Here is a 72,089-nt window from a genome sequence, read left to right as displayed (position 1 = left end):
AGTTGCCTCCTGTATCTTGGGCTTTGTCTCCACAGAAGAGAAAGGAACACACAGGCATCCTTTGTTTTAAACAAGTTTAGGGAATTAAAATGTCACACGGAAGTTGAATATTTGAATTTCTAACCATAATGATTCTCTGGGCACATTGTTTTCTTAAATACTTGATTCATAAAGCGCAGCTTTTGAAATTTGGGTTTCTCAACCCTAGATAAGTTCTGTTCATGATTTTCAATTGCCTGTCAGATGTGTGCTCAGCTAGCTATAACAGAATAACTTGGGAAAATTAAAATACAAATACAAAAAGATCCCTGGGCTTTTCTCCAAAGATTCTGATTCAGGGGGTCTGTGGTGAAGCCCAGGCACCTGTGTTTTTAGATGCTCCCCAGGAGTTACTGAAGAACTGGGAGCTCAGAGAACTCCAGTTCCTATACCACTTTTGCTGACCATAATAAAGAATATTAGTGGAAAACACATAGATTAGATACTATTTTCACTCATCAGGTTGGCAAACAAGAAGTTGTTAAACTATCCCCTTCTAAGGATGCTATGGAGAATAGGGTATTCTCATTCCCTGCTACTGAGAATGTGAGCTGTGGCTAAAGTTTAAGAAAGTAATCAGGCATTATTTTTAACATCTAAAATGTTAAATTGGACTAGCAATCCCAATTTAAGACCCAGATCATAAGGATCAAGGCCAAAAAAATTTCTTATAGCATTATTTGTAGTGGCAAACTGGGAACAAGCTAATGGTGGAATAAGGAATTAGGATTTAGTCATTCAGTGAGGTATTAGGCAGTAGTTTTTAAAAAATCAATTAGACCTGAATGTTGGAAAGGGATCTAATTACTACTAAATCAAAGAGTTGCTGGGTTTTTTGTCGTTGTTGTTGTTTTTAAAGATTTTATTTATTTATTTGACAGAGAGAGACACAGTGAGAGAGGGAACACAAGCAGGGAGCCCGATACAGGGCTCGATCCCAAGACCCTGGGATCATGACCTGAGCCAAAGGCAGACGCTTAACCGACTGAGCCACCTAGGCGCCCCAGTTTGCTGAGTTTTATACACACACACACACACACACCTCTCTCTGTGTGTATATACACACACACACACACACACACACATAATTATATACATATATATTCCCAATTATAAAAGAAAATATTAATAAAGCTGGAATATTAGTTATATATGCTTGTGTGAGCAGGAAGAAAGATGTGAAAGGACACATCATTTTTTAAAAGATTGATTTATTTATTTCTGAGAGAGCACGTGTGTGGATGTGAATTAGAATGGGGGAGGGGCAGAGGGAGAGACTCTCAGGGAGATTCCCCCACCAGTGCAGATTCCAATGCGGGGCTCAATCCCAAGACCCTGAGATCATGACCTGAGCCAAATCCAAGAGTCGGGCGCTTAACCGACTGAGCCACCGAGGTCCCCCATAAAGGTCACATCATTTTAAATTAGATTCTTCATGGTGGGAGAAGAGTGGGAGGATCATTGATTTTTAATTTTTTCTTCATACATTTCTACATTTTACTCATCATAAACAGCATGAATTTCTTTTGCAATTTAAAAGCCCAAATAAAGGGCGCCTGGGTGGCTCAGTTGGTTAAGCGACTGCCTTCGGCTCAGGTCATGATCCTGGAGTCCCGGGATCGAGTCCCGCATCGGGCTCCCTGCTTGGCAGGGAGTCTGCTTCTCCCTCTGACCCTCCCCCCTCTCATGTGCTCCCTCTCTCTCATTCTCTTTCTCTCAAATAAATAAATAAAATCTTTAAAAAAAAATAAATAAATAAAAGCCCAAATAAAGTTTTCTTTTAAAACATGTTGGTGGACCAAAGAATACTGTATTGTCTTCCAAAATCTCTGCTTTGGAATGATGATCAATACCATTCAGATAAAATTTAATTTATAAAATATTAGTAATATATGTTCAAGATGTAAAAAATGAAACCAAAGAGAACCACGACTGTGAACCTAGATTCAGAAACGGAGCATTATCATCCCCTCTGATGCTTCCTTGAGACCCTCAACACTTCTATCCCCTCCCTTCGCTCTGGTATTTTGCCTTTTTCATACTGGTGATTTTCGTTACAGATTCATAGACAGGTATCCTAAACAATATATACCTGGCTGAGTAATAGTCCATTGTGTGTATATACCACATTTTGTTTATTCATTCATCTGGATAAAAATAGATATTTGGGTTCTTTCTTCCTTGGTGAATAGTGCTGCTATGAACATGTATGTACAAGTATTTGCTTGAGTATCTGTTTTCATTTCTCCTAGAGTTACACTTAGGAAGGGGAAGTGCTGGGTCATATGGTAATTCTATATTTAACTTTTTGAGGAACCACCACATTGGTTCCCACAGCAGCTGCACCATTTTACATTCCTACCAGCAGCAATGTACGATGGTGCCAATTTCTCCACATTCTCACCAGAGCTGTTATTGTCTGTTATGGTGGTGGTTTTTATATAGTAACCATACTAATGAGTAGAACATGACATCTCATTGTGGTTTTGGCCTTTGTCCGGTTTTTGATTGTGTTTTTTTGTCTTTTTGTTGTTAAGTTGTAAGAGTTCTTTACATATTCTGGATGTAAGTCGCTTATCAGATACATGATTTGCAACTATCTTCTCACATTCTGTACACTGGCTTTTCACTTTCCTGATTTCTTGCCACTTTCTTGACAATATTCTTTGATGTACAAGAGTTTTTAATTTTAAGTCCACTGTCTCTGTTTTCTTCTGTTGCTCATACTGTTAGTGTCACAACTAAAATCTATTGCCAAATATAAGGTCATGAAGATTCACTCCTGTGTTTTTTTCTAAGAGTTATATACTTTTATATAACTCTTTTGCTTTTATGTATAGGTCTATCATCCATTTTGAGTTAATTTTGTACATGTTATGAGGAACAAGTCCAACTTCATCCTTTTACATGTGGATATCCAGTTGTTCTAGCACCATTTACTGAGAGACTATTCTTTCTTCTATTGAAGGACATTGGCACTCTTGTCAAAAATCAATTGCACAAAGATGTATGGGCTTATCACTAGGCTCTCAATTTTATTCCACTGTTCTATCAGTCTATCCATATGCCAGCGCTGTGCTGTTTTTGATTACTGTTGCTTTATAATATATTTTTGCAATTAGGAAGGATGATGCCTCCAGCTTTGTTCTTCTCACTCAAACTTACTTCAGCTATCCAGGGTCTTCTATGGTTCCATATGAAATTTTAGATTTTTTTTTTATATTTCTGTAATGAATGCCATCAAGATTTTGATAGAGATTACACTGAATCTGTAGATCATTTAGCATAATAGAAACCTTTTAACAAAGCATAATAGAAACATTAAAACAATATTAATTTTTCCAATCTATGAACAGAGAATGTCTATTTATCTGTGTCTTCTTTGATTTCCTTCATTTTCATGCTTTATAATTTTCAGTATAGAAATCTTTCATCTTTTTGGTTAAGTTTATTCCCAAGTATTTTATTCTTTTTGTTACTTTTGTAAATGTAAATGTTTCCTTAATTTCCTCTTTGGATAGTTTGTTGATTGTGTATAGAAATGTGATTTAATTTTGTATGCTTATTTTGTATCCTGCAACTTTACTGAACTCATTTTATTAGTTCCAACAATTTTTTTTGTTGCATATTTAGGGTTTCTACATATATGATCATATCACCTACAGGGATAATTTTACTTCTTTCTTTCCAATTTGGACACCTTTTATTTATTTTTCTTCTCTAATTGCTGTGGACAAGACTTTCTGTATTCTGTTGAATAGAAATGGTAAGAATGGGCCTTCTTGCCTGGTACTTGATCTTAGAGGGAAAGCTTTCAGTTTGTTCCCATTGATTATGATGTTACCAGTGTGTTTTCACTTTTGGCCTTTCTGCTGTTAAGTTTTTCTTATGCCTATTTTGTTGAAAGTTTTAATCATGAATGGATATTGAACTTTGTCAAAGACCTTTCTGTGTCTATTGAGATGACCATGTTTTGTTTTTTTCCCATTTTGTTAATATGGTGTGTCACACTGATTGGTTTATGGATGTTAAACCATTCTTGCAATTTTTAAATTGTTGTTGAATTCCGTTTGCTAATATTTTGATGAGGATTTTTGCATCTATATTCATCAAGGATGTTGTCTTGTAGTTTTCTCTCCTTATTGTATCTTTGTTTGGTTTTGCCATTAGGGAGGTACCAGCCTCATAAAAGGAATTGGGAAGTGGTTCCTCTTTTCTGTTGTTGGAAGAGTTTAGGAAGGATTGGAATTAATTCTTCTTGAACATTTGGTAAAATTTACCTGTGAAGTCATCTGGTCCTAGGCTTTTCTTTAGTTTTGATTACTGATTTGCTCTCTTTATTTGTTACTGGTCTGTTTAGGCTTTTTATTTTTTCTTGATGCAGTTTCAGTAGGTTGAACGTTTTTAGAAAGTTATTTATTCAAAGTTATCCAGTTCATTGGCTTATAATTGTTCATGATCGTTTCTAATGACCCTTTTTATTTCAGAGACATTATTGTAGTATCTTCTCTTTATTTTCTGAGTTTATTTATTTGAGTTTTGTCTGTTTTCAGTGAGTCTAGCTAGGGGTTTGTTGATTTTGCTTATCTTAGGGGTTTTTTTCCATTATTTCTCTATACTGTATTTGATTTATTTCTGCTCTAATATTTATGATTTCCTCTCTTTTGCTAACTTTGGGCTTAGTTTGTTCTTTGTTCTATTTCCTTGAGGTATAAAGTTATTTGAGATCTTTTTTCTTTCTTGGTGTTTATTGACAAAAATTTCCCTCTTTGTACTGCTTTTGCCGCAACCCGTAAGTATTGGTATATTGTGTTTTCATTTTCATTTTCACTTGTCTCAATGTACTTTTTAAGTTTCCTTTTGATTTCCTCTTTGACTCAGTTGTTGTTCAAGAGTATGTTGTTTAGTTTCTACATATTTGTAAATTTTCCCATTTTCTTAACATCTTCAACTGTTTTGATTTCTAGTTTCATTCCATTGTGATTGGAAAAGATACTTGGAATGATTTAAATTTCAAAAAATTTGTTAAGACTTGTTTTGTAATCAAACATGTGATCTATCCTGGAAAATGTTAATGTGTATTCTTCTGTTGGCTGGAAATTTCTGTATATGTCAGGTAGGTCAATTTGGCATATCATGTTTTTCAAATCAATTGTTTCCTTATTGATGTTCTAAGTGTTCTACCCATTATTATAAATGGGATACTGAAGTGCCTACTATTATTTTATCACTATCAATTTCTCCCTTCAGATCTGCCAGTGTTTACTTTATATAGAGGGGTTCTGATGTTGAATGTGTAATATTTATAATTGTTATAACTTCTTGTTGAATGGAACTTTTATCATTATATAGTGACCTTCTTTGTCTCTAGAGATAGTTTTTGACTTAAAATCTATTTTGCCATATATACGTATAGCCCCTCCTACTTTTTTTGGGTTACTGTTTGCATGGAATATCTTCTTCCATCCCTCCATTTTCAGTCTATGTGTGTCTTTCAATCTAAAGTTAGTCTCTTGTAGACAGCATATCACTGGATCTAATTTTTTGAATCTATCAATCCACTCTATGCCTTTTGATCAGAGAGTGTCTTAGTTCATCTGGGCTGCTCTAACAAAATGCCACAGACTAGGTGACTTATAAACAACAGAAATTTATTTATCACAGTTCTGGAGGCTGTAAGTCAAGATGATGGTCTTGCCAGTGTGATCAGGTGAGGGCCCTCTTCTGGGTCTAAGGCTTCTTGTTGTGTCCTCCCATGACAGAAGGGGCAAGGAACCTCTCTCAGGCCTTTATTTTTTTATTTTTTATGAGGACATTAACCTCATCCATGAAGGTGGAGCCCTCAAGACCCGGCCCCCCAAATTCATGTCCTTCTTGCATGTAAAATTCATTCACTCCATCTCAATAGTCCTAAACGCCTAACTTGTTCTAGCATCAACTCAAAATTCTGAAGTTCAAAGTCTCATACAAATATCGTCTAAATCAGATATGGATTAGACTTAAGGTACAATTCATTCTGAGGCAAATTGCTCTCCAGCTGTGAATCTGTGAGATAAAAGCAAGTCATGTGCTTCCAAAATAAAATGGTAGGACACACAAAAGGTAAACTCCCCATTCTACAAAGGAGAAATAGGAAAGAAAGAGGCAGCCTAACAAGTCCAAACCCAACAGAGCAAACATCAAATTTTAAGGCTTAAATAATCTTTAATTAGATGCTCTGCCTGCCAGGCCCAGTGGAGTGAAGATAGTATCTTCTGGGAATATTGGGTTATCCTTGCCCCCAAGGCTTTTCTGGGGAAGCTCATACGGAAGCTTTTATGGGTTGGATTTGCCTACCTGCTGCTTTCCCTGTCTGAAATTACACACTAATGGCTCTGTTGGTCTGGGGTTCTGGGGGCATGATTCTATCAGGCATTTTGCTAGCAGGGGGCTTTCTGCATTGACTTCCTCCTCTCTGTGATCTTCTGGCTGCTTTGCATGCCCATAGTTCTGGGTGGGTCCGTTCTTTGAAATGGTGGAAGAAGCTACACCCCATCACTCTGCTGGGCAAGGGTTTGCCCTCTATGGCTTTGGGTGGTCCTGACCACACAGCTTTGGGTGGTACCACTCTTATAGTTATGAGCATGGGTTGTCTGATCTGCTGAAACTCAAGCAATAGATTTCCAAACTTTAATACCAAGGAGGCAAACTTAATGATCTCTGAATCATTTCAGGGGGTCTTCTTCTCTTCACTTGGAGAACATTGTGTATTCACAGCTCAATTGCTCTACGGTCCCAACTTATAAAATCTAAGAAATCTCACAACTTTTGTTTTAATTTTTTAAGTTGCATTTTAATACAACATCCCACCATCTTCTGGCCCCTACTGTTCCTGCTGGGAAATTGACTTGTTATCTTATTGAGAATCTTCTGTGTGATAAGTCATTCCTTCTTATGTCTTTCCCCTTCTGTCAAATTGGCTGTTTTCCTTCTGAGGTGACTGTTGTTTCTATTCACATGTTCACTCTTTGCCTTTTGATTGGGTAGTTTAATCTAGTATATTTAAAAGATGCCATTTTTTGTTTTCTGTATATCTTACAGCGTTAGGTTCCTCACTTCCTCCATTACTGCCTTCCTTTGTGTTTAGTTAAATTTTTACAGTGGCACGTTTTGATTCCCTCCTCATTTTGTTTTGTGTACATTCTATAGATAGTTTCTTTGGGGTTACCATGGGGATTACACTTAATATCCTAAAATTATAACAATCTAATTTGATTTGATACCAACTTAACTTCAGCTGCATACAAAAATTATTCCTTTACAGCTTCATGTTATTGATGTCACAAATTACATCTTTATATATTTTGTACCCATTAACATAGATTTATGATTATCTTATGCATTTGACTTTAAATACTATAGAAAATAAAAATGAATTTTACAAACTAAAATTACAACAGTAATAGTTTTGATATTTTATCATGTATTTTCCTTTACTAGAGATATTTATATATTCATGTGGCTTCAAATTATTGTATAGTGTCCTTTTATTTCAACCTGAAGCATTCCCTTTAGCACTTCTGGGAGGGCAGATATAGTGCTAATGAGCTTGCTCAGCTTTTGTTTATCTAGGAATATCTTAATTTCTCCCTCATTTTTTGAAGAACAGTTTTACTGGATATAGAATTCTCAGTTGACATTGTTTTGCTTTCAGCATTTTAATACAACATCCCTCCATCTTCTGGCCCCTACTGTTCCTGCTGGGAAATTGACTTGTTATCTTATTGAGAATCTTCTGTGTGATAAGTCGTTTTTCTCTTACTGCTTTCAAGATTCTCTCTTTGTCTCTAACAGTTTGATTATAAGGTGTCTTGGTATGGACCTCTTTACTTTATCTGATTGGAGTTCATGGAGCTTCTCAGATTTGTAGATTCACATCTTTCTTCAAATTTGGGAAGTTTATAGCCATTATTTCTTCATGTAATCTCTTTACCCCTTGTCTTAGTCTGTTTGGGCTGCCATAACAAAATACCATAGCTTATAAACAACAGAAATTCATTTCTCACAGTTCTGGGGGCTGGGAAGTCCAAGATTAAGGTGCCAGTAGATGTCATGTCTGGTGAGAGCCGCCTGCCTGGTTCAGAGACAGAACCTTGTTAAACCAACCCTTACCTTTCTGGTCACTTCTCTGCCCAAAATAATAATAATAATAATGAAAACTTGTATATTTTTCTCTTGTTAATCTATCTTATGTCAGTTTAATGCTTAAGCTGAGCATGCTAAGGGGGTCAAAGAGAAAATTTTCCTCCCCTACACTATCAAAATATCTAAAAGATTGTGTGTATGTGTGCATGTATGTGTGTGTCTACACATACAACTTCCAAGCAGTTTCTAAATTCACAGGGAAAAGTAAGGGCTAAGACTAGACTATGTTATTTTGAAATAGAGGGCTAAAGAAGATGAATATACATACTGGATATCTAGATTTGCAGTAAAGCAAATTTGTAGTAAAGCAAAGTAACCATTAAAGTCAGATGATATGATTGACAGGTGAATGAATAAACAAATATATACAATGGAATATTATTCAGCTTTAAAAAGGAATAAAATTCTGACACATACTTCAACATGGATGAATCTTGAAGACATTATGCTGAGTGAAATAGGCCAGACACAAAGGACAAGTATTGTATAATTCTATTCACATGAGGTACCTAAAATAGTCAAAGTCATAGAGAAAGAAAGCCATATGGTGGTCACTAGGGGCTGAGGGGAGGGAGAATGTTTAATGGGTACAAAGTTTTAGTTTGGGATGATGAAAATATTCTGGAGATGTATAGTGTTGATGGTTGTGCAACAATGTGAATGTACTTAATATCACTGAATTGTACAGTCAAAAATGGTTAAAATGATCAATTTTATGTATATTTTACCACAATTTAAAAAACCCAAATGCCATAAAAATGGACAACTAGAACGATAGGGGGAAAAAAGTGAGCACAGAAAGAGACCCATCAGAGCTTGGTATATGATAGAAGAAACATTAAAATCCGTAGGGAAGAAAATGGAATCTCCAATGAACAGTGTTGGACAACTGGCTACTACTGTAGTAAAAGACAAAATTACATCCCTATCTCACATCACACATAAGTTTGACTTGAGTGTTGCTATCAAACTATGAAAGGCCAAACTTTAAAGCTTTTAGAAAAAAAAATATGGCATGTCTGCCTAGTATCAGTAGAAAAGATTTCTTGGACATAGTACGAAAATCTGTATTAGTTTTCTAGGGCTGTTGGATCAAGGTGCTGCAAACTGAGTGGCTTTCAACAATAGAAATTTATTCTCTCACAACTCTGGGGGCCAGGAGTTCAAAATTAAGGTGTCCACAGAGTTCTGAGACTCTGGGTCTCAGATCCTTCCTCTGAGACTCGGTAGAATCTTTCTTTGTCTCTCCCTAGCTTCTGGTGACAGCCATCATTCTAATCTCTGCCTCTGTTGTAACATGGAGTTCTCTCTGTGTGCCTGTTTCTAAATAATTTCCTTCTTTTAATAAGAATACCAGTCTCGGGGTACATGGGTGGCTCAGTTAGTTGAACGTCCACTCTTGATTTCGGCTCAGGTCATGATCTCAGGGTGATGAGATGGAGCCCTGCATCAGGCTCTGCGTGCTCAGCACAGAGTCTGCTTTTCTCTCTCCCTCTGCTCTTCCTCCCACTCTATCTCTAAAATAAATAAATAAAATCTTAAAAAAAAAAAAAGAATACCAGGCTTATTGTTATAAAAACCCACACTATTCCACTATGACCTCATCTTAACTAATTATTTCTGCAACAACCCTATTTCCAAATAAGGTCACATTCTGAGGTAGTGAGGAGTGGGACTTCAACATACCCTTTTTGGGGGACACAATCCAACCCATAACAAAAGCGTTAACTATAAAGGAAAAGACTGACATATTTTAATGCATTAAGTAAAAAGTGAGCAATTATTTCCTTTCTTCTGTAAGATATGTCAGATAAAAGATATCATGAAAAAGAGATTAGAAGAGATTAGAAGAAGACTTTAATAATCTTGGTACTATAAAACAAATGCAAGTATTAAACAAAAACTACACATTTTAACATGTCATTTTTATTGAAAAAGTAACATATCTTACATATTTAGTATAAAAATATAAAGTAAAAATTAATTTTCTCTTTCATTTCAAAGTTTTATTTAACACACATTGTAGTCTTTTTCTTTGAGTTTTAAATCCTTGTTTAAAAGGTCTTCGGAGCTCCTGGCTGACTTAGTTGGTAGGGTGCACAGCTCTTGATCTTGGGGTTGTAAGTTAGCGCCCCACGTTGGGTGTAGAGATTATTTAAAATTAAATCTTTAAAAAAATAAGAAAATAAAAGGTTTTCTTCACTTTGAGATTACTTTTGAAATTCCTCAACATTTTTTTCAGTATAAGGGATGAGGCAGTGGCTGGTTTTAAATTTTTTTTCCCATAGGATTAGGTATTCATTCACTCCATCATTCATTTATTCACAAATATATTTTGTGTGGGTATATGTTAAAGTACTGTCCCAGGTCCTGAGGTTACAGATCTGAACAGGACTACATGTTCCCTGCCATCACAGTGCTTACATTCTGGTGAGAGGAGGCAGGCTTTAAAAAACAGAGTAACAAATGAAGTCAATTTGTCAGTATGTAAAAACTTAAGTAGTGTTATAGAAAATAGAGTAAGAAGCGCCAGAAGTGCCAGGTATCTGGAGCATGTTGTAAATTTAAATTTAAATGAGCCTCTTTTGAAAAAACTTATTTGATCAGATACGTTTAAATGAACGTTTGAGCATACAAGCAAGCCCAAAGTATGAATTATGCTGTGTTTAGGACAACAGTTAGAAGAGATTGGACAAATACTCCAACTAATTTTTTTTCTCCAACTGGTTAGATTAAATGGTGAAATAAAATGTTTTGTGTCACAATTTTGGCAGAAAAAAGCAATTGCTCTTCTGGCAGAGGCAAGTAACTGAAACAGTTGTATACTAGACAATGACATTTGGCAGTGGAGGATGGGGTAAGAGGGTAGGGGGTGGGGATCAGATCTTTCCTAGGTTCTTTTCTGCTAATTTACCTGTGTTTGGCATTTCCAGTTTCCTATTTCTCCTCCTGCTCCCATGAGACCAAATTCCCTTGTTCTGATTAGCTGTTCACTCATTATGGAGTCCTTTATCAAAAATATTATCAGTGCTTTTGACCGGCCTGACTTTTGGTAGTGAAAATCACAAGTCATTCAGAAATAATTCCTTGTTCATTGAGCATAAATTTAGTTTTTTTTAACAAAATGGTATTATTTTGAGTAGAATGTTCTTATTTCCATCAAATCTAGGTGTATGAGATAACTCCTGTGAGGTCATGCACAACACAAACAGCCTTTGCACATCGCATATATTGACAGAGGCTACCTCCCAAGATCATGACATTTAGTGGTTCCCCTTTCTTTCAGCTTTGGCAATGTTGTCTCTTATGGTAACCTGGAAGCGACCAAGGTGATATAATACTTATGAGATGGATCATTGGATGCCTGGGTGGTTCAGTCAGTTAAGTGTCTGACTAGATCTCAGCTCAGGTCTTGATCTCAGGGTTGTGAGTTCAAGCCCGGTCGGTGTTGGGCTCCATGTGGAGCCTACATAAAAAATAGATGGATCATTAATCTTTCTTCTGGAATCTTCACAAGAGTAGATAATAAAGACAGCTGTTTATTGCTACACAAGTGTTTGGAAAAAGAATCCTCTAGATTTCTGCTAGCAAACTGACACCTGCTAGAGCCCTGAAAGTTCTTTCGGCAATTTCACTTTCTTAGAATGACTTGGTCATATTCAGAGATATTAGAGGAGCGTGTGTTGCCTTTTTGGTCTTTTGGATGAAGTGGCTTTGCTCAGACTTCCTTGCTTTGCTGTGAATGGTCACTTTGAGAATAATGTTTTTCTTTGCAGATTATTTAGCCAATTAAAAAGGCTCCAAAAAAACTGGCTTCTTGGTCCATGTCAATCAATTGCTCATTATTTACAGAGACAAAAATTCTATCATTTTCCTTAAGTTCAAATATCCCACCTTGATAGATGGAATAGAGTCCATATTCAGAATCTTTAGACCAACAACTATTTCTAGCACTTTTCATCAGTAGTATAGGGTCAGGATAACTTGTGTATTTGTAAATATATTGTACCATTTGTTTGTTTCTCTTTCTGTTCTGTTCTGTTGAAATTGTTCCCGAAGTTTCCTCAGGTTCCTGAAATCGAAAGTATGTTTGGGAATAGATGTAATAAAACCCCCTTTGATGGATAATAAGCTCTCCATTCCTCAAGTGCAAATTATTCAAGAAGGAATGTCCTTTTCTTGATGACTCCCAGGAGTTTATTTTCTGGCCCAAAGCTTTTTCATTCTTGGAACCTGGATGAAGTTTAGGGAGAAAGAAAATTAAAAGAAAGAAGTTTGTAGCAAAGGTAAGAATTATCTCAGTAGCTGTGGCTAGCCAATTTTCTGTTGGGGATTTTAAAGAATTTCAATCTAGTATAAAACTTCTTGCTCCTTCAATCTTACAAGGATTCTAAATTTCAGTCTGGAGGCTGAATCTGGAGGCTACTGTATCATTGCGATCTGCTGGAAGTCCCTTACTTTTCTGTACCTCATCCACCACTTAGGCCATGCCTGTGACACTCAGGTCTAAACTGTAGCATGGGAGATGATTAACTCAGATGGCAATCTTTACTCCTGGACAGAACTTCTGTCCCAAACCCCTGCCTCCCTTCCTATGCTGCTGAGTGCAAATGAGTAACAGATAAGGATACTAAAAGAAACATTATCTATTTCTTCAAGCCTGGAGCTCAGAACTTATTGCTATTTCTTTGGGTCTCTTTGGGTTCCTTCTTGGTCCTTCTCAGCAATCGAGAGTCAAAGGCACCATTCTAGCAGAAAGCATCTCTAGTCCACAATAAGACAGGGCACATGGTTTGGCAAAGAAAGCTCAGATTTAAAGATCTTCAGACCCCTGGATCTTTAGCTCCCAAAGACTTTGAGTGAAAAAGGGCCCTACCAAAACATGATATTCCTTTAACTTTGGCTCATCTCCAGAATTGGTGCAAAATTTAGTTTTTCAACAGTATAAAACAACTATCGTGTTTCTTAATGAATAGTAAACAGTAACATTATAATAATGATCTCACTCATAGGCAGAACATGTCAATCATTGATAAAGCATGAGCTGAGGAATACCAGGAAGGCAACTGCCCCGAAAAAAAAAAATCCCACAATCTTTTCATATTTTAACTGATACCTGAAATTTCTTTCACTTGGGATAAAACCTCTCATCATAATAAAAGCAACTATTTATTGAGTACTTACAATACACAGGAATTTTGCCTGTGCTAATCTTCAGTATTTTATGACTTAAATATTATCTTTACTTTGTATCTGAAGAAACTGAAGCTTGATTTGATTAGGTAATTTGCTCAAAACATATATCTAGGTAAAGAGGAGCTGGTATTCCAACATAGATATTTAGAACGTAAGACTCTTGCACTGTTACAACACTGTGTGGACACCGGTTCTTTAGGTAAGAAATAGGCTTACCTTAATTGGTTAAACTATATGAAACTGACATATCTGTGAGTGAAAAATGGTCAAATATTGGCAACTTCCCATAATTCAACCAAATACAAATGCCACAAGGAATACCTAGTGATTCATGGTGAAAGTAAATAACTGATTTAGAACCTTTAAAGAGGAGGAAGATTTGATGGGAGTGAGAAAGAGAAATTACTTTGAAGAAGAGGAAGAAAAGCACAAATAGGGGCATGGGAAAGTCAAAGACAAAGTTCTCCCACCACATAATTTTCCCGGGAGCAGTTATTGAACTATTTGTCTTGTAATCTTGCTTCTGAAAAGAGTCAATCTGAGCCCAGATTCCTACGAACATTTTGTAGACAACCATATCAACATTTCATGTACAAGTTAAAAGAATAAATTATTTGGGACAAAGTTTTCCATTGCCTTCCTTTAAGCCATTTATTTGTTGTTTCTCTTACTTGGAACTGGAAACATGCTTCTTCTCCGACTGCTTCCAGTTATGTGAGCTGCTACTCTTTGAAGACCTCTTTCATTTACTACGTAAGGAATATTTAGCTGCTTTTCTAAAAGAAAAATGACAAAAAATCTTCAGCACTTGTCAAATCACTTTTCAAATACATTCAGAGCTGCTATCGGTCAGACATTGTAAGTACACTGGGCTTCCAAAGTTGATTGTATGGGCTTTCATAAAAACAGCCTACATTTTAATATGATGATCCATCTATTTCAGCTTATGGTTAATTTTGAAAGTATTTTAGATGAGAAGAATAAGCAGTAACTTGGGTCAGAATTTATCGGCATTTCAAAGGTAAGGTCCAACCAGAATATAACAAAATGAAGATTCTGGTCCTTTTCCAAAACAAACAAACAAATAAGTAAATAACTGTGGACATGTAATAATTCTGCTGAGTCATTTAAAGTGCACAAATAACCAAGCACTGGTGAATTTCAACGAGTTATATATAGAAACAATCAAAGGGATCCTAATTCTAAAGGAGTAGCAGTGCTAACGAGGGTCTATAGATGCTACAAACTGGTACCGGATAGTTCATCCCCCGCCCCCCTAAAGGAAATATGAATTGGCATACTGGTCATGACAGTTAGTATATAAACATAAAAATCACGAATTCATAGATCATAATAAACAAATAACACTTATTGATCACATTCTGAAGTACTTTGGAGCAGCCTTTTAATATACAAATTCAACAAACTACCCTTTAAAAAAAATCAGCTCAAACTTCCCCAGTGTGCTTACACTGGTTGTTAAGATAAATGATATTCTTTCATCAAGCAAATATTGCCAGGAATGAGGCACGGCACTATGCCGGACAGGGGTTGCAAAGATTAATCACTGATTACACTGACTGCGCCTTCAAAGGACTTACAGTCTTTTAGGAAAGATATGAACTAGACAGTGAAAATTTATCTGTGAGAAATATAAATAAAGGGGAAAGGGTCTTCAGAAGAGGGAAAGATTCCTATTTATTGGAGGACGGAGGTCAGGGGAGGGTTTTTGCTAAGGCTTACTGCAACACACCAAAGTGCCCATCACATCTATGCCTGGCACTCTTTTAGGAGCAAGGAGAAAGAATTAGAGACAGATGAATGCAAGCAAATATTTGAGGTGCAAGGATAATGATCTGAACAGGATGGGGGGGGCAGACTTGGGAAGGAAGGAATGGAAGAAGGGCATTCTAGGAGATCCAGGACAGGGGCCGGAGGCAGGATGCACAAAGCATTCCTGGGCCACAGCATGGGAGGAGTTCAGTCTCAGGCTTGAATGAGGAGCCAAATGATAGGGGATTTGAATGTGAAGCTAAGAGATGTGGATTGTACAGGACACGGAAAGACTCTGAAAGATTTTGGTAGGAGAAGTGAAGAGATAATGTGTTGTGCTTTAGGCTATCCTATCTCAAAGTAAGTTTTGATGGGTAGAAGGTGGGAGGGCTGGAGACTGGCAAGTTACCAGACTATAACTGATCAGGACTGAGAACAGGAGGCCTTCATCGAGGCTAGTAGGAGGTGGAAATGAAAGGAAGTGGTACAATTTTATAGGACAGGAATCAATAGGAAATGAGAATCTCTTCCATCTATCTGGTACAAGTTGTTACACATTCAGGATGGGTGGGCATCTGTACAGTCCTGAAGACCAAACATATCATGGGGATGCATGATCAATTACATAATACTCTCAGAATGCTCAGCTTTCAAGGCTGATGTGTCCTTTCACCTTTAACTTTCACTGTTAAATAATTCATAATGCCTTGCCTGCCCTTAGACCTTAACACTTTGTTTTAAAATATTCAATAACCGAATTCAATGATAAATATCTTACATTTGAGATCATTGCAATTTAGGAAAGCCTAAATACAAAAGCAAATTCTAAAGAGGAGATTTCAATAAATAAGTGAACAAACAAAGAGGAGATTTCCTACTGGCTACAGCAAACACTTAGTGGAAAAGGAACCCGTGAATATGTCTATTTGGGTGTCATGAATAAATCTTGGTATACTGATTAGCACATGATTTCTACATCTTACTGTGATGAAGAGAAAAGAGTAGGCTTCTTACAACACTGAAAATAGTACATGCATCTCCTGTAGACCATGGACCTGTTGCACCTCCTCAGAGGAGGAGGAGTGTGCACCGTTCTGACTACCACTTTCACTTTGGGGAAAATAATCAGAAAGAATGTTTAGACCTTGAGAACAGGTCTTATCCTTCATGTTTAATAAAGCCTATTTAATAAAGAAAAATGGGAGTTGTTAAGCAATGAGGAAGCTTGTTGTTTTGAAAAAGGAGAGTTGGAAAAGTAAAAAGACATCAGTCCAACACTTACATTAAAGGACTGTTTCTTCTCTGCCAGGCTGGTGTGCCCTAGGTTGGCAGTCTCTGGTATATGTATTCAGGCCTCTGTGGCCATTAATACGGGAAAATGGGGCTATGGTGAGCCAAATGTGAAAAAGTAGCAAATTTTAGTCAATAGTTTTATTGACTTATGTATTCATTAAAAATATGAATTAAGAACCTTCTATGTGGAGAGAGATGGTGGTGGCACAATATTATGAACGCACGATCTGCCACTAAGTTGGGCACTTCAAAATGGTTAATCGTAACATTTTCGAAGGTGGCAGAGTAGGAGGATCCTGAGCTCATATCCTCCCATGGACACACCAAGGCTACAACTGCGTATAGAACAATTCTCTCTGAGAAGGACCTGAAGACTAGCAGAACAGATCTTCCACAGCTAAAGTTATAAAGAAAAACCACAAGGAGAAGAGTTGAAAGGGAGCAGAGACAAGGTCTGGTCAGGACCCACCTGCAAGGTGATGTGATCTACAAGAGGACGGGGAATACATAGGTGTGGAGCTCCCCCTGGGGGGCAAGGGAGTCAAGACCCACGTGGGGCACAGCCCCCCCTGCCTGGGGACCTGCACTGGGATGACAAGCTCTCACAATGTCCGGCTTTGAAAATCAGTGTGGCTCACCTCCAGGAAAGCCAGAGGGCCATAGGAAACCGAGACTCTGCTTTTAAATGGCTTGCACACAAACTCACTCACTCCAAGACCCAGCACAGAGGCAGTGGGTTCAAAAGTGCTTGGGCCATGTGTGAAGGAGATTTATTGACTAATTTCAGGGCATGTGATAGAAAGGCAGGGATCTGTAGGCACTTGCTTTGGGAACAGAAGAGCTGGAGGCCTTTCCTCTTACCCTCCCCTTCTGTCTAGCTGGCCTGATGCACTGACTGGTGCCAGTTCTCACTCTCTCTGTCTACCTTGCAGGCACCACTCGCCTCGCCCTGGAATTGCCCTGTGGACCTGCCCCACCCAATCTGCCCATCCTGGTAGAAGCTCCTCTACAGCAGCTCGGCTGAGATCAGTGTCCCCTCAAAGCTGCTCCTGCCCTGCCATGGAAAGATGCTCAGCATCCCTGATCATCAGGGAAATGCAAACCACAACCATGATGAGACATCACCTCACACCTGTCAGAATGGCTAATAACAAAAAGACAAGCAACAACAAGTGTTGGCAAGGATGCGGAGTAAAGGGAACCCTACTGCACTGCTGGTAAGAATATAAATTGGTGCACCCGCTCTGGAAAATAGCATGGAAATTCCTCAAAAAATTAAAAATAGGAAAACCACACAATCCAGCAATTCCACTTCTGGATATTTATCCCATGAAAATGCAAATGAAATCACTATCTTGAAAAGATGTGTGCACCCTTATGTTCATTGCAGCATTATTTACAATAGCCAAGATATGGAAGCAACCCAAGTGTCCATCAATAGGTGAACAGATAAAGAAGCTGTGGTATATATACACAATGGAATATTACTCAGCTATAAAAGACAATGAAATCTAGCCATTTGAGACACCATGGATGGATCTGGAGGGTATTATGCTAAGTGAAATAAGTCAGACAGATAAAGACAAATAATGTAAGATTTCACTTATATGTGGAACCTAAAAACAAACAAAACAAGACAGACACATAAAAACAAAGAACAAACTGATGGTTGCCTGAAAGGGAGTGGGTTGGGGAGATGGGTGAAATAGGTATAGGGGATTAAGAGGTACAAACTTCCAGTTATAAAACAAATAAGTCACGGTGATATAAAAAACAGTACAAGGAAGATAGTCAATAATATTGTAATAACTCTGTATGGTGACAGATAGTAACTATACTTATTGTAGTGAGCATTTTGTAATGTATGTAAATGTCAAATCACTATGGTGTACCCCTAAAACTAATATACTATTGTATGTCAACTCTACTTCAATGAAAAAATAAAATGAGAATGATACCTCAAAAAAAGTTACTTGTATTTTATGTGAATTTCATCTCAATTAAAATACACACACACACGCACACGCACACGCACACGCACACGAAAGGTGTTACACCTCAGGGCCAGGGAGATAAAAGAATCTACTAGGTTTGGAGCATCAGGTCAGGGGCTAGGTATAGAAAGATGAGAGAAACAGACATGTGTTCTATCTTTGTGGATCTTTAATCTAGTAGGGAATCAGATAGCACACAAATAAAAAATATATATACACATAAAAGGAAATGCACAAGATAAGTGCTATAGAAATAGCAGGGTGTGGGAGGAACTTACTTAGAAAGGTAGGCAGGGAATTTTTCTCTGAAGAGGTAACAATGAGGTGATAGGATGAGGATGAGAAGGAGTCAGTTATATGAGAAGCCAGGAACGGAAGAAGCCAGCCTGGGCAACAGCCCTCAAAGGGAATGTGGGTTGAAATAGGCTGCTGACCTTGAACAGGAAGGTGGTCATGGCTGAGGGACCACAAGATGAGAAGTGTGGTGGGTAAAGGATTGCTGGGAAAGATGACAAAGTGAAGGGCTCTTGCGTAAAGAAAGGCATAGAGCCTCGTGGTGGTCAGAAGCAGAGAAGATGGGTTTCGTTGGAGCCTTCATTTATCTTACCTCCAGCCATATTCCAGAAAGGATTCAGATGACTTATGTACAACACATTTTGAAAGTAAAAAGTAAATAACTGAAGAAATCAAGGTGAAAGGGAAATCCATGGTGGAAAAACAAGATTCAGATGCAATAAAGTTTTGACCAGAGGTGGGGCCCCAGAATTGGCTCTAAGCTTCCTAACTGCCAACGCAAATAGGAAAATAGAATCAAGTGGCTTGAGAAACTGACTTGCAGTCCGAGGGGGGATGGATGGATGGGAGCAGAGAAAAAGGGCTGGAGAGCTATTCACCCTGTCATGAAGTCGACAGTAGAAAATTAAAATAACAAACAAAAATACTACCTGGAACTGTAGGAATGGTTTCCTCATAGGTTTTCAAAATCATCTGCAAACAGTATTGAATAAAGCTTGTTAATTTCCCTAAAAATTTCAACTGACTACAGAATGTCTACGACCCTTCTTGCTCATGTCTAAATGTCTAAAATGTCATTTCTAAGTCAGATAGGAACCTCTGAATCTTTAGCTGTTCAAGCACAGGGTTTGCGTGGGGTTGGGTGGGAGCTGGGGTGAATACTGAGGCAGAGGCAGCTGTGGAAAGTTCTGTTTCTGTGGAAAGTTCTGTTTCAAAGGCCACACCTGGAGCAGCCCAGGAGGAAGGTGCCATCTGGCAAGTTAGATGAAGCTAATGTTCCCCAAACCTCCTTGTGGCTACTGGATGTGGTGCCCAGACCTCCTCAGTTTCCCCGTGTGGGGTGTGGGTCTGCAGGCAAGTGTGCGTGTAAATGCACTGTGTAATAGTGTTTTCAGGGGCTTTGAATGGCTGGGCAGACCCACGCCTCAAAGGATAAGGCATGCTTTGCTCTCTCTCATGAGACCCACAGACATACAGAGCCCATGAAGGCAGGACCTGGCAACAGTGTCATTCTCTCATTTCTGACATGTGGCCAGGGCATCCTTCACATAAACATGTTTTACCAAGTGCCAATACCTTTACTAAACAACTAGTATCACCTTCTTTGTACGAACCCGTGGGGAAAACTGGTAAGAAAGAAGGAATCCTTAGTCTTTCTATTAGATTAGCTAGTAGTGCTGAGCGCATCCGTGGCTTCTAAAGTCCCCTCCACTTAGTTCTGTCACCAGGGCTTTTGTCCATCACTGCCCTCCTTTTCGACCACTGTTGTTTCTTTTGAAACTGCCAGAAACTCCCCTCCTCTGTACTCCCACCCCAAACCAGAAGCTCTCGGCTTTCCCCTTGGTCTCAAACGCTGATCCGATAAGGGCAGGTCAGACCTTAGCCCAATGGGCATGGGGTGGTGGCCTCAGCATAGTGTCTCTGTCTCTCTCATTCTGGGATAGAAGGAAGGAAGGAAGGAGGAGCAGGAAAGAGAGAGGGGGTAATTCCTATAGTGGGGGAGGCAGAATAAAAGAATGACGACAGTCTGGTCAGATGGACCAGACTCAAATGTGTCAATCACGAGCTCTTGGAAACTTTGCTCAAGTTACTTAACCGATGTGAACCTTAATTTCTTCATCTATTTAAAAAAAAAAAAAAGAGGAAGAAGGGGCCCAGTTGGTTGAGCACCTAACTCTTGATTTCAGGGTCAGGGTCGTGGGATCCAGCCCCAAGTGGGGCTCCACACTCAGTGGGGAGTCTGCTGGAGATTCTACCCTCGTCCCCCTTAGGTTCTCCCTCTCTAAAATAAATAAATAAATCTTAAAAAAAGAGAGAGAGGAAGATAATAATTTTGATTCCTTCCTCACAGAGCTGTTCTGAGGATTAAATGAGATACCATATGGAATGGGGATAGGATGTTTACTGGAAAATAATCTGTTCCATTAACAGTGCCTAAAAAAAATGGGAAATCCTTCCCCCCTACCCTGCCACCACCTGTCTGTGTCCTCTCCCAAGCTCTCCCTATTCTAGTGAGTGGCAACGTGTACGAATGGGAGGAAGTGAGAGAACAGCAGGAAAGATTACTTCTCTCATCCCCCACGCCCAGCCCCAGCATCCAGCCCCCTTCTCAGGCTCCAGATTTCTGCCCTAGTTCTGAGTTTCTCTCCCCTGCCACCTGTGGGTTTGCCCCCACCAACCCAGGGACTGCCGAATCCCATTTCTCAGTCTCCTCAGGAGGCCCCCCCTCCCCCCCGCCCCAGGCTTCCTGGTCCTCACCACCTGGGGCAATGGAGTCACAGCTGCTTTGGTATAGTTTGTGTGCAGTGGGCACCCTGCCCTGGCCTCCAGGCGAGGTCAGATTTCATTTCTCGTAGAAATGGCTTCCTAGGGGACATCTGGGCTCTATTGTGAAGACTGCTTGGGTTATCAATTGGAGCCCTAACCACAAGCATAACATTGTTTCTATGCAAAGACAGACTGAGAATTCAAACAATGGACTTGCAATCACATCTTTAAAACACACCTCCTTCCTGCCCTGGGAATGTCCCCAGTATTTTTTTTTTGAAAAATAATGATGTTCTTTGACGGTTTACAGAGTACTTTCATACCCATGTTCTCATCTGACCTTTCCGGACAGGCAGAAGGCAAAACTATGAAAGCAAAATTATGTGATTTAGTGAAACAGTTTGCTGACATAGTGTTTCTGCTAGAAATCCTGTTTAAGCAACTTCCATAAACAGATATTTTGTAATTGGTTATTTTTTAACTATAAATTGAGATGTCATCACCTTCAATTTCTCAAGGTATCTCTTTCTTCCTTTTCTTTTCCTCTTTCTTCATCTTTACATGCATACAAAAATAAATATATGTTTAATTCCAGAGATCAACAAGGCTGGAAGAGTATAAAACACCAGTATTTGGCTTCTTTTGTCTTCTGAGCAACAACACCTAAATCACACACATCTTTTATTGTCGTGTGACCTGGAACACATTGCCCTGTCTGTGCCTCAATTTCCACAATGGGAGACAAAAAAGGTTAGACTCGATGGAGAGGCTCTCTGGAGTAGAGGAGTGAACTCTAGGCCAGGAGTAAGCCAGGACCTGCTGTTTGGTGGTGTTCCACTTTCTCCTAGTTCTACGAATTCAGGGAAAAAACACTTAAACATTCTGGGCCTCAGTTTCCTCCTTTGCAAAATGAGGCATCTCCACTTGATGATCTTAAGTGTTCCCTCTCCTTCGACTTTCCACGCCTGCTGGTGGCATGACCCAGTGGTCCACCTACCTTTCTAACAACCTGACGGAGTTGCCACTTCACTTGCCAGCAAGGGTTGTTCATACTCTCCTCATCATCAGGGTCCCAAGGGATATCATCTTCCTTTAAGAAACAAGCGATGCCACTTTGGGAGTACTTGTCCTGCATCTGGGTTAAGATGGAATAGAACACAGTATTATGCACAAGAGCTTTTTATTTTTGTTCATTTACGAGTTAAAGCAAGAGGAACTGATGGATGACAGAATCAGAGATATCTTGGCACCTTAGATAAGCTCATGGCTTGAAATAAAAGCAAGCATGCTGTCCTTTGTCTGGTGAATACAAGGAAGCAGTTGGATATTGTGGAAAAGTTACAGGTGTGGGCCAGACATCCTGGGTCACAATGCCCTTCACTGCCCCGGTGTGTCCCTCAACAAATTGCTTCTTCTCTTCTGTGTCTATATTTTATTTGATTTTTGAGCTGGTTCAATGTGGTGATCTTTGAGGTCCTTTCCAGGTCTGGGATGGTGAGGATCCCATTCTAAAGATGGGAAACCGCCTAGGTACAAAGGAGGCAAAAGAGGGGCGCCTGGGTGGCTCAGTCTGTTAAGTGTCTGACTTTTGATTTCAGCTCAGCTCATGATCTCAGCATCGTGAGATCAAGTCCTGAATTGGGCTCTGGGCTCAGCGTGGAGCCTGCTTAAGATTCTCTCTCCCTCTCCCTCTGCCCCTCCCCACTCAAGCATTCTCTCTCAAAAATAAATAAATAAATAAATAAAAAGGTAGGCAATAGAGACCATTTAAATTCCAGAATCCCAAATAAAAATTAAACAAGTCCTTTGTGGCCTTTGGGGTGCAGGTAATGTTCTGTTTCTTGATCTGAGCTTTTGGTGTTGAGTAAATTCTAGTTACTGTTGTGATTTCTACTCCTCTGGATGGCAGAATCTAGACTACATTGCCACTGGAAATTTTAACGTTGTTTTATTAAATGTCCACACTAGCCAGGGACTTACCTGCAGACACTTGAAACACGATTTGAAGATTTGCCCCCTCCTTCTGATTGAGAGCAAGCATTTATAATGACCAGATAATTGTCAACAAAGTCCTAGCTTCATATTAAACACACACACACGCGCGCGCGCGCGCGCACTCACAAACACAAATGCACGCACGCATACATCCCAAACCATCCAGCACATTCCAGGCTGATAACTGGTTAATTTTACAAAGAAAAACGGGAAGTCCATTCAAGGTCGGACATTAGTTTTTTTTTTCTTTCCTGTTTTTGTTTTTAACAACTGGGATTGAGGAGACATTATTTCCCTGTACAAATCTGAATCACCTTTCTCTGGAGAAATAAATGGGGAAATGGCCATTTTTATCTGTCGTTTGAACTTAGGGGACTCCAAAGCTTGAAGGAAAGATCAAACTTAATGATGGCTCCTTCCTATAAAAAGACAACCTCATTCCAAATCAAAATAACTTGTTTATGAGAGGTCTCAGCCAGAGTCACATTGTTCTGTGCCCCGCCATGTACCCCTCGGACATTTGATCAACGTCCCTCAGGGGCAAAAGTACAAACCTGAGTTGATGAATTCCTTCCACGTACTCTGGCATAGAACATTCATTTACTTTTAAATAAATGTTTATTTTCCTTCTTCCTGTTTTTAATTACAAGACCCAAACATTCAACCTAGTAGATGTACTAGGGGTGACAGCTGGGGCCACCTGAGTGGAGATATGACCAGAGGTGGAGTTAGACAACATTGCTTTGCCCCTTCACTCCCCATGCTCTTCTCCTGTAGACACCTATTTGCATCTCCAATATCTGTGGGAGCTAAAAAGCATTTCCCAGGAAGGAACTCAATTGGGTATGCTTTAGAAATGCAAGAACATATCCAGGAACTGGGGGTGGGGAGGCTCAGAGAGCAGGAGCTGGATTCAGTACAAGGCCAGAGGGTGTTTCCAGGAAGTTAGCTACATTGGACACCGTCCCGGCGCAACCAGTATGGGTGTTCTCTGGCCAGACATTGGTTTGATGAAACTGAATAAACAGGCTCACAGACTTCTCTAACTTGTTGAGATGAAAAGATGTGCATGACACAGAGAGGAGGGCAATTTATTTTCTTACTTCACAGCAGTTGGAAAGTCCCTCAGCCTGAGAGGATGAAGAACAGGAGAAGCTAGGGCCAGGGGCAGGAGAAGGCGGAGCTGAGAGTTGCCTGGGGACCATGAAGTAATGGGAGCTGGCAGCTTCCTGGGAACTGAAGAGAAGTGGGAGAGGGTGGGAATGCAGCAGGGCCCAGCCAAGGCCAGAACCAGCTGTGGCCTAGTGGTTCTGAATACTCGTTGGGGATTTTCCGGAAACACCTCTAGGAGGTGGGAGGGAGAACCCTGAAAATTGAGTAAGATCCTAGACCTACATGGGAGGTTGACAGGCTAATGTGACTCCATTGTTACCCCAAATTTAATGAAGCCTAGAAACATTGATGGTATACAGGCAACCTGCAAAATATAGAAAAGTAAAGAATGCTTTTCTTTTTTTTTTTTTTTTTAAGATTTTATTTATTTATTCGAGAGAGAGAGAATGAGAGATAGAGAGCATGGGGGGGGAGGGTCAGAGGGAGAAGCTGACTCCCTGCTGAGCAGGGAGCCCGATGTGGGACTCAATCCCAGGACTCCAGGATCATGACCTGAGCCGAAGGCAGTCGCTTAACCAACTGAGCCACCCAGGCACCCCGTAAAGAATGCTTTTCTAAACGAAAAATAAACGAACAAAAAAACCCACTAAAATCACCCTAATCCTACTTCTTATTTTACCTCTAGATGATCTCTCTTGTTTGCCAGGTTGTATGTGGGCAATTGTGTGTATGGTTGTTTTCTCTTAAGACTATATAAAAATGTCATGTTCTTTAAGCCTACATAAAAATCATATATAGATAGCATAGATATTTTTTATAGCATTCTCTGTAGAAAATTTATAAAATATAGAAAAATAAAGGGGAAAAAAGACATTCATAATCATACCATCCAGAGATCACAATGATCAACATAGTGGTATTTCACCTTCTAGACACTCTATGCATAAATACTGATTTCCGAACAATCGAAACCCAAAGGGAAAGCCCCAACCCTCCTCCCCATCCCCACATGTTTCTTGCATGTTTGGTGGTTTCTCCTACAGACTTTGGCCAGTGCTGGTGACTAGCTGCCTAAACGAGGGGGTGCCCTGGTTGTTTCAAGAATGATTCATGATCATTAATATGATAAATCCCTCTCTGTCCTTTTTTTTTCCCACATCCTTACCACTTCAAAGCATGAATTTCTTAAAGCATATTTCAGACTAGAGCTATTCTCTCTTAAACCACATCTGGGTGTTGGGGGCCGGGGGACGTGGGTGCTATTTTCCTTTGCACGCCACTCAGACAGCTTTTGCACCAAGTGCCTGTTCTTCTGCTCCAGAAGCCCCAACAGGTGGATTTCCACCGTGACTGCTGTGGGCGCCATCACAAACATGGCGGTTGTCTAGGCCAAGGCCAACCAGTCCTTGGCAGGGCTTGTGGTCTCCAGGGTGGACTCCTTTGCCAGCTGGCTCAGAGGCTTCGAGGCGGCGGCACTGACTTTCTCTGCTGCCCTGACATGAGTTTCTGAGAATCATTTTCTGCAAACCACAAGTAGCATAAAGAACCATTTATGGAGATTGGTGGCTAAGAGTCCCCTTCTCCTTAGTCCTTCCCATCTATGATGCCGCAGTGATAGGCAGTCCCCTTGTCATAAAATGTTCCTAGAGAGACATAAACTTTAGAGGCTAAGCCCATATTTAGTGTTCGGGCTTGCTAGTTTCTACAGGCTTCTTTGTGCTTATTTGTGAGGGTCCGATCAGATGTTACGCAGCTCTCCTTAGGCCACACTCCCTATAATCCTTGCTCAGTCTATCTTCTGGAAATTTTCATCAGCCAAATGGAATCTGTGATCTGTTTTAGGAAATTAATTTTCTTAAACTTTATTTTAAAGATTTTATTTATTGATTTATTTGAGAGAACGAGAGTGCATGAGCTGAGGGAGAGGCAGAAGCAGATTCCCCACTGAGCAGGGATCCTGATGTGGGACTCAATCCCGGGACCCTGGGATCATGACCTGAGCCAGAGGCAGACGCTTAAGCGACTGAGCCACCCAGGTGCCCCTAGGAAATTAATTCTTATGTTAAATATGCTTTTCCAAGTTCTACACAGGCAACCAAAGAGACTCAGATTCATTTTTCCTTGCAAGCATTCCTGATGAAGTGGGTGATGACTTCAAGAGACTTCTCAATACTAATTACAATGGCTACAGTTTACTGAGCACCCATCTAATGCCAGGGCTCATTGGGCTTTCTTTAACCTGTTTTATAATTTTGGGCAAATCACCTAATATCCTGAGCCTTATTTATCTGTAAAATGGGGTAATTCTATTTACAAGATTGTGATGAGGATCAAATAGAGCAATATTTTACCAAGTTTCTGGAACACAGTATTTGCTCAAGATCAGTTAATTTTCCTCCCTTTTAGGCACTCTCAGTGAAGTCTTCCGTATGTCTATACATATATGTATCCATATGTAACTATGCAGTCAAGAAAAAATGTATGCATGTGCAGAGATGTTAAGCTTTATTCGAGATTTCCATTTTTATAGTCGAATTTAAAAAAACACTTGATCATATACACAGAGAAGTGCATGAGTCTGCTGGGTCAAGAACTAGTTAATTCAGTCTTAAAATTAGGCCAACTTGTAATGTCAGCAAACTGAGGGAATAACTTGTGTAATAAAGAGACAAACTCATTCTGTGTACCCTGCAAAGTTAACAAAGGTTAGGACAGGCTAGCTCCAATTTCACAAACACAGCAGTATTCCAGCTTCTAAGGTAGACTTAGAACTAGAGGCATGTTTATAGTTACACTGATGTTTTAGTTACAAATATCCAGGCTCTTCTGAATGTGCCCTAGAGCAAAGCTGACCTTACGGGTCATCTAAGGGTAGCCCCTCATTTTCATAATTACTTGCAAATCAAACAAGAGTCTACGACATCCAAATCCAAAGGAAAAATTTGCAACCATTTGAGATAACCAAATGTATATTCCACAGGGTATACAAACTGCATTTCCTTAACAGATACTCACTCTATGGCATTTGGATAATTTATATTTTTCTGAGACCCTTCTACTTGCATTTCCTAGCCAGCTGGTAGATGCAATGTTGCTTTATCATAATGTAGCAGGATGCAGTGTGCATCCGAGGGTGCAAATATGTCAACCCTGTGGACACCCTGTTGGGGAGGAAGGAGTGTTATTTAGGTGCCTAAAGACCTGAGCTCAGCTCTGCTTCCAAAGCCCTGTCCAAGCTGAGATATGTCATTTTGTCTGGGGGTCTCTAGGCTCCTCATCTATAAAATGGAGGGGGAGTGGTATCCAAAGTTCCTTCCAGTTCACAGTTCTCTACTATATAATACACAATTAGTCAAAACATACATTAGAAGCCCAAAGCTAACTGGGTTTATTTTCAGCCATTTTGCATTCATAGTTCCAAAAGTTTTATATAGTTGAGAAATGCAGGAACTAAAATGGCACAAAGTTTTTTTTTTTTCCCCCTCTGTCAAATGTACCTGCATTCATACTTGGACCACCCACAGATATAGAACCATCGTTTTATTTTCCATTATTTTATCATGAACATAAAATGCGGAGTCCATCTGGTAACAGACTTTATTACAGACTTTATGCATGACACGTCCGCGGCTAGGGAATAGATGAATGCCAGTCCTTCCTATCCTCCCTATTGTCAACACAGAAATGCCACAGATCTCCAACCAAAACATGTTTCAAAGATCGGGCTTACCCCCCACCCCTTATCCTGGAGGAAAAAGATAAACCTGATGACATTCTAAGACTTGGTGCCTGCTTTAATTCAATTGCTAGTATTACAAAATGCTCATACTGTTGAAGAGAAAAAACAAACCAACCACGTTAGGAGTTTTGTTCCTGCGTCTGCTAGTAGCTGGTCGAGCCAGCTCTGTAACTGCACGCTGTTCACACAAGCCTTTCAACTCACACTTTTGCCAGGTCCTCAGTATTCATACGCGTTAGCAGTTAGGGTTCACAGGCAGAGAGGGGTAACTTTTTTTTTTTTCCTACTGTAAATTCTTCACAGAAGAGGACACAGAGGCAGTTAACCCCACGGTGGCTGAGAGCCTCTGTCAGGGACCGTGTGCATGGTACTGACCTGCTTCAGCTCCCTGGTGAAGTACATGTAAGTTACGGCCACGCAGAGGGACTGCAGGAGCACTGTGAAGATCAGGATCAACACGCACGTCTGCCCGGGACTGGGGCCCCCCAGGGCCTGCATCTCGCCACGGTCCTGTCCAAGTCTCAGTGCTGCAAAGGCAGCCGGGCAGCAGGTGGTTGTCAAACCAACGACGAGGGGTGGAGCTCTTCTTAGGTTTCACTTATTTAAAAATAGAATCAAAACAAAACTGAAAACAACAGGCTAGGAAGAGGAGAATTCCCGGAAGCTCTCTCCATTTTATAGGAATGTCAGGGACCAAGAAGAGAAACAGACATTAAAAATTTTTTAAACTGGGGGCGCCTGGGTGGCTCAGTCGGTTAAGCGGCTGCCTTCGGCTCAGGTCATGATCCCAGGATCCCGGGATCTAGCCCCGCGTCGTCGGGCTCCCTACTCAGCGGGGAGCCTGCTTCTCCCTCTCCCTCTGCCTGCCTCTCTGCCTACTTGTGCTCTCTCTCTCTCTCTCCCCGTCAAATAAATAAATAAAATATTAAAAAAAAAATTTTTTTTTTAACTAGATAGGGCTGTGTATTGGGGCAAACAGCTGCTTCCCCAGTGCTGGGGGCCTTTTGGGTCCCCTGGCTGTGCCTTTGCCCAGCGACTGTGCTAATTCCTAGGCTCCCATGCTGCATCTCATGCCCGCAACCTATCCCTGGGAGCAAGACCACAGATCTGACCATCAGCTGGGGCCACTCTAGTCTGGAGATGCAGGCTGCATCCGGAGAAGTTTCCTTTGTCATCTCTCCAACGTCACTCCGTGGCCCCCCATGCAGCAGTTCAGCGATCTGGCTGGTGTCCTTGGCTGGGAGGCTGTGTGGTGTGGGGGTTAGCAAACAACCTCGGGCTCAGACTGCCTAGAGGCAGATGGTGGCCCTGCTGCTTCCTGATGTGAAACCCTACCTGGGTTTTTAAGGGCTTTGTCCTTAAGCTTCAGCATCCTTGAAGTGGGGATAGTAGCACCTACCCCAAAGTGCAGTTGGTGGATGAAGTGAATTACTCATGCCTGGCTTCCTGGGGGTGCTTGGCAGATACAGCCTCTAACCTTTCTAGCTACAGACATGGAGACTGGAGCGGACAAGAGGATGGAGCAGGGCCTGCTCGCCAACGTAAAAATTAAGTGCCTATTTAGTCCTAAGTGAGATTTTATTGACAGTGTGATATGGAATTCCAGAAAATGTCAGAAAGACCAAGGAAATGTACCTGAGTGGTTTAGACAAGCTATATTCATGCCCAAAGATTAATGAGGTAAGAAATGTAGAGCATTCATCATGGTCCCTGGCACCCCAACCCCAACTGAGTACATACATTTGCTTTTCCATCTTTATCTAGGTTATTGTTTACATATGTTAAAATTCATCAATTTCAAAGGTATGGTATACCTTGATAATTGTATACAAGGTGTAACCACCACCACGATCAAGTTATAGAATGCTTACTTTGCTTTAAAAACTTTCTTCAGGGGCACCTGGGTGGCTCAGTTGGTTAAGCGTCTGCTTTTAGATCAAGTCATGATCCCAGGAGTCTGGGATCAAGCCCCGCGTCAGGCTCCCTGCTCAGCCGGGAGTCTGCTTCTCCCTCTCCCTCTGCCACTCCCCCTGCTTATGTGCTCTCTCTCTCAAATAAATAAATAAATAAATAAATAAATAAATAAATAAATAAAAACTGTTTTCATCCCCCTTTGCCTGAGTTCAGTTTTGAGACACTTCATTGAGTCCTGTGGCTATCTCTAATATTGACTTTCTAGGTCATTTTAAGAAGGTAGGTTACCTCTCTGGTTGTGCTTCTGCTCTTATAAAATGAAGGATGTTGAAACAGACTTGTTCCTAGGGGCTCTCCCAGTACATTCAGAAAACAAGGAGGTGGGGAGCATACAGGCAGGATCTCAACTTTGCCTCTCAGTTCTTGAGAGCCCACGGACGTGGCAGATACTAGTGGGTAGAATCCTGTGGTCCCTTGAGACAGACTAGGTTTCCATTCCCTCTCTTGGTACTGTGTAACCTTTTCTAAGCCCACCTGTTTCTTCATCTACCGTATCAGACTCTTTTTTTTTTAAGATTTTATTTATTTATTTCAGAGAGAGAGAGACAGCACGAGAGCGGGGAGGATCAGAGGGAGAAGCAGACTCCCTGCTGAACAGGGAGCTGGATGTGGGGCTCGATCCCAGGAACTTGGGATCATGACCTGAGCCCAAGGCAGATGATTAACTGACTGAGCCACCCAGGGGCCCTCAGACTCTTTTTTTTAATTGAGATATAACTGACACATAATTTTGTATTAGTTTCAGGTGTACAGCATAAGTTGATATATTTGCATATATTCATATTATTATTTGTATATTTTGTGAAATAATCACCATAAGAAGTCTAGTTACAGTTCATCACCACACATAGGTACAGAATTTTTTTGTGTGTGATGAGAACTTTTATGAGTGACTCTCTTAGCAACTTTCAAATATATAGTACAGTACGACTAACCATAGTCACCATGCTATACATTGCATCCCCAGGACTTACTTATAACAGAAAGTTTTTATCTTTTGACCACCTTCACCCATTTTACCCACCCCTCCCTCTGGCAACCACCACCACCAATCTGTAACCTTTGTCTGTGAGTTCAGGTTTTTCTTGTTTTTTGTTTGTTTTGCCTTGTTCTTTAGATTGCACATATGAGTGAGATCATATAGTATTTGTCTTCCTCTGACATTTCTCTTAGCATAATACCTTCCAGGTCCATCTGTGTTGTCACAAATGGCAGGTTTTCCTTCTTTTTTTTATAGGTGAATAATATTTCATTGTGTATATATACCATCTTTTCTTTATCCATTTATCCATTAATGGACCCTTAGGTTGTTTTAGTATCTTGGCTATTATAAATAATGCTGCAGTGAACATGGGATTAAGTGTTTCTTTCAAGATAGTGATTTTATTTCCTTTAGATAAATGCCCAGAAGTGAGATTGATGGGTCATATAGTAGTCCTATTTTTAATTTTTTGAGGAACTTCCACACTGTTTCCACAGTGGCTCCACCAATTTACATTCCCACCAACAGTGCACAGATGTTCCCTTTTCTACTCAGCCTTGGTGACACTTGCTGTCTCTTGTCTTTTTGATACCAGCCATTCGGACAGATGTGAGGTGATATCTCATTGTACTTTTGATTTGCATTTCCCTGATGATGAGTGATTAGCACATTTTCAGGTACCTGTCGATCATCTGTATGTCTTCTTTGGAAAAATGTCCATTCGGATCCTCTGCTCAGTTTTTGATCGGACTGGTTTTTTTCTATTGAGTTGTATGAGTTCTTAATATATCTGGGATATTAACCACTTATTAGGTCTATGATTTGCAAATATTTTCTCTCACTCCATATGTTGCCTTTTCATTTTGTTGGTGGTTTCCTATGCGTACATGAGTTGTGTGCAGGTTAGCTACTCTCCCAGAAACCTCACATCACATTATAATGAAAGTAAGGCTCAGACTAATTTCTCCCACACATGGAGCTATCAGTAAACAAACACTTATTAGCAAACTGAAACAACCAGATCACCTGCCCTGCAACTTTATGAAGTCCCAGTTGTTTATTGTCTTGAGATGAGCAGTTCTTAGCCTTTTCTGCCCATTGAAATCACCTCAGGAGATTTAGAAAATACTGATTCCTGGGCCCCACCCCAGAGATTCTGAGGTAAGTGATCTGGGGTGTACCCTGGGCATGAGAGGGTTTTTAATCTCCCCAGATGATTCCAACGTGCAGCCAGAGCTGAGAAAAACTGACCTCTAAAAAATTTTAGATGCTCAGACTATCACCTGACACAAAAGGTTCATTGAAGGCAGGAGTGACTGTATTTCATTGACTCTTCTCTTAGCACCAGGCAGTCAGAATCCTCTTAATTCACAGCTGGACATTGAACAGGTTAGGAAACCTTAAATATCAATAATTTTAATAGATACCATGTCTAATATTCATTATTAACAAATCACTACTCTCCCAATGAAAACCAATTTCTGACTTTCATTGTGCCAATTAGCAGAGTTTATGGTGTGGGTGTGGCATGAACAATAAGAAGTATGGTAGCTCGGAGGGCCAGCTCTGTAATGAGAATGACAGAGACCACCTGTGGGTGTTAATTCATAGAGTTCAGGACCTAGGGGATAATTTAAACTAGTACATTTTATTTTTTGTTTTTTTCTAAAAGTTGTATTTATTTATTTTAGAAAGAGAGAGAGGGCATGCACACAAGTTGGGGGAGGGGCAGAGGGAGAGACTCTCAAGCAGACTCCCTGCCTAGCGCAGAGCCGGGCATGGAGTGGGGGTGCAGGGGTCAATCTCTCCACCCATGAGATCACAACCTGAGCTGAAATCATGAGTCTGACGCTCAAGCTACTGAGCCACCCAGGTGCCCCTTAACTAGTACATTTGAAAAATCACACTGTGTTCATTGTTCTCAATGCTGGCTGCTTATTGGAATCATCTGGAAGCTTTTAAAAACATCAAAGACTGAGTCCCACCCCATAACTTTTAAATCAGAAGTTCTGGTGGGAGGACCCAGATATTGGTATGTTTTTAAAGTTTCCTCAGGTGACTCTTATGTGCAAGCATTCATTTGTGATGAAGGCCTTTGAAGTAAATTGTTGGCATCATAAAAGGTGGCTAAGCTAATATATTAGACATGACAACAAAGACTAATAAAATCAAGTAGACAATATCATCAATATTTACCTTTTATAGAATTTTTTATTAAAATTTCAGTGCCAGCTTGTAACTACTCACTGTAGGAATGTGTAAGTTTACAAATAGAACAAGAGCAAGATTTGAAGAAACACAACACTGGAAACACAAGTACTGGAAACACACGTTCCTGATTGAACCCCACCCTTTATCAAGCCCTGAATTACTTAATCCAATGATGGGTGTGTTCCAAGGCTAAGATGGTGCCCCAAAGTACCTGAACTCTTACTCTGGAACAAAGGCTGGTAAATATTTTCTGGAAAGGACTGGATAGTAAATACTCTAATCTTTGCGATCTCGGTTACAACGACTCGACATCACCAATGCAGGGCAAAAGCAACCGCAGTTGCTACATACACAGGGGGACTGTGCTCTAATGAAACTGCCTTCACAAAAACAAGAAGTGGGCCAGATTTGTGCTGATGGCCTAGGTGGCTGCCCCCACCCTGGGGCAGTTCTGGAAGCATGGTCACCAGCAGGATCAGCATCCCCTGGGAGCTTGTTAGAAGTGCACATTCCCAGGCCCCCACCCTGGACCTCCGGAATTGCAAACTCTGGGGCTAGGACCCCACAAGCCCTCCAGGTGATGCTGATGTGCACTAAAATCTGAGTACTGGTACTCTGGAATAATCCTTCCATGTGCACAGGGACATCCTGTGTAGCTGTTTAAAGTCTACCTCTGGGTATTCTTATTCAGTAGGTCTACCAGAGGACCTAGGTCTCTCTTAAGAATTTCAAATGAGTGGCTCCTGGGTGGCTCAGTCGGTTAAGCATTCACCTTCAGCTCAGGTCATGATCCCGGGGTCCTGGAATCGAGCCCCACATCAGGCTCCCTACTCTGCGGGGAACCTGCTTCTCCCTCTCCCCTGCTTGTGCTCTCTCTCTAATAAATAAATAAAATCTTAAAAAAAATTTCAACAGAATTCTTAGATAAAGGGACTCATAACAGCTCTGCAGAAGCATGTACTGTGGATTGTCTGCCCTCAACAACACCCTATGGCAGGAAGCTGTATAATCAGGCCCATTTTACTCATGAGAACACAGGCTGCGAGGAATTTTGCAAATTTTCCAAAGTCACACAGTTAGTAAGGGCAGATCCAGCGTTCTGACCTCACTCATTCTGACTCCGGAGCCCTGGCCACAACCACGACCATTCCACCTGCCCCCTCCAACTCTAGGAGCAAAGCCCTCCGGAATTTGCAACTAGTGATCGACTACTTAAGAAAGTACTTTTGTTTGGCTCATCTCACTTTGATTTAGGGAAAAGAAATTACTTAATTTGATTCGAGGAAGAACATTCAGCTGTGCTATGGGCATTTAGCTAAAACCTGAATCTATTTTCATTTCCCAGGTTCCTGGAGTCCTAACCAGAGAAGTCCTTTTCTACTCTGGGCTGCAACTTGGCTACAGGAATGGAAATTTCCAGAGGAGAGCTCTTTACAATTTATAGAGTACTTTCACTCACATGTTATGTGTGACAAATGAACCCACGCCCCAAATGTTCTGAGCAATATTAATTTCTTTATTTTGTCCATAATTAACCTCTTTATTCTCATGAGGGCTTCAAGCTGAGAAGCAGGGTGGGGGAATCTGCATGTTCATCTCACTTTGATCTCAGTGGTTTTCAAGCCAATACATATTAAAATCACCAGGAAGCCTGTTGAAAGCGTGGCCTCCTGGGTCCCCACTCAGATTAACTGAGACTGCAGCTGTTCTCCCTGCACCCCTGCCCCACGGCCCAAGCAGAGCCTGAAATAAGGCCGCGTGAAGGAAAGCAAGGGGACGTGATACACGACCTTCTTCTGCCTCTGGGGTCTGTGCACCCCTATTCGATCCTCACCTCTGCCCCACTTGCTCTTTTTCTCACTCTTCTTCTTTCTACAATCCCCTCAAGCTAAAGGGGGGTGAGATTTTCTTTAATTCGTCCTAACATATCCCCATTGTCCCATAGACCTCCAAGCCTGCCATAAGCAGAAGAGCTGTTTTCTAAACTGTAAGAGAATTTATGTGACTCCAAATTTTCATAGTTGATTATTCTATCATCTATCTATCTATCTAGATATCTTTCTGACAGACCAAGTGAGAGAGCACAAGCAGGGGAGTGGCAGAGGGAGAAGGAGAAGCCGACTCCTCGCTGAGCAGCGAGCCCGTCGTGGGGCTCGATCCCAGGACCCTGAGATCACCACCCGAGTCAAAGCAGACGCTTAACCACCTGAGCCCCCCAGGTGCCCCTTTACTTGATTTTTTTATGCTACTGTGAAGGGCCAGAAAGGAGTGAGGTTGGAGCGGATAAAGGAAAGTAGAAGTACTCTCTTTCATAGCTATTGTCTTGCTGCGTAATCTATTTTGAATGTCAGAATCCGAATATAAATTCTTTTGTTCTCTTTGCAAACCTTCTGAAACGAATTATACTCTCCCTCCTCATCTTCACCCCCACCCCACCCTTACCCCCACCCTATCCCTCTTCACCACTACCTTGTGTATGCACGCGCACGTGCACACACACACACACACACACACACACACACACACACACGCTTGGGTCAGGCCAGGGAAGTAGGGAGCATTAACATACTCAGGCAAAGAAGAAAAGCACATTAATGTTTCTCCAAAATATTAACCCCATCACGTTCAGTGTGTGTTCCAGTCATTCTCTCGCCATTTTCTAGCCATACACCATGACCAAGTCACTCACATTTTGGTGCTTTAGTTTATCAATCAAGCAATGGGATTTACTAAGGGGTCTTTAAGATCTTTAACAACCCCATCGTTTATGATTCATCATCATCACGATCATACAAAGATGACAGAGGTTCATTTCTTCCTCTGAAGGTAGTGTGTCCAAGATCTTTTGTGACAAGTCTTCAACCCCGACACAACAGAAACTATGACACCATTGCCAGGTGTCACCTAACACTTTGGTTTTGGTGGGGATAAGAATGGGCTGTAGGTTGATATAGATTTCATTATTGTTCCAATTCTTTATCCCTTGCTCTATACATGCTCTTGGCCATGTGCTGTGCAGCTCATGTCACTAGAGGATATATTTCCTACGTCACTGATGTTGGGCTTAGCCATGGGACTTGGCCATTGGGATACTAGTATACCTCCCATGAGGGGGCTTGAATTATAATTGCCCAGTTGGTCTTGCCCTCTTGACTACTGTCATTTCCATAAGAAGACAAGCCTTGGGAGGTCCCAGGAGAATGAGAGAAGCAAGGTGCTGGTTAGACCCTGTCCACGTTTTGGAGCCAAAGTCAGATAAACTCAGCCTACAGGCAACCCACAGACGAGTGAACAAGAATAAATAATTGTTGTTTTAACCTACTGCATCATTTACTGCAGAACATTATGTGGTAATAGATAACTGACAGAGCCCAGGACTAGGATTACTTAGGATACTTTCAGCTGTAATTAACAGAGAACGCTACTTCTGAGAACTTCAAGAAAATTTCAATTGGGTTTTTAGTGTCAAGCAACTGAAGCAAATTCAGACTAATTGATGGGGAGGGGGGTGGGGGGATGGGTTAGCCTGGTGATGGGTATTAAAGAGGGCACGTTCTGTGTAGAGCACTGGGTGTTATGCACAAACAATGAATCATGGAACACTACATCACAAACTAATGATGTAATGTATGGTGATTAACATAACAATAAAAAAATTTAAAGAAAAAAATTCAGACTAATTGAGTAAGAAAAAAGCAATTTATTAAAAGGATTTTGGTTAGTTAGAATTGTGATGGAGACTTGGAGCTTTCAAATTCAGGAACTTCAAAATCTATCCACACATTCTGGTGGCAATGTAACCACTGCCACTACAGGTGCTCCTACACTAGAAGTCAGGTTCTACTACTAGAACCAGTGATGCTGCTCTTTCTGGAAACCACACAGAAACGTTCAGCCTCTGCTTCTGCCTCATGAAACTTCATGAGTTACCATTAGATTCTGATTCAAGTGTGGGCTTATGCATCTGTTTGGTGGAGCCTTACTCATATTGCACCCTAACCTCAAGGATGAGGTGAGTATCTGACATTTTTAGCTTCTGTGCTAAGTGGGCTGTTCATCAAGTGGGGAACTGCTAAAATATAGAAGAGTTTGCATGCTGGCCAGCCAAAGTGAAAGATGAGGTGAGTATCTGACATTTTTAGCTTCTGTGGTGAGAAGTGGGCTGTTCATCAAGTGGAGAACTCCTAATATATAGAAGAGGTTGCATGCTGGCCAGCGAAAGTGAAAGATAAATGCCCATTTCTAACAATCGGGGAAGTGGTCAGCTCACATATCAGTATGTTTAGACAGGGCAGGCTTCCTTTGTGCTTGCCTCTGGCACATGTGTATGGCATATATGTCTCTGCCCTTGGTTCCTGGAATGGAGCTCCTAAAACTCTTTTAATTATCTAAATGGTAAAAGCACCAGGAGTACTTTTTGTTCCATTGAGATAATTCCAGGTAGACTCCTGGACAGTTCCTGAATCGGGGCTGGCCTCCAAACGACCAAACCATGATTAGAAGCTTAGGATTTTCAGCCCCACCCCCCATCCTCTAGAGAGGGAAGAGGGCTGGAAATGGAATTAATATTTGATCATGTCTATGTTCTATTTTGATCCCAATAAAACAGGGTTCAGTGAATCTCCAGGCTGGTAAACACATTCACACTGATGTACCTCAACTCTACGGGGACAGAAGCTCCTAAGCTTGGGACCCTCCCGGACTTTGCCCTATGTGTATCTTCATCTAGCTGTTCATCTGTATCCTTTATCACATCCCTTAATAAACTGGTAAATGTAAGTAATTGTTTCTCAGAGTTCTGTGAGCTGCTCTAGCAAATTAATCAAAGCTGAGGCGGTCTTAGGAACCTCTGATCAACAGAAGTTGTGGGTAACCTGGGAACCTACTACTTGTGATGGGCATCTAAAGTGGGGTGGGAGCAATCTTAAACTGTGGGATCTGATGCTATCCCTGGGTAGGTAGTGTCAGAGTTGACTTGAATTGCAGGGCACTCAGCTGACATCATGGAGAACTGGTTGGGATGGTTCCCCCCACATTTGGTGAAGAAGTGTCAGAAGTGAAGTGTTGTGAGTGTTCTGTGTAAAAGAAAGGAAGACACCCACTAGGGAAGAACTGGGTTTTTCCCCACAAAGAAGGGAGAATCATGGGTTTTTCAAATTTGGTAATGTCCTCTGACTTTCTCTTGTAATTGCTTCTTTGAGAATCATTTAGAGGATGTAATGAATTTCTAAATATTTATGGAATTTTCTAGACATGTCTTTGATATTGGCTTTCTAATTTCATTCTATCGTGGGCAGAGAATGTACTCTATATGACTTTAATCCTTTTAAATGAATTAATATTTGTTTTATGAATCAACATATAATCTGTGTTGGAAATTCCATGTGCTCTTGCAAAGAATTCAGTAATTGGTGTGGTGTTCTATAATATCAACTAGAGCAAGTTGGTTGTTGGTGTAGCTCAAAATTTCTATTAACTACTTCAACTAATTACTGAGAGAAGCACGTTAAAATCTCAGTTATAATTGTGGATTTGCCTCTTTTTTCATTTGATTCTGTTACTTTTTTTTCTTGTATTCTGAATCTCTTTTATTAGATGTTATGTATTCTTTATGAATTATTGAATTAAAATTATACTATTTCATACATAAGAATTTGTAGCAGTACAGTATTTTTACTTTTTCCTGTTTTTTTTGTGCTATTGTTGACATATGTTTTCTAGCTACTTGTTATATACCCCATAATACATTATTATTATTATTTGGCTTTAACAAGCCTATTGTCTTTATAAAAATCTAAGGGAAAAAAGGGAAAATATTGTTTACATTTACCCACATACTTACTATTTCTGGCCCTCTATATTATTTCTTATGGGTCTGAATTCCATCAGGTCCCTTTCCTTTACAGCCTGTAGAATTTCCTTTAGTAATTCTTTTTTTTTTTTTTTTGACTTTCTTATTTGACAGAGACAGTGAGAGAGGGAACACAAGCAGGAGGAGTGGAAGAGGGAGAAGCAAGCGTCCCATGAGCAGGGAGTCTGATGTGGGGCTCGATTCCAGGACCCCAGGATCATGACCTGAGCCGAAGGCAGATGGTTAACGACTGAGCCACCCAGGCACTCCTCCTTTAATAATTCTTATAGTGGGATTCTGCTGGTAATGAGTTCTCTAGACTTTAGTTTTTCTGTAAGTTTCTTAATTTTGCATTCATCTTTGAAGGATAGCTTTTCAGTATATGGATTCTAAGTTGGACATTGTCTTTCCTTCTATCACTTGAACTACATCTTTTCATTATTCTGAGACCTCTATTATTTCTGGTAAGAAGTTGGCAGTCATTCTTATCATCATTCCTCTATATAATGTCTTTATCTCTTTAAAAATTGTCTCTTCCATTTTCAGAAGTTTGTTTTTTTTTTTAAGATTTTATTTATTTATTCATGAGAGACAGAGAGAGAAAGAAAGAGAGAGAGAGAGGCAGAGGGAGAAGCAGGCTCCCAAGGAGCAGGGAGCCCGATGTGGGACTCGATCCCAGGACCCTGGGATCATGACCTGAGCTGAAGGCAGACGCTTAACCATCTGAGCCACCCAGGCGCCCCATTTTCAGAAGTTTTATTACGATGTGCCTTGGTATAGTTTTCTTTGCACCCAACCTTTCTGGAGTTTTTTGAGTTTCTTAGATCTCTGGAATGTTGTTTTAAAGCAAAGTAAAATTTCAACCAATCTATCTTCATTTTTTAAAGGATTTTATTTAGTTAATTAATTAATTAATTAATTAATTAATTTATTTATTTTGGGGAGAGAGAGAGCGTGCGAGTGAGCACACACACCCTAGCAGGGGGTAGGAGAGAGGGGCAGAGGGAGAGGGAAAAGGAGAGAGAGAATTTCAAGTAGACTCCCAGCTGAGTGTAGGGCCCGAAATGGGGCTCAATCTCATGACCCTGAGATCATGACCTGAGCCAAAACCAAAGAGTCAGACATTCAACTGACTGAGCCACCCAGGCGACCCCAATCTATCTTTAAATATACTTTCTCCTCCATTGTGTCTCTTCTTATTCTGGGACTTTAAATATAACTATTTTAAATCATTTTATACTGTCCCACAACCCTTGAGGCTCTGTTCTCCCCTCCTCCTTCTTCAGTTTTCCTTCCTTCTGTGGTTGGTTCAGTTTGCATAATTTTTTTATTGATTTGTCATGAACTTTGTCATCAAACTTTATCAAGTTTCTTCTGCCATATTTTTCTATATTTCCCATTTGATAAGTTTGATTTCAACTTTTTTTTAACATTTATTTATTTATTTGACACAGAGAGAGCACAAGCAGGTGGAGTGGCAAGCAAAGAGAGAGGGAGAAGCAGGCTCCCTGCTGAGCAGAGAGCCCAACGTGGAGCTCAATCCCAGGACCCTGGGATCATGACCTGAGCCAAAGGCAGCCACTTAACCGACTGAGCCACCCAGGCACCCCTGATTTCAACATTTTTATTTAACTTCTAGGATTTACATCTGGTTCTTTTTCAGAATTTCATGTCTCTCTTGAAATTTCCTACCCCTTCACCTATTGTATCAATGTTTTCTATTGATTTTTTAAAATATATTTTTAATAGTTTTAAAGTTCTTGTCTACTAACTCGAATATCTGGGTGATCCAGGGCTCTTTATCAACTTTCTTTTTTAATTTAATATGATCACATGTTCCTGTTTCTTCACACTTCTAGTAATTTTTGATTATGTACCAGACATTGTCGATACGTTGTAAAAACTGTGGATTCTCTAATCTTCCTCTAAGATGTGTTGAGGTTTTTTTGTAGCAGACAGTTAAATTACAGATGGAATACCTTGATCCTACAGAGGCTTGGCTTTAGGCTTTTTACAGCAGTCTATTTTATGTTTTCTGTTAGTTTTAGGGTATAGCTGTTAGTCCTGGATTTTGGTTCTTATTCTCAAGACCTGGCCCTTGGGATTTCAGTGGAAAGACCAAGGTATTTACTAAACCTTCCAATTTAGCAGGATTTGAACTCCAAACTCAGGTTTTATAACACTACATAATTGCTAAAATCCTTGCCCATCTCTTTCAGGTTTCCAGAGTTGCTTTCTAGCTGGGCTTTCTGGAGTCTTGGCACATACATGCATTGTTTAGGAATCAGCCAAGCATGTGAGGGAAGTTTGTATTCAGATTTTGGGACTCACTTCTCTGTGGCCCCCTCCTTTCTGGAATTTTCTCTTCAATAACCCTAAAAACTATCCTCTGACTCCTCAACCCAGTGAGACTGCTGTTTTCTGCCTGAGCTCTGCTACTTTACATTGTGCAGATGAGGAAGTTCTCTCAAGGGAAGTGCCAGTTATGTGTGATATCTTACCCAGCGTGCTTCCCTTTTTTCAAGACTGTGTCCCTTTCAGTTCTTGCCTGCTTTTGTTGCTTTCCAGTGCCTTGAAACAACTGTTATTTTTTCTTATATTTTGTTTAAAACTTATGACTGTTACCAGCAGAAAAGTAGACCAATACGAGCTACTCTGCTATTGTTAGAAGTCCAATACTGACTTACTCTTAAGAATGAGGAAGAATTTTTCCAGATATCTCTGGCAAGTTCTCCTAATGATGGTTCATTGGCTTGAATTGGGTCCCCTACTTTTTCCTAAAGCTTTTGAGACTGCTCTTGAGCAATGAGCGTTAATTAACAATGCAAAATTATACCTGCAGCCATGAGTGGAGTAGGCTTCCTTAGAGGCAAGGAACTGCATGGAGCATGGAGGATAAATATAGATACGTGAACAAAACCAGAATTTGCTTAGGAAGAAAAAGAGGATATTTCATAGAGAGGAGAGAGAATAGAAGAAGGGAGGGCCAAACCACTGGTTCTCAACCCAAGCTGCACATCAAAACCACCCTTTTAAAACACTAATTAAAATCCAGTATCTTCTGGATGCATTGTGGCAGAGGTTTGGTCTCCAAGGCTCTTGGTGGCCCTGCCCGCTTGGCTTTAGGTGGTCCTATCCCTGCAGAGGCTCAGTGCCCGTGTTGTGTGCCTGAAGCCCACTGCAGTACTGGCGGCTCAGCCTGTTTGGGGCTGCAGGGATGGTCCCACCCCAGTGACTGTACTGGGTATTGCCCTAACAGGGGGCTCCCTGCAGTAGCCCCCCACGTGGGGAGAGCCCTCTTGAGCCCCTTTTATAAGAACACTAATCCCATTCATGAGGGCTCTGCCTTCATGACCTAATCACCTCCCAGAGGCCCCACCTCCTAACACTATCACATTGAATATTAGGCTTCAACATACGAATTTGGGAGAGACAAAGGCATTCAGACCATAGCACCATGGAACTTGTTTAAAGTAAAAACTCCTGGACTCAATCCTAGTCATTTAGATTCAGTAGGTCCAGAATGAAGCCTAGGAATCTGCTTTTTACACAACTCTACCAAGTGGCTCTGAGGTAGAATCTCTTTAAATAAGAGGAGCTTTTTTCAACCATTCATGAAATTTGCTCTGCACACATTTGCACCCAAGGAGCCTGCATTATTGAAGGGGTACAGAGGTCCACATGCAACACTAGGAGGATGCACAGGAATGTCCACATGGGAAAATGGATGGGTACAAAGTAACAACCACAGGAGACAAAGGGAAAGCACTGATCCATTAGACACTAAGAGGCACATGAAAGTGTTCATAGGGGATATTAAATGGATATCCATGTGGGTAGAGGAGGGGCACACAGGTCTACAGGACCTGGAAAGGCCGCACAGAAATGTCCCCATGAGACACTGACAGGCAACATGTATCCACAAGGGACTCTGAAGGGGCACATGGGTTCTTGTGCAACACTGAGGGAAAAGGCTTGGCAGCCAAGGTTTGAGTGTCAGTTCCGCAGGGAGCCCTTTCTAACTGTGCTGGCAGGCGAGCACTTCCATCTCCTGGGTGAAGAGTGAGGTTAAGATGAGCTCAGGAAGGAGGGGGGCTAAGGAACAGGAAGCGCTATGACTTCCGGAGGACAGCTTCCAGAAGTGGCACCTTGGTACTGATTTTAAAGAAAAATGAAGTTCGTCGAACAGTAATATATCATTAAAAATATACAAGCAGAAGCCTTCGGAGGAGGGCGCTCTGTGCTTGACCTTCCCCACCCCAGCAGTGGGCTAGAACATATGCTGTCACTCCTGTCAGAAGGCTACTGGCCATGCCCCATCCCCATGGGGCCACAGCCCTTGTGCTGCCTGTGAGAGCTGGTCTTCTGTGGTAGAGCAGAAGAGCCCTAGACTCCGGGAGCAGGAAAAGGTCAAGTGGCCCTGTGAGACTGTTTGAGTGTTTGGTCACGCACCTCGGAAGGAGATCTTATGAGCTGTGTGCTCTTGGGCAGGCCAATTAACTTCTCTGATCAGAATTTCTCTTCTGTAAAGTTGGGATTCTAACAGCTGCATGGCAGTCAGAGTAGGCAGAGGATGGAAGTGAGATCAGAGCCCTTTCCGCCCCCCTCCTCCAGACCTTCTGCCATTAGCCCTGCAGCCCAGAAAACTGCTCGGCTCAGTGGGTTTAACCCCGAGCCGATGATAAACAAGGACCAGGAAGTTTGCTTGGATGGGAGGAGGGAGAGAACAATTCAAGTGTAACCTCCTAGGGAAATACTTTTCTGTTATTCTTCCTACACCTGTAGAATATATACTGCCCTGCTTTCCACCCCTTTTGTACCTTGCCCCTTTGTTTTCAAGGAACCTGTGATTTTTTTATGGCATTTAAATTTTATTATACGTTGGGCTCCCCCACAGGACTGGCCCTGAATAGGCAGAGGCCCGTACTATAAGCCCTTGATTTGCCGTGCTGTCAGCTCCTGGCACATCATAAAGGAGCAGTAAGTGTTTGGGAAGGAAGGGATGGAGAGAATGAGAGAGAGAGAGAAGGGGGCTGGTAGAAGCGCCACGAGGTGGTAGTAGTACAGGAAGGGAGGGGGCGTGAGTGTGTGCTCAGGGGAGGAGTGGGAAGGGTGGTGCCTCACTGCCGGGCCCCACTACGGGAGGGCAGGCCTGAAATGTTTCAGTTAGGAAATGGGAGTGGTGCCAGAGAAGGTGAGGAGTTTCCGCACCTCACCCCGTGTGGCAATTCAGCCTACACCAGGTCCAGCCAACACAGCAACTGGCCAGTGTTCTTGGCAAGTCTGGGTATAGTTGTATGGCCAAGAAGTTTGTTTTAATCTGGTGATATGCATACCAGTGTGGGACAGGAGGTCTGGCGGCTAATCTGGCTTCTCAGTAAGTTAGTCCCTGTCCCTGCCCTGGGCTGTCCTGAGAAGGGCAGAGCCAAGCCTTGAGTACCTGCCAGGCAGGGTGTGAGATGCTGAGGGCAGACACCCTGTGCATTTGTCTCAGTAACTCGGCGTCTCAGTAGTAAACTGGTGCTTTGTCAATGTTGTAAGATTTGTCAAATTCACATATACTCCTCCTGTTTCTGCGGGTTTGCAGCTTTTTCTCTGTCTTCAGGAAAGAACATTCTGGCTTTCTGTGGGGAACTGTCCTGCCACAGTTCCCTGTTGTCTTCGTGGGACAGTCACAGGTAGAATTTTAGCTAAAAAAAAATATTTTAACTCAACAAGTAGCCAAATTACAAGTTTGGTTTGACTTTCAAACTCACAAAACTATGGAAACTTAATTACAGAATCCATTGTAAACAGAGTCCCACCCACAATGAGTTCAGCCTCCTTTTCAGACAAAGGACCAAATTAATTGTTGTCTGAAAGAGGAAATCCAGCTTCAAATGTCCAACAGGGAGATCTGCCTTTCTTTTCTACTCCAGAGCGCAGCTAAACAGTCTCTGCCGGTCTACAAAACAACACCCTTTGGCTGCAGGATGTTTTCCCCCACAAAGAAATGTGAGAACAAAATAATTTTTGAAGGGTTGTTCTATCTAGATCGGTGCCTCAGAAGCTTTTAGGTCACTTCGATTGAGCACAGAGGAAAACAGGGCTGTGTAATTGGCCAGGAAATAAAGGCACATAATCTGTTTGCACCTCCATTATCTAACTAATGGGGATCAATATGTCTGACTGTGACTAAGGTTAGTCATTCTGACAGATGCACCTGTGGAGACTTGGGCTAAGCAGTTTTGCTTGTCCCTTGACTGAATTTGATGGCATCCTTTTTTGGGGGTGGGGGTGGGGGGTTAGAGTAATCAATTTATTACTTCCCAGGAGGTTTCTTGCTTTTCAATTCCTGTTAAACAAGCAATGGGAACACACATTTGTCTTCTTTGGAAAGTGCATTTACAACCAAGCTAATTACCTTGTTTCTCCACTGGCCAAAGACAAGGGTTATTGGTGGTGTTAAGATCCTTTCTAAACATGCCGAATATAATCTTATAGGCTGACTAACTGAAAAAAGGAAGAAGATAAAGGAAAGAAATGAAGACCACACCACAGCTTTAACCTTGGTGATTAGGGAGGGACAGCATTGTTGTGTTAAGATGTTGGGGAAGAGAGGAATTTGATACTAATACTGTTTGTCGCTTGCATTTCTCCCCCAAATACCTTTAGTCAATGATTCCACTTAATGTAACATTTTAACTACAAATGGTTTCTATTAAAAAAGTGTTTGTCAGTCTGGCTTTGATCAGCAGTTTTAAACAACTGGATGGATTCCCAGCCTTAACTGTTTTCCCAGAAAAGCTGCCTTCTCCCACATAGCGCAGCTCGGTTTGTAGACAGATGTAGATTATTCTCCACACGAGGACGTCTTCTGGGTATTAAGTATTTTTCTATAAAGTTAAATGAAATAGCAAGATTGGACAAGACATATGAGGAGAGTATAAGGAGTCAGAATGGCAGAGTTTCTTGCTGGGATTCTCTTGGCAATTTTTCCTAATGTTTGTGCTGAGGGCTCTCTGGTACAATTTATTAGCTCCTTTAGTAACAGTCAAATTTTCATTAGAAGCATAGTTGTATGTTACTTACTACAAATAACTAATATTTTCAAATGCTTTCTAAGTGCCAGCCACTGTTTGAAACCCTGCATGAATATTATAACTTTAAACATCACAACAAGCCAGATGAGCGCAGTCTTACTGCTCTAATTTTACAGATGAAAAAAAGGAATGTAACTGTTCCCTGACAAAAAACTACAAAATGGTGGCATCGGCATTCCAGGCAGTGTGGCTCCAGAACCCATGATATTCAGAGTGGGGTTTGTGGGCCAGTTATAAATGCAGATTCTTAGGTCTCCAGACCTCTGGAGTCAGAATCTGCATTTTTAATAAGATCTCAGGAGATTCATTTGCACAGTAAAGTTTAAGAATCTCTGGTGTACTATCTCCTTTTTGACTGGATTAATTCGGGCAAGACATTTAACTTCTCTGACCCTCAGATTTCTTATCTGTAAAACAGATATAATAGCACAGTCTTTGTAGATGCGTTGTGATAACACAAAACAATGTTGTGAAGAGTCTGGTGCTCGGAGAGTACTTGATGCCTAGGCAGTGGGAAGGTGCTTGAGCATTCCCAGATTTCAAAAATAGTCAATGATATTATCCAAAGAACTTAAAAAGCCTATCCACTACCCTACTTCCCCTTGCTCCAAATACTCTTTCCACTACTGAACAGTTGAGTGACTAAAAGTTTACAGAAACTTTTTTTTTAAACATTTGAATTTATGGTAGTACCTCCTGGCTCCAGGTCTAGTACCCTTTCTTCTAGGTTGATTTGATGGTCTTTTTTTCCTTTTAAAATTATTTCTGTGATGCAAAGTATATCATACACGGGGCACCTGACTGGCTCAGTCAGAAGGCCATGTGACTCTTGGTCTTGGAGTTGTGAGTTCAAGCCCCACACTGGGTATAGAGATTGCTTAAGAAATAAATGAATAAACTAAAAAAAAAATCATACATGTAGAAGATACTATAAAACCTGTATGTATAATATAAGACATATATGTATAATATAAACAATAATCATAAAGTCATAAAACTATATTGCCTATTATAAGACCTTGATGTAGAACAAGATCGATTACCTTGTCCAGGAACTTGGATGCTCCCTGTGTGCTCCCTTTGTTCCCAGAGAAAACAGCTATCTTGACTTTTGCCTTAGTTTCTTGCCTTTTAAAAAATAGTTTTACCACTTGAATTCTATGTACAAGGAATTATACAGTAAATATTCTTTTGTGACTTGCTTTCACTCAATCTTATTATTTTTACACTTCATTCATGTTGATGTATGATGCTGTAATTTATTAAAATTTTCATTGCTTTTAAGTATTTAATCATATAAATATTCCACAAGTTATCCACTAAGAAGACTTTTGGGTGGTTTCTCATTTTTTGGATAGTTAGGTCTGCCATGAGCACATTCATATATGTCCCCTGAAGCATATGCCCATTTACATGGGTTGTAGGTTATGCTCATGTCACTTGACTAGGGAAACATTCCCAGCACCAGCACCAATTTATAATCCCACCTACAGTGAAAGAATTCTTACTGCAACGCACACTCATCAACACTTAGTATTGTAGGAGTTTTGGGCTAGTTAGTTGGGGTATAATGGGAAGTCATGTGGCTTTAATTTGTATTTTCTAATAGTGAGATTGAGTATCTCTTGGTATGTTACCATTCATTCAGGGTTCCACCTTCTGTGCAGGAACTGTTCACATTTTTTTTAACCTTCTTTTTCTCTTGGATTGTTTTATTCTTATGAATTTATGGAAAATCTCCACATATCCTGGATACATGTCCTTTGTTGCTTACATGCATTGCCAGTATTTGCTGGTATTTTTGTGGATTTTCTTTGCATTCTCTTAATGGTGTGTCTTGATAAGCAGATATTCTTAACTTTGATGTAGTTGCATTCATTAATCTATTCCTTTATGGTTTGTGCTTTTTATGTCTTGTTTAAGAAATCCTTTTTTTTTCTTATTTTTTATTGTTATGTTAATCACCATATATTACATCATTAGTTTTTGGTGCAGTGTTCCATGATTCATTGTTTGTTCATAACACCCAGTGCTCCATGCAGAACGTGCCCTCCTCAATACCCATCACCAGTATAACCCATCCCCCTCCCCCCCTCCCCTCTAGAACCCTCAGTTTGTTTTTCAGAGTCCATCATCTCTCATGGTTCATCTCCCCCAAGAAATCCTTTCTTACTCCAAGTCATAAACATGGTGTAAAACTCCATTTATTTAGGTCTTAACATTTTTCTTTGGTATGGAGTGAGGTAGGATGCCCCATATTATTTTTCTTCCATTTGGATAACCAACTATCCCAGAACCTCTTATTGATAAATCCACTCTTTTCCTGTCCATCTGTAGTACTAACTTGGTCAAATCTCCAGTATCTATATATGCATAGGTCTTTTCTGTGAGTTCCCAATTTTGTCCATTGATCTATTTGCCTGTTCTTTTGTCAATACCACACGGTCTTCTATAAATAAGCCATCTAACCTTCTTCTTCAAGACAGAAGGAATTGGGCACCTGGGTGGCTCAGTTGTTAAGCATCTGCCTTCGGCTCAGGTCATGATCCCAGGGTCCTGGGATCAAGCCCCACATCAGGCTCCCTGCTCATTGGGAAGCCTGTTTTTCCCTCTCCCACCCCCCTGCTTGTGTTCCTGCTCTCGCTGTGTCTCTCTCTGTCAAATAAATAAATAAAATCTTTTAAAAAAAAAGAAAAAGAGAGAGAGAAGGAATCTTGGTTATTCTTGTCATTTCTTTGGTTTTCTTGGCTTCAATATTAGAAGCTGGTGCTAGATAATCTCTGTGGCTCCCTCTAACTCTAAAAGATTTATTTGATTCTATATCACAACATGTTGTGTAACCACATGGTGGTTTTCTTTGATGATACCATCAGATTTAGCAATTATTTTACCAAACTATATTAATCTTTTAAAATATTTTTACATGGTTCTCTTATTAAATTAATACCTGTCCTTTTGTTTGTTGTTGAGAATTTTATTTTATTTATTTTATTTATTTTTAAAGATTTTATTTATTTAATTGACACAGAGAGAGAGAGACAGAGAGAGAGAGGGAACACAAGCAGGGGGAGTGGGAGAGGGAGAAGCAGGCTTCCCGCCAAGCAGGGAGCCTGATGCGGGACTCGATCCCAGGACCCTGGGATCATGACCCGAGCTGAAGGCAGTCGCTTAACCAACTGAGCCATCCAGGTGCCCCTGTTGTTGAGAATTTTAATGCTCTTAGACCGTACCATCATTTTATGACAATGGCGTTGTTGATATACAAGTATTTTATAGAGTATTAACATGTGCCCGGCAGTTGCCTGGGATTTACAGGAAATGTAACAAAGCCTAAGTCACTGTCTCTGGTGCAGACGAATACATATTTTAGCTGGGGAGACATGGCAATGACCCAATGCTATCTCTGACTACATCTGGATTTGGTTTGTTAGTTTTCAGAAACTCAAGTTTTTGTGGGTTTTTTCCTCCATATGAAAAATGAAGTGCTTATACTATATTATTGTAATGCCATTTGTTTAGCTCTAACACTTGATGAATTTCCATATGACAGCTCTTTTTATTCCCTGCCCATGTGAAGGTCTTCAAAACACATACAATCTGCAAATGACTCATCTAAGAAAAAAACTTGGAAGAGACACTTTTTCTACTTTAAAGAAACTTTTTTTTTTTATTAGGAAGAGGGGAGAAAAACCCATATCTGTGTCAATAAAAAAAATAAATCTTGGTGTTTGTTTGTTTTTTTCCCCCTCTGGTGAAATCAGAGCCTGTATCATAAAGTTCTGTGTTAACTTGTTATCTTGTTTATCTGGCAAGCCTGGACTCAGGCCTTGGTAATGTGCTAGCTACTTTGTATGCTATCCCAGTGTTAGCTATGGCAACAAAGGAAATGAATGAAAACAGTGAGCTCCAACGATCTTTGACACGCTTGAATCTAAGTGAAAAAACCTGAAAGGGAACCTGTTTCCCACGTGAATGCTGCAGGGTGAATTTGCTTTGCCCTAAGGAGACAAAAGGAATTTTCCAACTACCTAGTGGTAAAACCATGACTAGAATTCTGATTTCCAACTCCAAACTGGCTCTTTCTCCACATAGAAATGTATGAATCTGACACAGACAACCTCTTGGGGAAGGTTCTATAAGAGAGGAGATCCACTCTCTCCTAAATATTGAAATGATTTTAAAATGATTACTCTAAATGCAAATAGCATTTTCCTAAGGGTCCAGAGAGGGTAGTCATGCCTTGCAGTGCACTACAGAGGTAAATATTCATAGGTATAACTTTTTCACTGAGTTCAAGGCTGATAAATATTTCTTCAGGAGATAGAATGTATGGCAGTCAAAAAACATGTCTGATCTATATTAATACCTGTTATGGACTGAATTATGTTCCTCCCCAAATCATATGTTGCAACCCAACCTTAGAATGTGACCAGTATTAAAGATGGGACCTTGAAAGAAGGAAGGAAGGTTAGGAGGTCTTAAGTATGGCATCCTAATCCAACAGGACTGGTGTCCTCATATGAGAAAGAAGAGCCATCAGGGATGGGCACACACAGAGGAAAGGCCATAAAAAGACATAATAAGAGGGTAGCCATCAGCAAGCCCAGGAGAGAGGCCTCAGGAGAAGCCAACCCTTCCCGTACCTGGATCTTGGACTTCTAGCCTCCAGACCATGACAAAATAAATACCTATTGTTTAAGCCACCCAGTCTGTGATGGTTTGTTATATGGCAGCCCTAATAAACTAATATAATATCTACTGAATCTCCTTTTCTGAAATTTTCTCATGATTATTTTGGGAACAAGAAGAATTGTTTTATTGACTTAATTTATAAAAATACTCTGGCTGAAGCCTCCTGCCCCTACCAAACAAAGCACACACACCTTGGCTCTAGCTACCACTCTGGTACTGCAGAGCCTCTTTTTTTTCTTTTTAAAGATTTTATTTATTTGAGAGAGAGACCACAAGCCAGGCGGGGGAGGGGTGCAGCATGGAGAGAGAGGGAGAAGCAGGCTCCCCACTGAGCAGGGAGCCAGACTCCAGACACAGGCTCGATCCCAGGATTCTGGGATCATGACCTGAGCCGAAGGCAGATGCTTAACGACTGAGCCACCCAGGTGCCCCATGCAGAGCCTCCTACTCTCCAACACCATCGTGCCCTCTGGGATCTTGCTCAGGGCTGGGTGAGGGGGATGCTGTAAATTAGGGTCACCCAGACTCAAGATGCAGGGGGATTGCAATTTTCAAGTTAACATATAATATATAATTAGGTAAACAAATATCAAGAATATTTGGGTGAAAATACGTAGCCATGGTGGAAAATTAATGTTGATTTGGAAAATACAAGGCAGGCAGATGCTAATTTTCTTAGAATTAAGATAATGACTACTTTTTAGCTTGTTTTGTTTTATTTTTAATGCAGAGATCTCTGAATTGTCATTAGGTGTATTTGCCTGAAGTTATCTTGCTGTTTCTCTTGTTCATATTCTTTAGATAATGCTCTCTAATTTGTGCTGAGTGTGATTCAATTTCACCAAATTAGCATTTTGTAAAATGCATCTCATGTTTTTTCTCTGACTTTTATTTATTTTTTAAGGGTTCTGTAGTCAAAAAAATTTAACAGTCCTCTTCTCCCCTGCAGCTCAAGGTACTTATTTTTTATTTACTTGTTAGAATTTATTGCCGATTTCTATGTGTCTGGCACTGTGTTAAGTGGTTTTATGCATTCTATCATTTAATTCTTGCACTGTAATTGTGAGGCGTGTGCCCATCAACTTTATGTATAAGAACCTGGGATCAGAAAAGTTCACTTAAGGGATGATTCTAAGCATGAGTAGTGGCTGAGCTAGGATTTGGAAACAGATCTGTTGGGTCATTTAACCACTGGGTACTGCTGCCTCACAGTCTTCCGTGGCTCACATGCACAATGAGTCTCCCAGACTAGCATACATACTGCAGGGTGTCTCAAACCACTTAACACAAAATCTTTTACTGGTGTGTGTGTGTGTGTGTGTGTGTGTGTGTGTGTGTGTGTGTGTGTGTAAGTGGTGGACTCTCTTGAGAAACTTGTTTCCCACAAAGCACACCCTGGAAAAACAAAAACTGGAGAACAGTGACCCAAATATATCAGTTTTAATTGGTGAAAAGGATATTTTTTTACAGAGTACAACTAAAATACCATCTAAGACATCAAATTCTTTGTAATTAATAAGAAAGCCTCTTTAAAGCCTATTTAATGGTGACTGTTTGGGATCACCCTAGAAACAGAGCCTGAGAGGGGCATGCTTGTGCGGGAGGGGGAGCCATGAACTGAGATAGGGCAAGGGGAGAAGGCTAGGCAAGTTTGAGGCCTCACTGGGAGCCTCCCTTCAAGTTGATCCCACGGGGAGCTCTGGAGCATGAATTGCACCACATTGTTTATCCCATATTGAGACAAGGGGACTGGTTTTTTGTAGTCCTGTGTCATTCAGTCATTGACTTCACACTGATCCTGTGTGTGATGAGGTGGGAGGGCAAAACTTTTTTTTTTTTTTAAGGTTTTATTTATTTATTTGAGGGATGGTGACAGAGATAGCGAGAGAAAGCACAAGCGGGGAGGAGAGGGAGAAGCAGGCTCCCAGCTGAGCAGGGAGCCTGATGTGGGGCTCGATCCCAGGACCCCGGGTTCATGACCTGAGCTGAAGGCAGATGCTTAACTGACTGAGCCACCTGGGGCGCCCCAAAACTTCTTGAGGCAGCACCTGTTGGCAGGAGACAATTCTCTGGAGGAGCACAGCAGCTAGGTGGGGACTGAGGCCCTAGCTGGGCAAAGCAGATCTGGGTGACACATCAACAGCACCTGCCATATCCTCCTCATGTACTTGTCAGATCCATTTGCTTCTTATATTAAGTTTACTCCATCAACGTATAGATTTTTCAGGATCCTTTCTGGTCACAGTTTCTAAGGAAAACTTGCAAGGACAGATCTGATGGGAGGCACTGTAGTCCCTGCTGCTGCAGTTGGTCCTGGGGCGTCAACTGACACTCCATCATCTTCCTCCTCCTCTTGTCTTAGATTCCCATCCCTTTCTGGCAGTACTTAGGCTAGTCCACATGGCTGGCCTGGTTAAGTGACACAGACCTTCCTCCCTGGGGTGGTCTGAGCCACTGATGACCATGGCTTACACAGGCTGTGGTTGTTGCTCTGGTCCGTGCGCAGCCAAAACTGGGCATGGAAGTGCTAATATAAGCCCCAGCCAAATCTATTCCTCCCTAGCCCATTATGGAGTCCAAGATCTACCTTCTCGTAACCATCAGAGTCAGTTACTCCTGCCAGTATGCCAATTTTTTGTGTGTCCCCAGCTCTATTGGCACTAGCGGCCTAAAATGACGAGGGGGCGGCTGTAGCTTTAGATTTAGTGATACTCTTACTCTGTGCTTGGTGTAATTGACCTCCTTGTGGGAACCAGGACATTCAGACCCAGGGAGATGACAGTTGCAGGAATAGGAAGTATAAATTTCCCAAGTGTATCTGAAAGTGATGGCAAGTACTTCTACCTCTTGTTTTCTAGATTCGTGTATTCTACCTATTGAATTTAGCATCACCTCCTGGCCATTGGTTTAAGGTATATATTGCACCTTGAAGTTTAGTACCCCCATCATTGTGGGTTGTTACCTCCAAGCTGTTGGCTCAGCTGCACCTTCAATAAGCCATTTACCACCCTGTTAGTGGTCAGCATCTTCTGGAAGGTAGAGTATGTGGTAGGGTCAGTGGATCCCTTTGTCATTTTCCTACAAATTTACACCCCTCCATGAACTCAGTTGTAAAGGGGGTCCTTTGGTCTGAGGTGATATTACATGGGATCCTATGTTGGTAGATTAGCCTTTACAGGGCTGTCCTGACTGAAATATTACAGACAAGAAAGGCAAATCCTTACTCAGTCAGGAAGAAACATCCTAGGGAGGGAGGAAGGGATATGATGTAATCAGCTTGCCACCAAGTAGTTGGTGAGCCCTTTCATGGCATGGTGCCATGTAAGGGGCTCAGCATTTGTCTTTGTGCTGATAGGGTAGATAATGAGCAACGGTCAGTTTGATGAAAGAGAGTCCATGCAGTTGCGTGCATGCATACCTCCCTCTCTGCCATCATGGTTACTCTATTCATCAGCCATTGATTGCACAGTCACTTGGGTGGCTGAGACAGTTGCTGGCCAAGTCATCCTGTCCCTTGTTTGTTAAGTGCCTCTTCTGTGATGGTGCTCTCTGGTGGGCAGATGGTGCAAAAAATCCCCATCCTCCCATAGATCCATTTGTGTGCTTCTTTTCTGGACCGCTGTACTCTCAACTTCACAATCTTGCTTCTTGCAGTTTCCTAAGCCATTTGCTTTCCCAGTTAGTCTGTGTATATCCTTAATTCATGTCACCTTTCTCTTCACACCAAGTTCACAACCAGGTGCAATGGTACCGGACCAGGTACTGAAGCTCTCGCACCAAGAGGATGTTCCCTCTGCACTGTCTTTCTGATACTCTGATCATCCAGCCACACAACCTTGTGTGTCTTTTCAATACTGTGTTAAATCAGACAATATTATTTTACAAAAGCAAAAGCTATAGTCTGTGTTTCATCATCAAAACTCTTCATAATGGATAGTTGACATTTTGGCTGCCCGCCATCCAAACGTCCTTCTTATTTGAGGAGACTCTCAACAATAGTGAGGGGTCAAGCTTCAACTCCTGCTACAGAAGCCAGAGGAGATGGACATGACACTCCCCGTGCCCCTGGCAGATCAAGGGGCCAGGCAGATGCCTCTACCAGTGGTTGACTCTCAAGTGGGATCAGACAGCCAACAGTCACCACCACTGCAACCATGTCTCCACAGCAACAATAGCAGAGGCAAAGTCCTAAGAGCTAGTTTCTGTGAAAAGTTCTTGGCTCTGCTTTCCTCCCTTGTTTTGGCAGGGATCTGGATCTCTGGCCTTTTCTCCATTCTGCTGCAACCCAAGACTGTTCCAGTGATTTCCTTTTCTTACTAAATTATTCGGAATCAGCTTCTGCTTCTGCCACCAAGAACCAGCACTAATATACACTCCTTTGTTAGCAACAATCAAGTGTCTGACAAGGGAGGCAGTGCTAGGTAACAGACACAGAAAGACATCAACTGTGGCCCCAACTGTGGCATAAAAGAGAAATGCCAGGCCAAGATAAAGTAAGTAGATGAATCTGTGTGGCAAACATTCAAGGTGGGGAAGGGTCTCGATAAAGGGGAGAGACTTGAATTAATGTCCGTGGTAGCTGATACCTGGTTTTTGAAGTTACCAAAATATGCTGGCACCATATTTACCCCGATTATCTTGTTTGTAAATGCCAGGGGTCAAAGTCTACCTAATGTGAACTATTAGCTCTCATTATCTTTCAGTTCATGTGCCTTTCTTCCCCAGACCATGAAACAGTTTGAAAAGGAGAAATAATCCTATCTGTACTACCACATTCAGCAGTCCAACAAAAATTTTCTTGTTTTCTTTTTCAGAATAATATTTTCCTTAAATTCACTTCCAAACCACTCTGAAATCCATATTTTCTCCCTCCTTCCCTCTTTCCCTCCCTCCCTCCTTCCTTCCATTGTTTTTTTCTTCTTTTAAAATTTTCATTTTATGAACGTTATTATTCAAAATATTATTTCACTTTAATATATATCATTTTAGAGGAATTAGAACAGGATAAAAAATGTAAAACAGAAAGCAGTAATCGTCAGTAGTCATTCTTGCCATAGGATTTTTGGTTTTGGTTCTTTGATATATTTCCTTCAGGATTTTTTTCCTGTTCACTCAAATCTATATTAACAAAACTGTGACAAGGAATTAGTAATGTGAAAAGATTTGTGCATGTATAATTTATGTATATATAATAAATGTATTATATATTCTGCTTTACCCACTTAATATTTTCATTTTCTATTTTATAAAACCACTTGAAAGCATCATTTTTATTACATAATATTCTAGCATATGATATAACATTTTATCTGTTCCTCTAACATCATTTGGATTGTTTCTAAATACTACAATCAAAATAATATTATGGGGGCACCTGGCTGGCGCAGTCGGAGAAGCATGCGACTCTTGATCTTGTGAGTTTGAGATCCACGTTAGGTATTGAGATTACTTAAATAAATAAATGAACTTTTTAAAAAAAGCTAAAAAGCAGAGGCATCCGGGTGGCTCAGTCAGTTAAGCGTTTGATTCTTGGTTTCTGCTCAGGTCGTGATCTCAAGGGTTGTGAGATGGAGCCCCATGGCTGGCTCTGAGTTCAGCGGGGAGTCTGCTTGAGATTCTCTCCCTCTGCCCCTCCCCCCACTTGTGCACACTCTCTTTCTCTAAAATAAATAAATAAATTAAAAAAAAACCCAAAATTAAAAAAATTGGTACTATAAATGTTTCATTTGTCCATGAATTTTTCCCCACATATCAAATTGCCCTTTTACTTTAGCAGAACTACAATGTGAAGGGATATAAAAATGTTGGGGCATCTGGGTGGTGCAGTCAGTTGAGCTTCTGACTCTTGGGTTTCAGCTCAGGTCATGATCTCAGGGTCATGGGATTCAGCCCCACATCGGGCTCTACACTTGGCATGGAGTCTACTTGGGATTCTCTCCCTCCGTCTCCCTCTGCCCCTCCCTGCCACATTCCACCCCCACAAATAGATAAATATTTTTTTAAAAAAAGATATAAAATGTTAAGTTTATTAAAGCCTAGTGGGTCACATCGTTTTCAGAAAGCTTGCACTATTTTATACTCTCAGTAGCACTTACGTGAGTACCAATCTCAATAGTGTAGTTTTTAAAAATTATTACTATAATCATTATAATTTCAGTTTTGTTTTAACAACCTTTAAGTTATGACTTCTGTTCCTGCTTTGATCATCTGAGTTGTCACTCATCTGTCATTCCAGATTTACAAATGTACAGCTTGTTAGGGGAGAGGTGTAGATGATTTTTAAAACATATTTTTTATCAGAAAAATGTCTAGTCTGAGTTAACGTTTTCTAGGAAAGGAGAAAGACTGCATTGACTGCATTTTCTTTATATGACTCAGTAACCCCATGTGTATATTGTCTGTTTTCTGTATAAGCAAATTATGTGGATATATTTTCTATATCAGGTTGTAAATTGTCTATTGCCGGACCCTCTTTCAAACTTAGGTAGTTTAATCTGAATCTAAAGATCATAAAAGTATTTCCTTGTCTCCCAAAAGCAATTTTCCCCAAAGCAGTTTGAAAGCCATAAAACTAGCAATTACTAGATAAGTTCACTGGCAAAATAAAACTTTTGGGGCTGGTAAGTTATATGATTTGTATAGAAAACGATTTCAGAAGACTACGAAGTAGCACTTGAAATACCACTAACCCAGACAGCATATGGAAGAGAAATTGCTTTTGATTTCCTTTCTCTACAAAGATGTTGATTCTAAATTGCCTGGATGTCCACATAGTAAGAATATTCTGGATAACATTTTTCAAGTTAAGTGCAACCAAGTCCTTAATGTCTCTTACTATAATATCTAAAATGTGACAAGATTTTAAGGCAAGAACTTTCAGATACAGGTATTGTCACCTAAGCTTTTGACCCATTATGGCTGGTTCACATTTAAAAAAAATATTTTCTTTTAGAACCTACTGACTAACATCTTTCCTTTACACTGAAATCAACTGTTACCTGTAGAAGGGTGAACTCCAGGATTACTGAATATGCACTCATACACACAAATATGTGCACCCATGGAACTACACCATATCCTCCCTCAGCTTTCCTTCACTGTATCACCACACTCCAACTGGAACAACCAAGGAACAGGGGTGCCTGGGGGGCTCAGTGAATTAAGCGACTGACTCTTGGTTTTGGCTCAGGTCCTGACTCAGGGTCCTGGGATGGAGCCCCTAGCCAGCCTTGTGCTCAGTGAGGTCTGCTTCTCTCCCTCTCCCTCTGCCCCTCCCTGTGCACTCTCTCTCTCTCTCTCTCAGATAAATAAATAAATCTTAAAAAAAAAAGAAAGAAAAGAAAACAACCAAGAAACAAACAAAGTAGTGGCATCTGCATCTTCTAGTGCAGTTCAACTTGATAACCATAAATGAAGCATCGACCATTGCTTAGCATTATACCTGGTACTTCAGTCTCAGGGAATTGACTTGAGCAGAGGGTAGGGCAGTCCTTCTAGTCCTTTACACTTTCGTGAACTAAACAGCTAGGTGCTGGATTCGAGCAAGCTTTATCTTTATATCTACATTAACTACAGATTTATAAAGGTTCCAGGCACTTGAAAGTATCTTTTGATGACATTTAAACTAGAAGACGATGCTGGGAAGGTAACCAACAGTCGCATGATTTCATGATAGTAGTATGAACAGAATAATTGAGTTGGTTTTTTTTGTAAAGCAGTAAAGCTGCCAAAGAGATTATAAATCAGCATTATTTGAAGGGAAAGTGGGCAACATGTATCAAAGGCCATAAAAATGTCTATCCTTGACTCAGCAATTTCACTACTAGGAATTTATCCTAAGAAAATAATCGTAGTCTTGCAAAAAGATTTATGTGTAAAATGTTCATCATATCATTATTTATAAAATAAAAAGTTGGAAATAACCTAAGAATCCAGCAATAGGAAAATATTTGGTTGAAACATATAAAATTGATGATATTCAAGTATTTTGACCTACAAAAATGGCAATTTTATGTAGTTAAACCTAAGTATATATCCAATATATTTTTTTAGATCCAATTTATAGACCAGATACATTGATAAAGAATCATGTAGTAGAAGATATACTTAATGATGTGAAAAACATCACAACGTATTGATTAGAGGGGAAAAAAAATCATATAACAAAAGAGTGAATAAGACATGTCCTTTTAATGATAGATATATGCCTATAAATTAACATGATTAACATATATTATCTTTGGCTGTGGCACTATAGATTATTTTATATTTATCTTTGTGCCTTTGTTTTACAAATAGCCATGGTAATTATGTATTATTTTTTCAATCACAAAAATACTCTAAATACTACACACATACACTCAGTAAAAAGAAATGGCAGAATATTTCCATGCCATTTTAGTTCGATAGACAAAGCACTTTGCTCCCCTTCACAGCTTTTCACAATTCTTGTCGTGGATCCGTTTCCATTTTCAACTGGACAGATCATCAGGGATGTAAAACAATTTAGTGTCCACCCTTAAATCAAGGTTGGCTTTAGGTTTAGACAGTTAATTTGGAGAGGGGAGATGTGCCCTCAGAAAAAAAGCATTCCCTGTGTTTTCCAGATGGCTGAAGAATCTTTAACAGAGGAAAAGCTCTCAAAAAGATATCCTTCTTCTCTACAAAAAAAAAAAAAGATGTCTTTCTTCTCTGAGAGGTAAAATTCTCCTTAGTTTGGGGGAAGGACATGGAGCTCATGCACAAAGGCTGAGCATCCAAGGCCCGTGTGGGAGCAGTACATGGGGCAGGGCAGTAAAGGCTGAAGTAAGAAGAGCTTGGTACCGCTGCGGACCTACTCTAGTTTACAGTAGGGGACTAGAAACATAAGATAAAAAGAACAAAAGCAATGGGTTTCTAATACCTTTGTACCTTGGGACATTAGTGGTGAATTAAGGGAGTTCTTGGTGTTCCCTCTAGTACTTAGGTTCACATTCAGTTGAGAAATCTATTTGAACTGGATTCCAAAATCCACTGGAGAGAGGAAAAACATGTTGAAATATTAAGGTAAATGATTACAAATATGACTTGTTTCAAAACATGTAACATCTTAAAGTATGAATTTGCATACTCTGCAGTACTCTGTCTTCTACTTGAAAATTTTGCAGTCATAATTTAGCAAGTTACTTCATTTGGGAAGTTTGAAACAAGATACTTCTTCCCTTCTTTCCCTCTCCCTCTGCCCCTCCCCACCCTCTAAAAATAAATAAATAATAAATCTTTAAAAAAAAATGGGGGTGGGGGGGCGCGCCTGGGTGGCTCAGTCGTTAAGCATCTGACTCTTGATTTTGGCTTAGGTCGTGATCTCAGGATCATGAGACAGCCCTGCGTGGGGCTCCTCACTCAGTGGAGAGTCTGCGTCAGATTCTCTCCCTGTCCCTCAGCCCCTCCCTCCTCTCAAAATAAATAAATAAATCTTAAAGAAAAAGAAGAAAAAGATAGTTCTTTGCTAAGGCCCTCCAGATGAATTTCTCGGATCCACCCAGGATTTCAGAATTCCTATTTCAGTGATAATGAAGGGAGTTCTTTCCTAGGGTTTTATAAAACAAAGAATTGAGAAAAACACAAGTGACATTATTGGTAAAATGTATAGACTTCTAAATAGTTCGTGTGGACAGGTATTGTGACATGTAAATGTCATGTTAACTACCGATTCCTGTACTCAGTGACTAGTAATAGCACCAGCTGCAGAGCTAAGCTGCCTGGGCTTGAACACCAGCACAGCCACTTATGGGCTGTGTGACCTTAGTCAAGCTACCTAACTTCTCTGTGTCTGTTTCTCTATAAAATGAGTATAGTAATAGTATAGCATCATATACTATAGTATAGTATAGTAATAATAACCCCCTTGATGGATTATTGTGAAGACTTGAAATGAGTTAAAATATGTAAAGTATTATAATAACTGGACCTAGGAAATGAGAGGGAAGTGTTAGCCTCCAGTATCTTAGTACTTCTTTGTCTTCTACATCAGTAGTTATTAGATGTTTGATTTTTTTTTCTGATCCATCACAGTGAGAAACACCGTATCTTCTCATCAGTAATGGCAGCTTAGTACGGCAGTGATTTTTAAAGGGAGGGTAAGGAAACTTCCCTTTTGTGTGTGTGTTGGGGGGGGATATTAGACTGTTTGGTGGGGTCCCTCATTTTGTAAAAGCTCTATGGATTGGGTGCCTGGGTGGCTCAGTTGGTTCAGCAACTGCCTTCGGCTCAGGTCATGATGATCCTGGAGTCCTGGGATCGAGTCCCGCATTGGGCTCCCTGCTCAGCGGGGAGTCTGCTTCTCCCTCTGACCCTCCCCCCTCTCATGTGCTCTCTCTCTCTCTCTCTCTCTCATTCTCGCTTTCTCAAATAAATAAATAAATAAAATCTAAAAAAAAAAGCTCTATGGATTATTTTGATGTCTACCTCATTTCAGCGAGATGATAGGGTAGCATAGCTCATTTGGAGACACTGAACTGCACCATACCCTTTTCATCTGTACCAACCTAACCATCTCCTTGGTGACTTGCTGGTCTTGATAAAACAGTTCCCAGACACACACACACACACCCCAATTTCAAATTATTATTGTCATAGTTTTGCTTCTTTTTGCTACAGTTTGCTGATGTTACTAATGCCACACCTATCTTGGGGGTTCTTTTTGCATCTGCGTGCTCCAAGCACTAGCCAATCCACTCTGAGCCCTCGGGGAGTCTCGCCACCTCCCTGAGCAGGAAACAGCTAGGGTCAGAGTCTATACTATGGACATATTCTGTTATGGAACAGTCCTGTGATTTGGGGTAGGAAGAATCAATAAATGGGGATGTTTTTAAGGCACTGTCTCTTCCCTTGTCGTGAAAAAACCCAAAGAGGCCATTTCTCTGCAGTAGTCTGTCTTCTACTTGAAAATTTTGCAGTCAGAAGAGAGAATTGCCTTTCCCTCAGGCCGCGAGCAAGACTACACGAGGACTCTCATGGGCTCTGGGCACATTTGATTTGAGGGCCCCTTTCTCCATAAAAAAAGATGAATATATCAATACTATATATTAAAACATTTTATTCAGCCTAAACATTTAGGGTTTTTTTTTTTCTGATTTTAAAAGAAACTGAAACATTTTCACAGGCCCCTAAAAACACTGTGGTCCCAAGCTATTGTGCCCTCCGTGCCTGATGACAAGTCGGCCCTTGCCACACTTGTCTGGGGCTCAGCACAGAAGAGACTTGTCATTTTCCCCAGCCCCCTAGGAGTGCTCACATAAACTCCAAGGCAAAACCTAGAAGGAGCGATTCAATGAGTGGAGAACTGCGTATGTTAGCATCCTACAACTTAGCAGATATTACTGCATTTTGTCTTGAAGGCTTAATAGTTATCAATGTCTACAATGCCTAACTACAAATGCCAGTACCTTATACCTAGTAAGTGTGGATTGTTAGTTGAATTGCATGGAATTAAATTTTAAAGGGCAGAACTACTCACGTAAGGTGGCAAGCTCCTACCCAGTGTCTGGATACTATCACAGGGATACCTATGAGGACTCAGGCTTTTTATCTTACACATACACTTGTCCCTGTCCTTTTATATTTAGAAGCACACTCCATTATATACTAACTGGGGCAGCACGGATTTGTTATACTGCTATTTATCTCAGAAATCAGTTTAAAAAAATGCGTGTATCTCCATGGTGATGTATTGTGTTTATTTATATATATATATTTTTAAAGATTTTATTTATTTATTTGAGAGAGAGAATGAGATAGAGAGAGAGCATGAGAGGGGAAAGGGTCAGAGGGAGAAGCAGACTCCCCGCTGAGCAGGGAGCCCGATGTGGGACTCGATCCCGGGACTCCAGGATCATGACCTGAGCCGAAGGCAGTTGCTTAACCAACTGAGCCACCCAGGCGCCCCTATATATTAACATTTATCTATTTCTGCATTTAGAGTGCTATGGTACATTTTTAGGAAATAAAAGCAAGAGTTACAGATGTACTTTTACACTTTCACCCTCCTGGCCAAGGAACTTTAGCTCTAAACACAAAGACCCTGAGCCGATGAGTACTTTGGCATGCTATTCTGAACTCTGTGATTCCTGAAATGTGGTGTTTACTCCACCGTAACTTTCTTTTTCTGCAATTTATTTGGTATTTTGTAAAGTACTTTCAATCATTAATGGTTAACCAAAGTTGTGTAAGTAATAGCACTGAAAATCCTGCAACGTATCAACAGAAAAGTGCCACACAAACGTGAAGGGGCCGAGAAGCTCCTAAAAGAGGTTTTCAGAGTGACATAGGTAGAGACCAACCACTAGATTTGGAATTGCTGTAGATGGTTAAGAGGTAATAAGAGGACACTGTGAAATATTTTGCACACTGTGAAAATTCAGATGAAATAGATGAACTTCAGAAAATGTGTGATATATTAAACTGACTCAAAAAGACTGAAAATCACCCAGTCGAGTTGGCAATTAGAGACAGTTAGTGACCTTGACAAGACTGGTTTCAGTGCAACACTGGATGCGAGAAGAATAAACAGAGACAGTAAAAATAGACAATTCTATTGAGGAGTTTTGTTGTAAAGGGGAGAGGACCTAAATCTGTTGCACACCCTATCCTACACACACACACACACACACACACACACACACGCACACATGGATTTCTTCGCCACTTGATTGAACTCACCTATTCTGTTAACTTCTGGATTCTATACTGAATTCTTTTTATGTGATTCCTGTCTAGATAGAGCATACTTACAGATATTAAGGGGACATCCTATTGGATTATGTGTATCTCTGAAGGCTTTCCTGTCTCTACAGTCAAGGTACTAACGTTATACTAGTGTTCCTAGTTATTCCCCTTCTCTCTTTTAAATGTCTAATTGGATTTTTTCAAGATTTCTTGGTTTCCCACCCTTAGTTTGGATCTTATTGTCTCATATCTATTACAGCAGCATTCCCAGTCTTCCAGCCTTCAGGTTTTTCCCTCGAAATCTGCGTAATTCAGCTAGACCGGTATTTGCCAAGACCACTTTCTAAGGACCACTAGTCCCATGAGCTACACTACCAAAAAAGGCTTCCATGGCCAACTGAGGTTAGGAAGTGCAGGACCCTGGAGCCACTACCAGCCTCCCCAGCACCTCTTTGGAAACTGATGTGCCCATAGTGTATTAATGCTTTAAAGGAACCCAAAACCCATTGAGTTGGTTTTTTTTTATTTTTTTAATTGTTATGTTAATCACCATACATTACATCATTAGTTTTTGATGTAGTGTTCCATGATTCATTGTTTGTGCATAACACCCAGTGCTCCATGCAGAATGTGCCCTCCTTAATACCCATCACCAGGCTAACCCATCCCCCTACCCTCCTCCCCTCTAGAACCCTCAGTTTGTTTTTCAGAGTCCATCATCTCTCATGGTTCCAAAACCCATTGAGTTTTATTTAACACTGCCTTTTACAATGGAAGTCCTTGTGATTAAGTCTGAAAATATGTTAAGAAAGCTGCAACTTACTTTACAATAACTTCAGCATGGACTCGGTCTGTGGCCCTAAAAGAAAGATGCACATTTCAGGGGTCACCTAGCATTCTAAACTTCAGAACTCGTTATTTAAAATGCTTCTGTTATATGTACCTCAAAAAAAATCCTAGTTTTCTAATTGGCATAGTAAATATTAAGAATGTTTTTTTATTGGTAAAAATAATGGCTGATTAGCCTGACAAATGATAGGAATGAGTTCTCACTGGGGAAATTAAAGGTATAGAAGATGTGTGGATTGGCTAAAATCTGAGACTCGCTTGCATCACAACCTAGTAGCAAGGTCATGTGGACCCTCACCTACCTCAAACTTCTGCAGTGACTATGATCAGCTACTAAAAAAAACCACGTGTCAGGCATTCCCAAGGATTGTTTAAAACAGAGTGTTATTTTTTTAAAAATAGGCCTTGTGGATGGGAGAGCACAAGATATGTAAGTGAAGGATAATAGTTGAGGCAAGAACTCTAAATAAAGTCAAGATAAAAGCGTGACTTCCTCTGAGTACACAGATGATTTTGCTTCTCTGACTGTATTACCTCAAGGAAGGGAGAACGGCTAGAGGAAATGAACCTAAAGAAAACTTGTCCAGTATACCGGCCTGGAAATTAGTCATGGATCTCTGTAACCCCTACATCTCCTCTCAGTCCTATCTAGAACAAAATTATAAAAAAGGAAAATGGTGCCGCTGCCATGTCGATGCATCTAGAATTCACAGAGCCCAGGGGATCCAAGCAAAAGGTGAAAACTTCCAGTTGTTCAATGCTTTAATGAGTATTGTGAACTGACTTAAACATATTTGATGGTTTTTAGGAATCAGATTCTTTTTGGTCACCTCCAACATTTAGAAGGACTTAAGAGCTAGAATTCTCCTCCTCCCACAGCCTAGCCTTCAGATAACAATGAAGTCAAGGGCCACATAGCATTCTGCTACACAAACACACACTTGTCAGCATGGCCATTACCACCTGTCCTTGTTCGCTCGATGAAATCCAAATTCTGTTCTGCCACATGCGCAACCCATTATCTTTCATGGAAGGCTCACTTCAGGTAAAAGCAATAAATTCTGGCAGTAGAATTCAGCTAACTTCTTAGTTAGAGTCAATTAACAACAATCCTTGGGGAAATCTGCTGGACACGAGAGTATGTATGTTGCAGTCCTCAGCCTCCAGGACCATTACAAAGGTGTGAATTACTAGGCTCAGCTTTACTAGATACTTAGATGTTGTTCAGGCTAGCACAGAAAGGCTGGCACAAAATTCCCAGAAAGCCTGAACATCTTGACCACCACTTGTTTCACCAAAGAATAAATCATTTCTAGAAGTTAATTAGACTAACTAACCAGGCCTCTTCTGTTGACCTAAAAAAGAGATAGTAGGGAAAAAAAAGAGAAATAGTAGAACACTTGGAGTAGGCTTTTTTAAAGTCACTGTAAAGCCCAAGAGTGTATTCTCAATTAAGGTTGAGTGTAGACTTAAATTAACATAACTTACTATTCCAACCACTATGAAGCATCTGGTACTGGACCAGTCTTCCCACCATTAACAACTGGATGTATGTATGCAATGACTGTTTTCAGATGTCGAGCAAAAAAACAAATAAGGTGAGCCCGGTGATCTCCCCCTTTCTGGCGCTAAGAGGAGTTATTCAGGCACGGCCTGGCCATCTTACTGAGCTGGGGACCAGGAGAAGGTTGCTGCCCAGAGAAATCGACACAGTAGTTCCTGGAGTATCTGCCTAGTAACCTGCTCCTTCCCTGGATGCAACTTCACGAGGCTAGACTAAAAGCTCCTGAGGAAAGAAAAGCCACCAGGAAACTATGAGCTGAACAGTTCTTGGCATTTCCTAAAGGCTGGAGTGATCACATTTCTGGGTTTGGTAGGATATTATCTGAGTTTATGTGTCATGGCAAATATCCAGCTAGAGATCTCTTGTTGGTCTTATTTGGGAACTTTGGTTCCTTTCATTTTGGAAAGAGGGTTGTCTTGGGAAATATGGGCTGGGGGATGGCGGAGGCAGAGTGGAGTGCAGCAGCAACCCAGGACGCGTGTGGGATCATAACCTCAACTCGACAGCCATTGATCACATGCCTGCTTGGGCTATAGCATGGGGCTAGGCACTGGCAGCCATAGAGACGTATACAGGCATTGAGATAGAAACCTAAAAACATATAATTAAAATCTGAGTGAAAAAAGGTGCTTTAGTACAGGGGCAAGGGTGTAGGAGTCCATCAGTTGATTTCAGCCGGGGGGGTTGGGTGAGACGAAGAAGGAAGGCATATGAAGGAAGGAATAAAGTGTTCAGAATTTTTCCAACATGGCTGCTATAGAGTCTCGGGGCTTTTTTTTTTTAAATGTATTTATTTAAGAAAGAGAGAGAGCACATGCAAAAGGGAGGGGCAGAGGGAGAGAAAGTCTTAAGCAGCCTCTGTGCTGAGTGTGGAACCCAACAAGGGGCTCCATCTCATGACTGTGAGATCAGGACCTGAGCTGAAACCAAGACTCGGGGGCTTAACCACCTGCATCACCCCAGCACCCTGAGTCTCAGGGCTTTTGTTCTGTGGTCCCCTCTGTTCTTTTTCTGCTCCTGGTCTCATTCTGAGAACTCCTAGGATAGCTGCTGCAAGGATCTTATGTCATTGTCCCCAGAAAGGACTAAAATGGAGTCTGAGCTAAGCAGTCAATGCCTGGGATCAAGAATGGAGTAGTGAGCTCTGAAAGAACTTAGTCCTTTCAAGAATTCCGGAAGCTCCAAAGGAAAGAAGGTTAAATGCATGGATTAAATGAGAGTGAAGAGTGTAAGTAGGCCATTGGGAACCACCAAGAACAATAGAGGAGCTTATCCAGAGATTGCAGAAAGAACGAGCCTCCAGATTGAAGGCTCTGTACAGGAGGAGGAGTTGGAGGCTGAGGGTGCAGCGCTAAGGGTAAAGCCTGGCTTGGAATTTCTATGGGAAGTGTCTGGTAGCCATGGGTTAGAATACACATAGCTAGAGAGAAAGGTCTGAATCAAGAAGGATGCTCCTGGGACGCCTGGGTGGCTCAGTCAGTGAAACATCTGCCTTTGGCTTGGGTCATGATCCTGGGGTCCTGGGATGAAGCCCCGCATTGGGCTCCCTGCTCTGCGGGGAGTCTGCTTCTCCCTCTCCCACTCCCCCTGCCTGTGCTCTCTCTCTCTCTCTCTCTCTCTGTCAAATAAATAAATAAAATCTCTTAAGAAGGAAAGGAAGGGAGGAAGGAAGGAAGATGCTCCTGAGTCCTTGCCATTAAAAAACTCTAATCCCGGGCGCCTGGGCGGCTCAGTTGGTTAAGCGACGGCCTTCGGCTCAGGTCATGATCCTGGAGTCCCCGGATCGAGTCCCTCATCGGGCTCCCTGCTGGGCGGGGAGTCTGCTGCTCCCTCTGACCCTCCCCTCTCTCATGTGCTCTCTCTCTCTCATTCTCTCTGTCTCAAATAAATAAATAAAATCTTTAAAAAAAAACAAAAAAACTCTAATCCCTAGAGATACAGGCAGCTGAGAGAAAACTCAGCTTTATCTAGAATGGGGAGAAAATGAGGAAGATGGAGGCTGATTACCAGGCAAAGCCGGTAAAGACAGGAAAGGAGTAGTCAGTGCTTTACATTTATGACAAGTTTATGAATCACTATGAAATATGAAATCTTGTGGTTGTAACTCATCTCATTCCTACATACTTGAGCATAGTTTGTACAACTAAGATTTTCTCTATAGTATAAAGTAGTTTTGCTTTTGAACTGATGATAAGTAGTCCCTCCATCTCTTATTAATTCTCACCGATACACTCCTACCAGAATTTACCACGTGTTGGTTCCTAAATTATTATCTTCATTTTTTCGAATAGTTTATCTAAGCCTACCTGTTCATGTACATGCTCTTAACTACCACATTTCCTGATCCTTGTTCTAGCTCATCTACTTATCTCACTTTATTCTGCTTATATATTGAGTTCCAAATCAAGAATTAGCTTTTCTGTGGAACCTTCCCTGACTTAAAATGACATTGATAGTGGGTTGTAGTACAGCATTTTTCAAACCCTTTGTTACAACCCATTACTGGGACCTGAAATCAAGCTAGAGAGTTATGACCAATATTTTAAAAAGTGAAATTGAATACAACAGAATCGAAAATATCAGCATGCATCACATGTAGTAATGATAAGTATTATATATATTTACACACATATGGATATCCAAAGGTCTAATGTAAAATGTATTTCTCACCGTAGCTTATGGTCAAAAACATCTTGAATGTCAATTGATGCTTCAGAAAGAGTGTTGGACGATGTGAGGAACTGAGAGATCTGGGCTATCATCCCAATTTCATCACTATAATTTCAGTGTGACCTTGGACAGGTAAGTCCTCCTCATTCTCTGGGCTGTGATGATCTTCTCTGTAAAGTGAGAGGATGAAGTTTGGTCCCTAGAGTTTTTCCAGCTTTAAGCTTTTAGGATTCTTTGATTCTTGGAACTGCAGGGAACCATGTGGGAAAGGGAAGCAGCTGAAGCAGAAAGAGGCTGAATTTCAAGGACGCTGTTTTTGGAGGAGAGTTATCTAATACTATGCTCTGGAGGGCCTGATTTGTGCTGGGCAGTGGGCAAGATCCTTTACACAGAGTGTTTCTCGCCTTTACGTAACCCAGGACTTTTGCTGAACCAATCCAACCATGGTGGTTTGGACTGTGCAACTTGTGGGTGTAGGATTAAAGAACTGAATTCATCAACAAAATGGAGGGGAGGAGAAACAATGGGGATGAGGATTTTAGGAGAAAGAGTGGCCCTTGAGCCTGGGCCATGAGTGGAAAGAGGCCACCAAAGAGAAGCCTTTGGTGGCTAAAACAGCCAAAGAAGGAACATTAGAGAATAGAAATTCCTAAGAGACATTGTTCTTTTTCATTGAGATGGGGGAGAAGGAAGAGTTGTGCAATTCAAACTGATCTTCGTTTCCCCTCTAACATCTGCAGAAAGCCTAGGAGAGAGCTTTTTGCACGTGAATTCTCTTCAGTCACTCCAAGAGCTGATTACACTGTGAGACCGACTTTGCTCAGCACGAAACAGACAGCACGTAACAGACACGGGGGCTGGGGGAAAGATCTCTGATGACTGCACACCTGAGCAACAACCCTGAAAGATAGGTGATGTTATCTCCAGCTCCTCAGGCCATACTGAAAAAAACCCCAACCGTTCCCTCACTGATGTTTTATACATCGGTGCAAGCTCCCCTCCCTCCCAAGCAAATATGTTTTACGGTTCTCTTTGAAATGGGAAACCTTGTAGGGAATCATGGTCTAGGATAGGTTTTATCTTCCATTAAATTCTCCTCTTTCGAAAGAAAAAACATCGCTACGCTCATGTTTAGAACCTAACAAACCGCACAGGTTTCTGATACTTTATTCTTTCTCTAGGTAACTAAAAAAAAAAAAAATTGTTCTTACCATAGCAAAGTCTGTGCTGGCTCCAGAAAATACCATTTCTAATTGTGCTTTCAAATACTGAGCATCAGTGGGACATTTCTGTAGGGATCGATTTTTTTTTTAAGTAATCATCTTTTTTATGTATGTTACTTAATTCCTATCCTTCAATGAACCAACATCCTTAAATGACAAATGAGAACTTCCCAGTGGAGTAAATTAATTCTTGAACCAGGGCTTCCAAACAGTTGAGAGAATGTGAATTGGTTTTCTCGCCTGGACCTGGCTGATGTTTCTTCTGTTTATGAAAGCAAGGAGTCTGTCATCGACCTGTAAAACGAAGCCACCCAAGCTCCTAAGAGCATGAAAGCAGCCTGCTAGGAAGGAGAGGGTATAGCAAAATAAATGTTTTTACAGATTTTAGGGGTACTCCCTGGCTTATTGTCTTTTTTCTACTTCTGCTTATTGCTTTAGAGGCCATTTCAAATTTACTACCTCAGGATCTGTGAGGATCTTTGTGTTCACCCTCCCCTCTTAGATGAATGGCCAGAGGTGGCCTAGGGTTTTGACATTCTTGGCCTGGATGGGTTTCAAGATGGGCACATCCATGGGCTGGAGACTATGGATCCAAGGGAGGCTAGAAGAATATGTATCTGTACTGTTGTAGCCTCTATTGGAAAGTGAAGTTAGTTACCAAACAGAGTCTCCAAATTGTCAACTCTGGAGCAGCCAGAGAGAGAAAACCAGGTACTAGGGACAGAACAGCAGACAGGAAAACCCAGGATAAGCATGTGGGTGGGAGACAAACCATGACAGGAGACTGACCTGAGGGATTTTCTTTGGTAGGTGGGAGGTAAGCAGTTAGGGATGCTATTATTTATGGGTTATGTCCCCCCAAATTTTTAGAATGGAGTCCTAACCCCCACTACCTCAGAATGAGACCTTATTTGAAGACAAGTCTCTGCAGGGGTAATGAACTTAAAGTGAGGTCATTAGGGTGGGCCCTAATCCAATAGGACTAGTTGGGGGAATGTGGTCACTAATATGCACACAGAAGAATGCCATAGGAAGATGAAGGCAGAGATCAAGGTGATGCTCCTATATACCAAGGATGCCAAAGATTGCCAGAAAATCACCAGAAGCTAGGGGAGAGGCAGGAACATCTTCCCCCTCACAGCCCTCAGCAGCCAACCCTGCTGACATCTTCATTTCAGACTTCCCGCCCCCAGAATTATGAGATAATAAATGTCTGTTGTTGAAGCCCCCAGTCTGTGGTGCTCTGTTATGGTCCCCCTAGCAAACGGATACAGATGCACTTTGGGATTTTGGATGCCTGTACCTCATTATAACCCCCCTGCTGCTGGCTTTTAGAGACTAGTTAGGTTAAAATACAAAAAGCCCATCTGTCCTAGCAATTATCTTCTCACAGTAAAATCTGCCACATAAAAATTAATGACAATTCTGGAACAGTTTACCACAAAAACAGATGGGAGCTTCATATACCACGTAGCCCAACCTGTCCTTTTCAGATGTGGAAACCGGAGCCCAGAGAGGAGAAGGGTCCTGCTAAGTCGTGCTGAGTCAAGGGTTAGGATAGACTCCTATGGTAGTTCACAAGGACTACCATAACAAAGTACCATGGACTGGGTGACTCAAGCAACAGAAACTTATGTTCTCTCAGTTCTGGAGCCTAGAACTCAAAGATGAAGATGTTGGCAGGTTTGGTTTCTTCTGAGGTCTCTCTCCTTGGCTCGCAGTTGCCCGCCTTCTCCCTGTGTCCTCACATGGTCTTTCCCCTGTGTGCACACCCTCCTGGTGTCTCAGCATCTTCAAATGTTCTGATCTTGCTGTTTAATATCTTTTCATTTCAACTTGAAGAACTCCCTTCAGCATTTTTTGTAAGGCAGGTCTCATGGTGATGAATTCCCTCAGCCTTTGTTTGCCTGGGAAAGTTTTTATCGTTTCTTCATTTTTGAAGAATAGTTTTGCTGTGTATAGTATTCCTGGTTGGCAGGGTTTTTTTCTTTCAGCATGCTGAATATATTGTACCACTCCCTGCTGGTCTGTCATTTCTGCTGAAGAATCTGCTGATAGCCTTATGAGTTCCCGGGTACATAACAAGTTGTTTTTCTCTTGCTGCTTTTAAGATTCTCTTATCTTTAACTTTTGGCAATTTAATTTAATTATAATATGTCTCAGTGTGGGTTTCTTAAGA

At 40.9% G+C, this 72,089-nt stretch overlaps 1 protein-coding gene and 2 long non-coding RNA genes across 4 annotated transcripts; 2 read left to right on the top strand and 1 right to left on the bottom strand.

Annotated features, from left to right (window-relative positions):
* Positions 1–10,129: 10,129 nt before the first annotated feature.
* On the bottom strand, positions 10,130–28,920 carry TNFSF10 (TNF superfamily member 10). Its single transcript, XM_025878763.2, has 5 exons — positions 28,483–28,920; positions 22,258–22,395; positions 19,424–19,466; positions 14,091–14,195; positions 10,130–12,456 (listed from the first exon to the last, which is right to left on the bottom strand). The coding sequence occupies exons 1-5, from the start codon at positions 28,603–28,605 to the stop codon at positions 12,005–12,007; spliced, it is 861 nt and encodes a 286-aa protein (XP_025734548.1). The 5' UTR covers positions 28,606–28,920; the 3' UTR covers positions 10,130–12,004.
* Positions 28,921–37,127: 8,207 nt separating this feature from the next.
* On the top strand, positions 37,128–69,740 carry LOC112829270 (uncharacterized). Of its 2 annotated transcripts, XR_012379656.1 has the most exons (4): positions 37,128–37,286; positions 37,884–38,049; positions 68,693–68,819; positions 69,428–69,740. It is a non-coding gene; the product is annotated as an uncharacterized lncRNA (long non-coding RNA). The 2 variants fall into 2 exon arrangements; XR_012379657.1 differs by lacking the exons at positions 68,693–68,819; positions 69,428–69,740 and adding an exon at positions 39,240–39,597 and having other exon boundaries at positions 37,884–38,053.
* LOC141373561 (uncharacterized) lies at positions 41,148–48,136 on the top strand. Its single transcript, XR_012379654.1, has 3 exons — positions 41,148–44,803; positions 45,044–45,119; positions 45,609–48,136. It is a non-coding gene; the product is annotated as an uncharacterized lncRNA (long non-coding RNA).
* Positions 69,741–72,089: the final 2,349 nt, after the last annotated feature.

Source organism: Callorhinus ursinus, unplaced genomic scaffold, assembly GCF_003265705.2.
Source record: "Callorhinus ursinus isolate GAN/ISIS: 27379988/994484 unplaced genomic scaffold, GSC_fseal_2.0 scaffold1, whole genome shotgun sequence".
In the NCBI taxonomy this organism is placed as follows: domain Eukaryota; kingdom Metazoa; phylum Chordata; class Mammalia; order Carnivora; family Otariidae; genus Callorhinus; species Callorhinus ursinus.
Note: the sequence above shows the minus strand (reverse complement) of the source record. Positions and strands in the feature narration are given on the sequence as shown.

Bases quoted from the DNA above. Each gene is read 5' to 3' on its own strand.
- TNFSF10 (XM_025878763.2), bottom strand. From the start codon at position 28,605: ATGCAGGCCCTGGGGGGCCCCAGTCCCGGGCAGACGTGCGTGTTGATC. The intron at 14,196-19,423 runs GTAGTATTTTTG...TTTTTCTTTTAG, and splicing joins AACCATTCCTACAGTTCCAG to AAAAGCAGCTAAATATTCCT. The intron at 12,457-14,090 runs GTAAGAGAAACA...AACTTCATCCAG, and splicing joins AAGCATGTTTCCAGTTCCAA to GTTCCAAGAATGAAAAAGCT.